Genomic DNA, 72,089 nt, shown 5'->3' on the forward strand with positions numbered 1-72,089 from the left:
GACAATCGGAGTGACAAATCCTGATCTTGAAATACGCCAACTCAACAAATACCTTCGGAGACACCTGTAGAGCACCTTTATAATCACCCAGTTACGTTGTGACGTTTGGTAGCACACAAAGTGTTCCTCCGGTAAACGGGAGTTGCATAATCTCATAGTCATAGGAACATGTATAAGTTATGAAGAAAGCAATAGCAACAAACTAAATGATCAAGTGCTAAGCTAATGGAATGGGTCAAGTCAATCACATCATTCTCCTAATGATGTGATCCCGTTAATCAAATGACAACTCATGTCTATGGCTAGGAAACATAACCATCTTCGATCAACGAGCTAGTCAAGTAGAGGCATACTAGTGACACTCTGTTTGTCTATGTATTCACACATGTATTATGTTTCCGGTTAATACAATTCTAGCATGAATAATAAACATTTATCATGAAATAAGGAAATAAATAATAACTTTATTATTGCCTATAGGGCATATTTCCTTCAGTCTCCCACTTGCACTAGAGTCAATAATCTAGTTCACATCGCCATCTGATTTAACATCAATAGTTCACATCACCATGTGATTAACACCCATAGTTTACATCGTCATGTGACCAACACCCAAAGGGTTTACTAGATTCAATAATCTAGCTAGTTCACATCGCTATGTGATTAACGCCCAAAGAGTACTAGGGTGTGATCATTTTTGCTTGTGAGAGAAGTTTAGTCAACGGGTCTGCCACATTCAGATCCATAAGTATTTTGCAAATTTCTATGTCAACAATGCTCTGCACTAAGCCACTCTAGCTAATTGCTCCCACTTTCAATATGTATCCAGATTGAGACTTTGAGTCATGTGGATCAGTGTCAAAACTTGCATCGACATAAACCTTTACGACGAACCTTTTGTCACCTCCATAATCGAGAAACATATCCTTATTCCACTAAGGATAATTTTGACCAATGTCCAGTGATCTACTCCTAGATCACTATTGTACTCCCTTGCCAAACTCAGGGCAGGGTATACAATAGGTCTGGTACACAGCATGGCATACTTTATAGAACCTATGGCTGAGGCATAGGGAATGACTTTCATTCTCTCTCTATCTTCTGCCGTGGTCGGGTTTTGATTCTTACTCAACTTCACACCTTGTAACACAGGCAAGAACTCCTTCTTTGACTGTTCCATTTTGAACTACTTCAAAATCTTGTCAAGGTATGTACTCATTGAAAAACTTATCAAGCATCTTGATCTATCTCTATAGATCTTGATGCTCAATATGTAAGCAGCTTCACCGAGGTCTTTCTTTGAAAAACTCCTTTCAAACATTCCTTTATGCTTTGCGGAATAATTCTACATTATCTCCGATCAACAATATGTCATTCACATATATTTATCAGAAATGTTGTAGTGCTCCCACTCACTTTCTTGTAAATACAGGCTTCACCGCAAGTCTGTATAAAACTATATGCTTTGATCAACTTATCAAAGCGTATATTCCAACTCCGAGATGCTTGCACCAGTCCTTAGATGGATCACTGGAGCTTGCATATTTTGCTAGCACCTTTAGGATTGACAAAACCTTCTGGTTGCATCATATACAACTCTTCTTTAATAAATCCATTAAGGAATGCAGTTTTGTTTATCCATTTGCCAGATTTCATAAAATGCGGCAATTGCTAACATGATTCGGACAGACTTAAGCATAGATACGAGTGAGAAACTCTCATCGTAGTCAACACCTTGAACTTGTCGAATTTTTTTTGCGACAATTCTAGCTTTGTAGATAGTAACACTACTATCACCGTCCATCTTCCTCTTGAAGATCCATTTATTTTTTATGGCTTGCTGATCATCAGACAAGTCAACAAAAGTCCACACTTTCTTCTCATACATGGATCCCATCTCAGATTTTATGGCCTCAAGCCATTTCGCGGAATCTGGGCTCATCATCGCTTCCTCATAGTTCATAGGCTCGTCATGGTCAAGTAACATGACCTCCAGAACAGGATTACCGTACCACTCTGGTGCGGATCTCATTCTGGTTTACCTACAAGGTTCGGTAGTAACTTGATCTGAAGTTTACATGATCATCATCATTAGCTTCCTCACTAATTGGTGTAGTAGTCACAGGAACAGATTTCTGTGATGAACTACTTTCCAATAAGGGAGCAGGTACAGTTACCTCATCAAGTTCTACTTTCCTCCCACTCACTTCTTTCGAGAGAAACTCCTTCTCTAGAAAGGATCCATTCTCAGCAATGAATATCTTGCCTTCGGATCTGTGATAGAAGGTGTACCCAACATTTTCTATTGGGTATCCTATGAAGATGCACTACTCCGATTTGGGTTTGAGCTTATCAGGTTGAAACTTTTTCACATAATCATTGCAACCTCAAACTTTAAGAAACGACAGCTTAGGTTTCTTGCCAAACCATAGTTCATACGGTGTCGTCTCAACAGATTTAGATGGTGCCCTATTTAATGTGAATGTAGCTATCTCTAATGCACAACCCCAAAATGATAGTGCTAAATCGGTAAGAGACATCATAGATCACACCATATCTAATAAAGTACGGTTACGATGTTCCGACACACCATTACACTGTAATGGTGTTCCAGGTGGCGTGAGTAGTGAAACTTTTTCACATTGTTTTAACTGAAGTCCAAACTCGTAACTCAAATATTTTACTTCTGCGATCATATCGTAGATACTTTTATTTTTGTTACGATGATTCTCCACTTCACTCTGAAATTCTTTGAACTTTAAATTCTTTGAACTTTTCAAATGTTTCAGATTTGTGTTTCATCAAGTAGATATACTCATATCTGCTCAAATCATCTGTGAAGATCAGAAAATAATGATACCTGCCGCGAGCCTCAATATTCATCGGACCACAAACATCAGTATGCATGATTTCCAACAAATCTGTTGCTCGCTCCATTGTTCCGGAGAACAGAGTCTTAGTCATCTTGCCCATGAGGCATGGTTCGCAAGCATCAACTGATTCATAATCAAGTGATTCCAAAAGCCCATCAGCATGGATTTTCTTCATGCGCTTTACACCAATATGACCTGAACGGCAGTGCCACAAATAAATTGCACCATCATTATTAACTTTGCATCTTTTGGTTTCAATATTATGAATATGTGTATCACTACGATCGAGATCCAACAAACCATTTTCACTAGGTGTATAACCATATAAGGTTTTATTCATGTAAACAGAACAACAATTTATTCTCTTACTTAAATGAATAACTGTATTGCAATAAACATGATCAAATCATATTCATGCTCAACGCAAACACCAAATAACACTTATTTAGGTTCAACACTAATCCCAAAAATATAGGGAGTGTACGATGATGATCATATCAATCTTGGAACCACTTCCAACACACATCGTCACTTCACCCTTAACTAGTCTATGTTCATTCTGCAACTCCCGTTTCGAGTTACTACTCTTAGCAACTGAACCAGTATCAAATACCGAGGGGTTGCTAGAAACACTAGTAAAATACACATCAATAATCTGTATATCAAATATACCTTTGTTCGCTTTGCCATCCTTTTTATCCGCCAAATACTTGGGGCAGTTCCGCTTCCAGTGACCAGTCCCTTTGCAGTAGAAGCACTTAGTCTCACGCTTAGGACCAGACTTGGGCTTCTTCACTTGAGCAGCAACTTGCTTGCCGTTCTTCTTGAAGTTCCCCTTCTTCCCTTTGCCCTTTTCTTGAAACTAGTGTTCTTGTCTACCATCAACACTTGATATTTTTCTTGATTTCTACCTTCGTCGATTTCAGCATCACGGAGAGCTTGGGAATCGTTTCCGTTATCCCTTGCATATTATAGTTCATCACGGAGTTCTACTAACTTGGTGATGGTGACTAGAGAATTCTGTCAATCACTATTTTATCTGGAAGATTAACTCCCACTTGATTCAAGCGACTGTAGTACCCAGAAAATCTGAGCACATGCTCACTTCTTGAGCTATTCTCCTCCATCTTTTAGCTATAGAACTTGTTGGAGACTTCATATCTCTCAACTCGGGTATTTGCTTGAAATATTAACTTCAACTCCTGGAACATCTCATATGGTCCATGACGTTCAAAACGTCTTTGAAGTCCCGATTCTAAGCCGTTTAAGCATGGTGCACTAAACTATCAAGTATTCATCATATTGAGCTAGCCAAATTTTCATAACATATGCATCTGCTCCTGCAATAGGTTTGTCACCTAGCGGTGCATCAAAGACATATTTCTTCTATGCAGCAATGAGGATAAACCTCAGATCACGGATCCAATCCGCATCATTGCTACTAACATCTTTCAACTTAGTTTTCTCTAGGAACATATCAAAAATAAAACAGGGGAGCTAAACGCGAGCTATTGATCTACAACATAGATATGCTAATACTACCAGGACTAAGTTCATGATAAATTAAAGTTCAATTAATCATATTACTTAAGAACTCCCACTTAGATAGACATCCCTCTAATCCTCTAAGTGATCACGTGATCAAAATCAACTAAACCATGTCCGATCATCACGTGAGATGGAGTAGTTTCAATGGTGAACATCACTATGTTGATCATATCTACTATATGATTCACGCTCGACCTTTCGGTCTCCGTGTTCCGAGGCCACATCTGTTATATGATAGGCTCGTCAAGTTTAACCTGAGTATTCCACGTGTGCAACTGTTTTGCACCTGTTGTATTTGAACATAGAGCCTATCACACCCGATCATCACGTGGTGTCTCAGCACGAAGAACTTTCGCAACGGTGCATACTCAGGGAGAACACTTATACTTTGATAATTTAGTGAGGGATCATCTTATAATGCTACCGTCAATCAAAGCAAGATAAGATGCATAAAAGATAAACATCACATCCAATCAATATAAGTGATATGATATGGCCATCATCATCTTGTACTTATGATCTCCATCTCCGAAGTACCGTCATGATCACCATCGTCACCGGTGTGACACCTTGATCTCCATCGTAGCATCGTTGTCGTCTCGCCAATCTTATGCTTCCACGACTATCGCTACCGCTTAGTGATAAAGTAAAGCATTATAGCACGATTGCATTGCATACAATAAAGCGACAACCATATGGCTCCTGCCAGTTGCCGATAACTGGGTTACAAAACATGATCATCTCATACAATAAAATTTAGCATCATGTCTTGACCATATCACATCACAACATGCCCTGCAAAAACAAGTTAGACGTCCTCTACTTTGTTGTTGCAAGTTTTACATGGCTGCTACGGGCTTAGCAAGAACCGTTCTTACCTACGCATCAAAACCACAATGATAGTTTGTCAAGTTGGTGTTGTTTTAACCTTCGCAAGGACCGGGCGTAGCCACACTTGGTTCAACTAAAGTTGAAGAAACTGACACCCGCCAGCCACCTGTGTGCAAAGCACGTCGGTAGAACCAGTCTCGCGTAAGTGTACGCGTAATGTCGGTCCAGGCCGTTTCATCCAACAATACCGCCGAACCAAAGTATGACATGCTGGTAAGTAGTATGACTTATATCGCTCATAACTCACTTGTGTTCTACTCGTGCATAACATCAATGCATAAAACCTAGGCTCTGATACCACTGTTGGGGAACGTAGTAATTTCAAAAAAATTCCTACTCACACGCAAGATCATGGTGATGCATAGCAACCAGAGGGGACAGTGTTGTCTACGTGCCCTCGTAGACCGGAAGCGGAAGCATTAGCACAACGCGGTTGATGTAGTCGTACGTTTTCACGGCCCGACCGATCAAGCACCGAAACTACGGCACCTCCGAGTTCTAGCACACGATCAGCTCGATGACGATCCCTGGACTCTGATCCAGCAAAATGTCAGGGAAGAGTTCCGTCAGCACGACGGCGTGGTGACGATCTTGATGTTCTACCGTCGCAGGGCTTCGTCTAAGCACCACTACAATATTATAGAGGATTATGGTGGAGGGGGCACCACACACGGCTAATAGATCTCAAGGATCAATTGTTGTTTCTTTGGGGTGCCCCCTTGCACCCGTATATAAAGGAGCAAGGGAGGAGGAGGCCGGCCCTAGGAGGGGGCGCGCCAAGTGTGGAGTCCTACTAGGACTCCCTAGTCCTAGTAGGATTCCACCTCCCATATAGAATAGGAAAAGAGGAAGGGAAAAGGAGAAGGAAGGAAGGGGGCGCCCCCCTTCCCTAGTCCAATTCGGACCAGACCAAGGGGAGGGGTGCGGCCACCCTTGAGGCCCTTTTTCTTCTTTCCCGTATGGCCCAATAAGGCCCAATACGTATTCCCGTAACTCTCCGGTACTCCAAAAAATACCCGAATCACTCGGAACCTTTTCGATGTCCGAATATAATCGTCCAATATATCGATCTTTACGTCTTGACCATTTCGAGACTCCTCGTCATGTCTCCGATCTCATCTGGGACTCCGAACTCCTTCGGTACATCAAAACTCATAAACTCATAATATAACTGTCATCGAAACCTTAAGCGTGCGGACCCTACGGGTTCGAGAATATTGTAGACATGACCGAGACACGTCTCCGGTCAATAACCAATAGCGGAACCTGGATGCTCATATTGGCTCCCACATATTCTACGAAGATCTTTATCGGTCAGACCGCATAACAACATACGTTGTTCCCTTTGTCATCGGTATGTTACTTGCCCGAGATTCGATCGTCGGTATCTCAATACCTAGTTCAATCTCATTACCGGCAAGTCTCTTTACTCATTCCGTAATACATCATCCTGCAACTAACTCATTAGTTGCAATTCTTGCAAGGCTTAAGTGATGTGCATTACCGAGAGGGCCCAGAGATACCTCTACGACAATCGGAGTGACAAATCCTAATCTTGAAATACGCCAACTCAACAAATACCTTCGGAGACACCTGTAGAGCACCTTTATAATCACCCAGTTACGTTGTGATGTTTGGTAGCACACAAAGTGTTCTGCCGATAAACGGGAGTTGCATAATCTCATAGTCATAGGAACATATATAAGTTATGAAGAAAGCAATAGCAACAAACTAAACGATCAAGTGCTAAGCTAATGGAATGGGTCAAGTCAATCACATCATTCTCCTAATGATGTGATCCCGTTAATCAAATGACAACTCATGTCTATGGCTAGGAAACATAACCATCTTCGATCAATGAGCTAGTCAAGTAGAGGCATACTAGTGACACTCTGTTTGTCTATGTATTCACACATGTATTATGTTTCCGGTTAATACAATTCTAGCATGAATAATAAACATTTATCATGAAATAAGGAAATAAATAATAACTTTATTATTGCCTCTAGGGCATATTTCCTTCAACCGGCGGCCACACCTCGGCGCCTGATGCTGGCGGAGAGGGGGCCTCTGCTTCCCAGCCCGGCACGGGTAAGCCACTCGCCTTCCATCCCTTCTCTTTTGTTCTTCTTAAATCATGGTCTTGGCTTCACTTCACCCCCCTTCCGATACCCAGATCCTCTCCTAGCGGACCTGGAGGACCTGGACACCGTCATCGAGGATGTCGCCAAAAATGCCGCGATGGAGGCTGAGAAGACCGCCGCCGAAGAGGCCGCCAAGGGTGCAGCCGAGGACGCCGCCAAGGGGCCTGTCGGGGAGCCCGGTAAGGATACTGCCGAGGAGGCCGACAAGGGACCTTCCGGGGAGGCCGGCGAGCCCGTTGCCGAGGAGGAGGGGGCTGATGACCAGCCTTCCTCCTCTACTGCCTCTGGCTCTGGCAGGTACCTGAGGGTGAGCGACGACCTCTTCGTCCACCTACCAGGGTCATCGAGCTCCAGGGCGCCCATCGAGGGAGAGGTGTTCGACGAAGAGGTGCTTGCCGCCGCCGGGCTCAAGGTTGTTGACGAGCCGAGCGCCGGTGGCGATGGTTCTCAGGAGGAGCGGCTTCTCCAGGCCATGGGTGCCAACTTCCGGAAGCTCCAGGCGCTCCACCGCGCCCTCCTGGACAAGGCCAAGTCTAGGGCGGCAACGGTGGACAAGGCGGAGGCGGACCTCAAGGTACGCGTCGCCGAGACGCAGACTTGATTCCGCCAAGCTTGTGAGGAGCTGAAGGTCGCCCAGGGCGAGCTGGCCAAGCGTGAGGTGGAGCTCACCATGAAGCAGGCGGACATTGAGAAGGTCCAGGAGATGGCGGAGAGGTTGGCCGCCGCAGCCGAGGCCGCTCGAGCCCAGCACCCACACACTTCGTCTTCCTCCAGAAAAAATCATCCATCAGCTCCAGAGCCTGAGCCGTAGCCACCACTTGACCCTCACCGCCAGTCTGTTTATCAGTGGGATCCGGAGGAGATCGCTAACCAGTGGGACCCTGAGGATCCCCCTCAGTACACCGAAGAGGGCAACTTTGATCCGTGGGCATAGACCAACTTAATTAGGCCAAAAGCCTAAGCTTGGGGGAGTACGTATTTCTCACCGACATTACATTCATGTTCACACACTCATGCCAGTTGTCGGTGCTCATACTTTTTCATTGTATCATACATGCTAGTTTATTTTCTGTTTTAAGCTTTCTTCTTGTGTGTTGAAAACCCTTAAGAAAAACAAAAAAATTAGTTGTAGCTTTTAGCTAGTTTACTTTTCATGCTTGTAGTAATAGTAATTAAAAAGAAAACCCAAAAAGATTTCTCGTTCTTCTTTTGCTTGTTGGGAGCTTTCCCGTGTAAATAGTTTTGTTTCTTTTCTTTGGGGGTCGAGAGGAGAAGACCATGATGAAAATGTTGAAGTGGCTCTCATATGCATTATTGTTGATCTAACAAAGAGCCCATATTACCTTGTCTTCTCCCTTGAATTGAATGCTTGCAGATTCCAGCTTAGTCCAATGCAAGTGCACTATTATTATTATCCACACTATTCGACTGTGCAAGTGAAAGGCAATAATGACGATATATGATGGACTGATTGAGATGAGAAAAGCTGGTATGAACTCGACCGCTCTTGTTTTTGTAAATATGATTAGTTCACCGTTCCTGATTCACCCTATTATGAATGAAACATGTTTGCAATGACAATTAGAGATTATAGTTGCTCATGCCATGCTTAATTTGCTAGGAGTTTATAATGGTTTACCTTGCATGCCAACATGCTATTAAAATGGTTGTGATGTGGTATGATAGGGTGGTATCCTCCTTTGAACGATTCGAGTGGCTTGACTTAGCACATGTTCACGCATGTAGTTGAAACAAAATCAACATAGCCTCCACGATATTTATGTTCATGGTGAATTATATCCTACTCATGCTTGCATTCAGTGTTGATTAATTTTAATGCATTTTCATGACTGTTGTCGCTCTCTAGTTGGTCGCTTCCCAGTCTCTTTCTAGCCTTCACTTGTACTAAGCGGGAATACTGCTTGTGCATCCAACTCCATAAACCCCAAAAGTTGTCCCATATGAGTCCACCTTACCTTCCTATGCGGAATCTACCTGCCATTCCAAGTAAATTTGTATGTGCCAAACTCTAAACCTTCAAATGAAATTCTGTTTTGTATGCTCGAATAGCTCATGTATCAACCAGGGTTGTCTGTATCTTCCATGCTAGGCGGGTTATTCTCAAGAGGAGTGGACTCCGCTCTTCACTCACGAGAAAATGGTTGGTCACGGGGATGCCCAGTCCCATGCTCAAATCAAATCAAAATAATTGCAAACAAAACTCCCCCAGGATTGTTGTTAGTTGGAGGAACCCGTTGTTTCAGGCAAGCCATGGATCGATGCTTGTTGGTGGTGGGGGAGTATAAACTTTACCATTCTGCTTGGGAACCGCCTATAATGTGTGTAGCATGGAAGATATCGAGATCTCTGGTTGTTATGATGACAATGAAAGTATACCGCTCAAAATATTATTCATCTCTATTTCAAAACCGAGCTCTGGCACCTCTACAAATCTCTGCTTCCCTCTACGAAGGGCCTATCTATTTACTTTTATGTTGAGTCATCATCCTCTTATTAAAAAGCACCAGTTGGAGAGCACCGCTGTCATTTGCATGTATTACTATTAGTTTATATTGAGTATGACTGTGACTGGATCTCTTTTACCATGAATTACAATTTCTCGTCAGCCCTTGATCTTCAGGGGTGCTCTGCATTTATGTTTTGCGTTCTCAGAAAGGTCTAGTGAGATACCCTCTTGTTATATCATATTATGATTGTTTTGAGAAAGTGTTGTCATCCGAGATTTACTATTATTGCTCGCTAGTTGATTATGCCATTGATATGAGTAAACATGAGACCTAAATGTTATTCTGAATATGGTTAGTTCATAATCTTTGCTGAAAACTTGAATGCTGGCTTTACATATTTACAACAACAAGAGCAAATAGAGTTTGTAAAAGTTTTTCTTTATCACTTTCAGTTGATCAACTGAATTGCTTGAGGACAAGCAAACGTTTAAGCTTGGGGGAGTTGATATGTCTCCATCGTATCTACTTTTCCAAACACTTTTGCCCTTGTTTTGGACTCTAACTTGCATGATTTGAATGGAACTAACCCGGACTGATGCTGTTTTCAGCAGAATTGCCATGGTGTTATTTTTGTGCAGAAATAAAAGTCCTCGGAATGACCTGAAAATCAACGGAGAATATTTTTGGAATATATAAAAAATACTGGAGAAAGAATCAAGACCAGGGTGCCCACACCCTATCCACGAGGGTGGGGGCGCGCCTACCCCCCTAGGCACGCCCCCTGCCTCGTGGGCCCCCTGGTGCTCAACCGACCTCAACTCCAACTCCATATATTCACGTTCGGGGAGAAAAAATCAAAGAGAAGGATTCATCGCGTTTTATGATACGGAGCCGCCGCCAAGCCCTAATCTATCTCGGGAGGGCTGATCTAGAGTCCGTTCGGGGCTCCGAAGAGGGGAATCTGTCGCCATCATCATCATCAACCTTCCTCCATCACCAATTTCATGATGCTCACTGCCGTGCGTGAGTAATTCCATCATAGGCTTGCTGGACGGTGATGCGTTGGATGAGATTTATCATGTAATTGAGTTAGTTTTGTTAGGGTTTGATCCCTAGTATCCACTATGTTCTGAGATTGATGTTGCTATGACTTTGCTATGCTTAATGCTTGTCACTAGGGCCCGAGTGCCATGATTTCAGATCTGAACCTATTATGTTTTCATGAATATATGTGAGTTCTTGATCCTATCTTGCGAGTCTATAGTCACCTATTATGTGTTATGATCCGTTAACCCCGAAGTGACGATAATCGGGATACTTACCGGTGATGACCGTAGTTTGAGGAGTTCATGTATTCACTAAGTGTTAATGCTTTGGTCCGGTACTCTATTAAAAGGAGGCCTTAATATCCCTTAGTTTCCAATAGGACCCCGCTGCCACGGGAGGGTAGGACAAAAGATGTCATGCAAGTTCTTTTCCATAAGCACGTATGACTATATTCGGAATACATGCCTACATTACATTGATGAACTGGAGCTAGTTCTGTGTCACCCTATGTTATAAATGTTGCATGAGGAATCACATCCGACATAATTATCCATCACTGATCCATTGCCTATGAGCTTTTCATATATTGATATTTGCTTATTTACTTTTCAGTTGTTACTGTTACAATCACTATAAAACCAAAACTATTACTTTGGCTACCGTTATCGCTACTATCATATTACTTTGCTACTAAATACTTTGCTGCAGATATTAAGTTTCCAGATGTGGTTGAATTGACAAATCAGATGCTAATACTTGAGAATATTCTTTGACTCCCCTTGTGTCGAATCAATAAATTTGGATTGAATACTCTACCCTCCAAAACTGTTCCGATCCCCTATACTTGTGGGTTATCAATGCTGGATAGCGATCGATGTGTGGAGTAATAGTAGTAGATGCAGAATTATTTCGGTCTACTTGTCGCGGACGTGATGCCTATATACATGATCATACCTAGATATTCTCATAACTATGCGATTTTCTATCAATTGCTCGACAGTAATTTGTTCACCCACCGTAGATTTTGCTATCTTGAGAGAAGCCACTAGTGAAACCTATGGCAACCGGGTCTATCTTCCATCATATTATTTTCCTATCAACTTGTTATTTCTATTTTGCAATCTTTATTGTCCAATCTATACAACAAAAATACCAAAAATATTTATCTTATTATCTCTATCATCTCCCACTTTCGTAAGTGACCGTGAAGGGATTGACAACCCCTTTATTGCATTGGTTGCGAGGTTCTTGTTTGTTTGTGCAGGTACTAGGTGACTTGCGTGTTACCTCCTACTGGATTGATACCTTGGTTCTCAAAACGGAGGGAAATACTTACGCTACTTTGCTGCATCACCCTTTCCTCTTCAAGGGAAAACCAACGCATGCTCAAGAGGTAGCAGCAATCAATGAATAATAATTTAAGAAGAGACATAGGAAATGATGCAAAAAAATGCACCTTACTCCACTTGAAACTGTAGGTGCATCACTTGTTGGGGCCTGCACTTCTTCACACTGAAGATCTGCTATAGGAGAAGATGTAGCATTTTGAAGATCTGCTATAGGAGCATCTATAGCATTTTCAAGTTCTGTAGTAGCATCTGTAGCTTCATCAACAACATTTGTAGCATCTGTTGTAGCTAAAGGATCATCTGTTGCATTTTCAGCCCCCAGTGTTCTTCTTCCCCAAAAGCTGGGTCAATAGACTCTTTGCAATGACTGCCATGATGACCAACTCTTCCACACCTACCACATTTCTTCCTCCTTCCTCCAAGTCCTTTTTCCTCAGATTTGGTCCTAATTCTTGTCTTCCTAGGTCTACCAGGGGGCCTATTTTGCAATGGAGCAGACAGTTTAAACCTTGGATCTACTACATCCCACTGTTGCTTGCCCCCCGTTGTAGGCAAATTTTTAGCATAAGTAGCATTGAACTTAGCAACAAAAAATAACTCATGTACATATCGATCAATTTCACTGACTGGACCTCTCATTGAGGTAATAAAATACAAAGCATGTATGTAGGGTTGTCTAGTTATCTGTCACTTTCTACAACTACAAGCCCTTGCTTCCAAATTAATTGGATATCTCCACTCCCTCTTTTCCTTGTCAACTGGAGTGATCTCTACCTCATATGTGCTTCTTTTCACTATTTCCATATCAAGGTCCTTAGATTTTGCATGAAGCATTTTCATGACTTTGGGGATTCTGATGTGCCTAGTGAATGTTGCAGCAACAATCTACTGTCTGGGGTCAAACTTTTCCATTATAAACTGTCTTATTTTTTCAAGCAATTCCACAATGTGTATACCCTTCCACCTCTCAATTTTTGAATTGAAGGACTCGGCTAGATTGTTGTTAACATAATCTACCTTGAAAATTTCATTGAATAGTGACGTTGCTCATAGCTTGTTGTGATGCTCATCTAAGTATTCCTTCACACCAGCCTTGGTGTACAACTGCCTAAGATGGTAGTTGTGTTTCTTTATGCTATATATGTCAATGAACATGACCATAAATTTTCATCAAAGAATTTCCCTCTAAACTTCTTTGAGAAATTTGCTGCCAAATGCCTCATGCATTCTTTGTGCTCCACTCCTGGGAAAACAGCTTCTACTGCAGTCTCTAGTCCTTTGCATGCATCTGTGTGGATAACAAGACATGGTGGGTGTCCTAGAAGTTTTCTTAAATTCTGGAAAAAAACCAAGTCCAAGTCTCTATGTTTTCAATCTTTAGAACTCCATATGCAACTGGGAAGATCCAGTTGCAAGCATCCATAGCACATGCACTAACGAGTTCTCCTCTAAATCTGCCATTAATGCAGTGGCATCTACTGCAAGATAAGGCCTACATCCATTCAAAAGAAACATGCCAACATGCTTTGAAAGAAACAAACACTCTCCTAAAGCACTCTTTATGCCTGGTTTTCCCATTTATTTTGTACTCTACAGTGTGTTTATCAATGCTTACTACACTGCCAGGAGATGCTTTCTCCACCTCTGCTTGAAAGTGTACAACAACTGGAAAGAGCCAGTCCACTTACCATAGATATTGTCAAGTGTCATTTGCTTCCCATAAAAAACTATCATGTATGGAACTGCCATGCCATACTTCTTCTTCAGATTTTTCTGCACTTGTGTTGGACCCACTTCAAAATCCTCTAAAACCCAGTTCTTCACTGCATCAACCACCCATCTGCTCTTAGCTGACCTTAATATTTGCCTCCTGTTGACACTTGGACATGTATGAGCAGTTTTGTTCACCTTAACCTGCATACATGAAAATCCAGACACATGTCAGAACCAGATGTGTTTCAATCAAACAAAATGTGACTTACTATACATGCCCTGTTAGTAGCTAAAGTTGATACCTGAAATAGTGTGCTATGTCTCATTAAGGAGGCATGCACCCTCCATTGACACCTCTTATAAGCACAATGTACTGTCAACCTAGTACTGTCACTCTTGTCTATCACATATTCACTTTGAGTTTTTATTAAGAAAGTTGCAAGAGCATTCCTACAGTCTAAAGCATTGGAAAAAATAGTTCCCTCTTTTAAAGAAGGATCATCTCTATTGTATTGCACATCTAGTCTTTCCTCATCAGATGTCTCAAAATATCCCATGTCCATGTCCTCCTCCTTCTCATCTTCACCTGCCTTAGCAAACATACCTTCTCGTGGTGGAACATAATCATCATCCCTCTCATCTTTCTCCTTGCCCTTCTTCCTTGTAACAAACTGTGGAAATAGCTTTTCATCCTCATCATTAGTAGGCCAATCATTAGGTAGTCCCTCTTCAATGTAGGGATCAGTGGAATCTCTGATAATAGTGGGACCTACATGCCTAGGAACTTCTTCAGTAGGTGTTCCTAGTACCTGCATTGAGCTATCTCCTACTTCTCTAACTCTATTCCGAGCAATTGTTTTTCTGCCCCTGGATTGGCTGCTCCCTCCTCTACCTCTAGAACTAGACTGTGATCTTGTTCTCTGCTATCTGGTTGTCCTCTTTTCCTTTGTATGACACTGGTTTCAAGTTTGGCAGGGAAATAATCATGTATTTTAAACATGATCCCCAGCTCATCATCACATTGGACAGGGACCCAAGATGATTTATCAATGTCACAGTACCTGAATTCCACTGCATCATGTAGTACCCATGGATATTTAGTGCATATGGCAGATCTAAAACTGGTTAAACGTCCATCCACTGTCAATAACAAAAGGAAATGAGAAGCCTATATTGGCTGCTTTTGTTCCAACAGGACCTAGAAGTGTGGTTTTCATTCTACATTCCATCCCAATTGCTCTATCGGGATCAATCCTATGATAACCATGGAAAACACAAAGAGGACCGAACGCCATGAGCAGTATGAACTAGGTCAACAGATTAAACTACAAGGACAAATCCAACTATGAATGCCATGAGGATGCAGCTGATTTGAAATGAAAAACTTACCCTGCCGAAGAATCGTCCCCCGAAGATTTCTTCTCTTGTTGCGGTGTGCTCCATGGTTGGCCGCCGCCACCAAGACCACTGTTGTCGTCCATCTCCTGGCCCCGATGTGTCCTTCCAGCCGCAACAGAGTGCACCATGAATCAGATTCGAAGCTCCACCGCGACCGTCATCAATCGATCCAACCTTGCTTGATTGGGATCGATCGAGCTAGGGTTAGGGTTACGGGGCGAGGCGATTTGTGGCGGATTAAGAGCGTGCGGCTCAGGGAGGGAGTGAGAGTGAGAGAGAGAGTGAGCCGGTAAATGGGGCCCACATGTAAGGACGGAGGGGAAAAAATGTCAAAGAAACGACCAGTTAGAGGTGAAGCAACCTTGACTGGACGGAAACAGCATGGAAGGGCATTTCTGTAAGTGCACATGATGGCACAAGGGCAAATTTGACCAGGCTTCGAAATTAGGGGCAAATATGAGTAGTGGGTTCCAGTTAAGGGCTTAGATGTAAAATACCCTTTCTGTTTACACCAATGGCAATCATGTGTTTGTCCATGCTTTGCTTGTGGTATAGCCTTCATCCTATCAAATCTGACAGGTTCAGATCCGAGTGTATCATGTTTTACAAGAATTCATATTTTGTATGTAATTGGCTTTGTATGTATTGAATCATTGGCAGGACCTTTGATTCCTTAGACTGAGCTATGGAACGATACCAAGTTCATAAACGAACTATTGATTCATCACCCTCCAAAGTTGCTTCTAAAGCGACAACATACTCAGTCTATCGTTATAGAATTCACCACAGTAATTTTCTTGGACCAGTTTACTATGCCACCAATTATTGTATGACACAAATCACTTGATTGAAATCAAAAATCGCTTGGAGCACCGATGAAGATTTTATCAATGTAACTACTTACAATGAGATTGTATTGATGTAACTGCTTACAACAATCTCTTCATTTTCTTTGTATGTGAGAAACATGTCGTCTTTCTTATATTAGTCCTTAACAACATTCCTAATGTTGTTATATGAGCAAAAATTTGATCAATCTGGTAAGTTACTCACAACTTACTTGGAGAACTCGACATATCTGGTTCTTGACATGCCATGGGATATATGATTAACACAAGTGTGAGTAAAATCTCAATTATGTATTTCACTCATCAATATATCGGGATACCGATTCTTACTTAAACCTTCCATGTGACTTCGACAAAAAAATTCTTCTTGGTTTTTCATACTAAACTGCTTAAGTATCTTATCATTATGTATTTTGGCTAAGCCCGATTAGGCACTACCATCTCCATAGATTATAATGCCTAATACCCAGGCTATACTGATTAAGTACATCACTAAAAACTATTTCAATACTACTAAGAAAGCCATATATGTGAACTCAAATTAGTGGCGGGCAGGGCCGGGTACCCGCCACTGCTACATTTCCAAAATAGTAGTGGCGGTAATTAGATGTACCCGCCACAATTAGGGGCAATCCAATGACGGGCGCCATCTAGTACCCGTCACATGTAGCCTCTTCCAAATTAGCCCTCTGGGATGGAAAGAGTAGTGGCAGGCAGTAGCTGGCGTCCGCCACCGGCTGTCATAAACCAGTGTTGGGCGGTGCATCGCAGCTGCCACAACTACATTTTGGCAAGCCGTGCCAAAAAAAGTCCTAGTTTTGTAAAAGTTTCCAGTGGCGGGTCACCGTGGACGCCCACGCTAGTGTAGAAAAGCCCGCTATGGCATGGAAAAACTGCCTTGCTGGCGTGGACACCTGACGCCAGCAATATGACATCATTGTTAAAAAAATAGTGGTGGCATTGGAGCCCACGTTACCAGTATTTCGCATACTTATAGCGTGTCACGTGTGCAATGCCGGAAAATTGATTTTTCGCTAATAAAAAAAATGCATTCAAACCATCAACTAATTTAAAATGTAATGTTGCATCAACTAGTTCAACTCCACAAAACTACATATAGGTACTCCTCAACTTAACTAGTTCAACTCCATAAAACTACATAGGTACACATGTACTAGCTAGTTCAACTTCACAAAAGTTACCAGTTAAAAGAACTAAATGATTATTCAACTTCACAAACTACATCATCGTTCCGTACTGAGCCTGGTAGTTGGTCGATCATATTTCTTGATCTAAGATTAACTTCAATTGATGATTCTTGTGTCTACCGTTCTCCCTATCTTTTTTGAAATGAGCTACCTCCATCTTCAACTCATTCCTCTCGGCCCTTAGGAGTTTTCTTTGGTTCTTCAGCTTATCCCTCTACTCGATCAGCTAATCTCTCTCGTCGCTTATGCTATGAGTCTTCCTTAGGACATTAGCCCTCTCCTTCAGCAGTTGACCCCTTTCCGCCTTCAGCAAGGCATTCGTGTCCTACAGGGCCCTGATGGTATATTGGCGGGACTCCAAGAGCTTGCGGTTAAGCATATCCACATCCTATACCTCCTCTTGGTTGCCTCCAGCATTGGCCATGACAAGTCGGCGCCAACTACAAAATAATGACAAGTCTCAGCGCCAACTACAAAACACATATGACAATTGAACTATATGTATGAATTTTAGTACCTATTCATGTCATTTAGCATGCATTTGACAATTGAACTATATATGACAACAATATGCATAGCTTTGACAACAATTGAACTATATATATGAAGTTTAGTACCTATTCATGTCATTTCTTCCTCCCATAGCCCCTAAATAAATACTAGGAGCCTCTCAATAAATATTATAGCCCTCTATTATTTATATTAGGTTCCCGAAAATATTTTTTTTGCCTATATATCATTACCCATTAATCGCCAAAACACTTCCGGTAACTGCGAAACGCTTCCAATTTCTCTCGAAACTATTTCTATTATTCCCGAAACTATTCTGAGAATATTTTCTCATATTCCTCACCACTAATACTCAGCAGATCGAAATTCCCTGAAGCATGTGACCCTGTAGGTTCGGTAGAATATAGACACAAACAAAACTTCCTTTCATTCCATGATCAACATCGGAACCATGGACATCATGTTGACCCCTATACCCACAAGAATGATATTGGAGTTAACCTTTGGTTATCATATGTTATTCCCTTTGCTTCACGATATGTTACAAAACCCGTGGTGAGATATATCGGCATCCTCTTGAGTAATTCTCATGCTCATTATACCGATCTCCTCATTGTCGATTTTGTTCTTTTTTCTCGTTGACATGTTCTGGCATCCCTATGACCTAGTCACATGTCTCTGGCCAGACGATGATGGATGTTGTCACACCGAGAGTGCCCTAAGAATATCTCTCCATCGTCGGAGGATCAAATCCCGTTCTTGAGCTATCTAGCCCCTTGGCACACTTTTCGATGAACCTGGAAGTTCTCGTTATGATCACCGTGTTACCAATGACGTTTGAGAAACCCCAAAGTTTATGGTCTGGTATGAAGTGACTACAATACTCTCATGGTCTAAGTAACTAAAGCACACATTAACTCTCTGTGTTATAACTCAAAGACTTGTGATGATAACATCTTAAAGTATAACAAACAAGTTGGCTCTAGGGCTACGCATAACTCATAGTCTTGGTCTACCTGGCTATTCTACAGTTAAGTTTAGTGGCAGGAGGGTTAGACTGGGTCTTGCGGGTAAAGTACACAAACGTCTTGAGAGTGTAAAAACTGATTATGATTAGCCACGCCCTCGGTTATGAACAACTTTAAGTAACTTAGCCAGGAGTTGTCTTGAAGATCTCATCACCATTTCTCTAAGTAAAACTTGTTGGGTTGAACATGGGTATAGGCCTCTAGTAGGAAGCAACTGATGGTGGGGCCCTCCACTAGGTTGGAGCCAACAGGTCTGGGGCCCCTCCACTGCTAATATGTGATGTGGTATGTCTAGTATATTAGAGTAGGTCCACCTATTACAAAGATGGATAAAACCTATATTGCTTTCTGCAAAGAAAACCAACCAACACTTACCCTAAAAGCATGGTTGGGTTTGTTATACTTATTGGTGAAGCTTGCGAGTACATTCAATGTATTGAACCTTGTGGTTGCAACGTAGCATGTTGCATGACTTATGCATAATGAGCAAGGATTATGAACTAGGCTTACGATTCTATACTCCACTTGTACCTGTGAGTGGATGGACATAACAAGATAATATTGTATTTTGTTGTATTTTATTGTAAGCTAGCCTTGAGCTAAGTAGATACGTAATGTAATAAAGACTAGATCAGCAATGTAATACTCATGACATGTGGTTATCTTAATATTTGATCGTGTAATGTGTGTGCTAGCAATTGATCTAGCTTGTGACTAGCACAAAAGCGCAAATAGTCTGTTTTCTTATCAGGGACCGGGTCGCTACAAGCAGAGTACCACTGTGTAGCAAATACAATGGCTGAATGTTTTTGACTCCGGCAGATACTCGTCAAACTCCATTGCTCCATCAACAAGGTAATTGTTGTCTTCTGCGACAATGTATCTACCATATACCTCTACATCAACCCCGTTCATCATCAACGTACACATTGAGTTAGACATTCACTTCGTACGCGAAAAGGTCTCTCTCTTGGACAGTTCCGTGTCGCTCATGTGCCTACTCCGGGACAGCTTACAGATATCATGACGAAAGGGCTACCGTCGGCAAGCTTTGAAGGATTTCGTTCCAGCCTTGGCATCATCTCTGATGACCTGCGACTGCTTGGGTGGTGTGAGAGAAGATAACGATGGGGCTCCATATTGCATGCGTTTCTCCGTACCAATCCTATATCTTCATTGTTACGTACAATCTTGCATAGATTCTTTAGTTTCTTTATTAAAAACCGTGATTTTTTTTAGGTGTCAAAAACCGTGATTAGATTTAGAGATTAGGTGGGTTGTACAATGGGCTGGGCAATTCCCAAACCTACACGGACGAGCACGTGGAAGTGGGAAGGCCCAAGGCCAAGCAACCCAACTAACTCCCACTTGGGGCGGATTGGTTGGTAGCAATGGTAGGTAGACGTGTCGCTCGCTCCCATCTCCTATCCGCGCATTCGTGGCCATCCATCCTCCCGTCCAATGGACCTAACCCCGTCCTCCCAACGGCCAGCTTTCCCTTACTTACCCACCCTTCCCGCCTATATATCCCGTCGCCCGCACTCTCATGGCACCACAACACACCACGCCAGTACAAGCGGCGCCTGTCATTTGTCTACCACTCTGCTAGCTGCTTCCCTCTGCGTCCGGCGAACTTAGACGTCACACAGCCGGCCACTGGTGCGACAACTCCTAGCTCGTCGGCCGCTGGTACGTGCCTACGTAGATCCATCGATGGCGGCCACCATGACCGTGGAGGAGGTGAGGAAGGCGCAGCGGGCGGAGGGGCCGGCCACCGTGCTCGCCATCGGCACGGCGACGCCCGCGAACTGCGTGTACCAGGCCGACTACCCGGACTACTACTTCAAGATCACCAAGAGCGACCACATGGCCGACCTCAAGGAGAAGTTCAAGAGGATGTGTAAGTCTATGTTCACCGTCTCTGTGTTCGGGCGTGCATGCACGGCTTGTTTCCCATAACGGCGCTACTATACAGTAATATACATGTGTCTGCATGGATGTCAATATTTTACTCCTTATATTAATTCCCGTAAACTTTTGTTGATAGTTAGAAAATAAGTACTGGGAGGCACATCGATCACTAGCAATAAGCCAAGTACTAGCCATGGATCGGAGTAGCATATATACGTGAAACGACGAACACAATAAGCATGGCCATGAAAACTGGGTAACGGCCGCACACGCCGAACCTGTTGTCCATTTAACTGTTTATTCTATTTTTAGCTGCAAGTGTTTATATTAATTCCCGTATACTTTTTTTTGTGAAATATGTATACTCCTGCACGTAATTCTTTTTTGATAACCCTGCACGTGGGTAGCACACTCGAGTGTCTCGCCTCCTACTCCCTCCATTCCTAAATATAAATATTTGTAGAGATTTCATTATGAACCACATAAGGATGTATATGGATGCATTTTAGAGTGTATATTCACTCATTTCGCTCCGTATGTAGTCCATAGAAGAATCTCCACAAAGCCTTATATTTACGAATGGAAGGAGTACATATCAGTAGCATGCATGCATGTTTAAAGGTCAACACTCAACAGTGTTACAGTGGATCGGTTAACCTACGAACGGGTTGATTACAGAACGTGTTTATATGTGGACTAATTTCCTTAGATGCACCAAAATTAATTACCGGTTGGTCGAACAATATGTTCCCATATCTCATGTATTTAATTTTTTCAGTTGAAGCATTTAAATAGAAAACAAAACTGATTTTCAGAAGAAAACAACGACAACGGTTTTTTTTTACAGGGTAAAGGGAGTTTTATTCCATATAGTGACAAGATTGCACTCCTAATTAATACAAGATCGTGAGTTGACAATGATTTGCAAAATATCTAATAGTAGTATTGCGTTGATTTCCTGAAAAGAATATCAGTTTTACAAAAAATAGACATGTTTGCATGAACCGCCAAAAAACTAATAATTTCCAAAGACAAGCAATTAATCCAGAATGTCACTACCGGACGCGATTATGACTTGACACTGTACCTAGAACTTTTCTTTTGAGTGCACTCTGTACCTAGAACTAGTGGGCCACTCGACAAAGAAAGTACCAGCAAGTACTGGAAACATGAGCGAATCCTTGAGTTGACTTGAGAGCTAATCTCTACATTAGTTTCTTCAAATAGAAATTAACCTCCTACATTAAAGAGAGAGAGAAACCCAAATGTAGACATCGCTTGCACACCTAATTAACCCATGAATACTTGTCTCCTGTCTGGTTTGCCTTTTCTTGGTCTGGACACGCGAGCGAGCTAACTCTGCCTGCCTGCGGGCCTTGATTCGATTTGCAGGTGACAAGTCGCAGATCAGGAAGAGATATATGCACCTAACGGAGGAGATCCTTCAGGAGAACCCCAACATGTGCGCCTACATGGCGCCCTCCCTGGACGCGCGCCAGGACATCGTCGTCGTCGAGGTCCCCAAGCTCGGCAAGGCGGCCGCGCAGAAGGCCATCAAGGAGTGGGGCCAGCCGCGCTCCAAGATCACCCACCTCGTCTTCTGCACCACCTCTGGCGTCGACATGCCCGGCGCCGACTACCAGCTCACCAAGATGCTCGGCCTCCGCCCCTCCGTCAAGCGCCTCATGATGTACCAGCAGGGCTGCTTCGCCGGCGGCACCGTGCTCCGCCTCGCCAAGGACCTCGCCGAGAACAACCGCGGCGCGCGCGTGCTCGTCGTCTGCTCCGAGATCACCGCCGTCACCTTCCGCGGCCCGCACGAGTCCCACCTCGACTCCCTCGTCGGCCAGGCGCTCTTCGGCGATGGTGCGGCCGCGGTGATCATCGGCGCCGACCCCGACGTGTCCGTGGAGCGTCCCCTGTTCCAGCTCGTGTCCGCGAGCCAGACCATCCTGCCGGACTCGGAGGGCGCCATCGACGGCCACCTCCGGGAGGTCGGCCTCACCTTCCACCTGCTCAAGGACGTGCCCGGGCTCATCTCCAAGAACATCGAGCGCGCCCTAGAGGAGGCCTTCAAGCCACTCGGCATCGACGACTGGAACTCCGTCTTCTGGATAGCGCACCCAGGCGGCCCGGCGATCCTTGACATGGTGGAGGCCAAGGTAAACCTCCACAAGGAGCGGATGCGTGCGACCAGGCATGTCCTCTCCGAATACGGCAACATGTCCAGTGCCTGCGTCCTCTTCATCATGGATGAGATGCGCAAGCGCTCCGCCGAGGATGGCCACGCCACAACCGGCGAGGGAATGGACTGGGGCGTCCTCTTCGGCTTCGGCCCCGGCCTCACGGTGGAGACCGTCGTCCTCCACAGCGTCCCCATCACCGCCGGGGCAACCGCATGATCATCGCTCCTTATCCATTTATCTTCCTCATGCATGGAAAAAACCTACGTACTACGTACAGCAGCTTCTACACTGCCGATCGAGTTTGTACCATATATATTCTACCGTACGTGCGTGGTTTGTATGTGTTGGTAGAAGATGCATTCTCCTGTTAGTCTGTGTCGCGCACGCCGTTGCATACTTTCTAGTAGTAACACAACCGAGCTTTTACAGGTTTATTATAAGCAAAGTGTGGTCATAATGTGGAGTGTGAGGTGTATTACCTGTGTACGAAAAGATTGGCTGTTCAATTTGAACCTTATGTGGTTGGAAAACAAATGGTGATTCTTTCAAAGCTTTATTGAAATACATATTCTCCTCTCTCCTACTTTTTGTTTATGAATATAATGCTTTATTTAATTCATAAATGCAGTGTCAAAAGCGTTTTTATATTATGGGACGGAGGGAGTACAAACCATAACGAACACACTCGTCCGGCCTCTAAAAGTACCCAGACTCACTATAGGAATCATATAGTCCGACACATATTACTCGGCAAGCACATATAGCATGACAACCTCATAGGTCCATATATAGAAGCAACAAGTCACATATATAAGTATACAACACTCTCCAACAAGCATACATATAGCATGACAACCTCATATAGGTCCATAGCATAATAAGAATACAAGCAACATAGATACTCCAAGAACAAGTTTAAAACCAACAAGCAGCATAGACACTCCAAGAAATGCAATGAGCTTCACCGTCGACAGCATCCGCAATGAAAGCTACAAGTTCAGAAGCACATGCATGAGTTTGCAAGTTCAAATGTCAAACAAGCTACTAGGGGTAAGTTTCAAGCTCTTTATCAAAAGATGTGCACATCTAAGTTAGAATGTGTTGCTTATGGCATTTGTGAGAATATATTAGTGGTGTGGAAGTTGTGTCTATGGACACAAAATCATATAATTTATGAGAAAGCGATGATGACATCAATGGTGGTTGCTTATCTCATCGAAAGAGGTGACTTTTCATTGCAATCAAATGCAAGCAATCATATCAAAAACTAGCCTGGCATGGAGTCATTATTGCCTGGAGATCAAAGGGGCATGAGTTGTAGGCGTCACTGGCTTCCTTGCGCAGGGCCATATGCACCTCCTTGCATATTATATTGTTCGATCCAACACTCGGATTGAGATGTAAACATGAGACGGTAAGATGTATTAGGTAAGGATGAAAATGGTGATTGAAAAGTATTAGAAGAGAACTCACAAAGTTGAAGTTAGGAAGAGGAGGAAGGATCTTGCAGATCTCCGCCTTGCATAGCCCCTATACTCAACATACCTTTGTTGCGCATGTATGGTTACATGTTCTAAGCTGATTGATGGATGGAATCATAGTATACTATGGTAAAGAACTTGTCATGAAAAGGAGTGTAAACCTTCCATTGTAGGCTACATGTTGTAGTGCCAATATCTCCTACATCTGCTGGATTTGAGGTGACCTTCCTCCGTCTTTCTTTGGGCCTCTTCCACCTATCTCTTGGGCTCCTCCAATAGTCCCGCTTCTTCATCCACGCGGGCCTACATTATGTCCTCGCAGGGTCATCACCGTTGCAATGCAATCATGTAATTATGTGTAAGATCAATGAAGAAGAACATAACTGCATTGAGTTAAGCAACTGCCGCCAGCTCCGACAAAAAAATTGACTTTTGATCATCGTCAGATGGTCCATAAACCGTGGTCATCCAAAATGATTTTCTACTACTAATGATCTCTACTTGAACCGTGATAGATAAACTAGCTATGGCGCGAGAAACTATGTTCACCATCCTTCAACAAAACAGAGAGACCATCTGCCACAAATAAAAACAGGAACGGTGAAAGTGGATCACTTTGCCGAAGCTCGCGCGATGGTGCAAACGAATCCAACAGGGTTCCATTAAATTTGACCGTGTATAGTGAATCATATGGTGTTACTCCCTCTCAATATTTGTTGTGATAGATTGAGTCTTGCTCTTTGAGGTTTCACCAGACTGAATATTTTGGATTTGATATCACTTGGTGTATGTCCTACATGTGGATACCCATGGTGATAATGGGGTATTCTATTGAGTAACTTGATATATGTTTTGGTAATCAACTTGTGGATTCCCATGGTGCAATTGAGGTAATCTATTTTTAATATTAATTGGCAGAATTTTGTTCGATTTTATTAACACTTTTTAGTATGTGAACTTTTAATTGTCCTTCCTGTTTTTTATGTTGATAACTGGAACATGGTAACTTACAAGCACCCGGCTAGCCCTCTGTCCTCCGCCTAGCGCGGCCGTCTGCCCGACCGGGCACAAAGAACACATCATTCTTTTTCCATCCCCACAAATAACATAATCTTGTAGGAAAGACACTAAGATTTTACAGCCAACACCCTAAAGTTTTTGTTTTCTTACAAACAATACCAAAATTTTGACAAGTCGTGGCAATTTTGGCCGGAAATTTTGGCAGCATAACACATGGGAAGAAATGCATGATCACCAACATTACAGCCGTTGGATGGCCAGGCCCTATGTTTTTTGTTTCACACGTAAGAGGAACAATGCATGCCATTACTAAAACACCATCACTGGCTCTGTATTTTATAAGACAACCCTACTGCTCCTCGTGATGCGTGTCTTGACCCTGAAAATCTTTCTTTTCATTCCACGCCGAAAATTGACATAGCCACCTGAACTCAGCGCAGGATCATCTTCTCTTGCCTTATAACTAGCATGCTCTCCATCTCAACAAAAAAAAATAGAAAAAAATCTGCCAGCGCACATTGAAAAGTTGGTTTATACATAGTATCAAAACAGACTAGAAATAACTACGAATTAATTTTGAATGACACAAAGTAAAAAACAAGAAATGATGCAGATTGTTCTTGTTATTCCACACAAGCAATGCCCAATACTAACCAAGCTAGAAACATGCTTGATGTGTCCAGTATTAAACCCGCAACAATGGAATAAGTGACCATGTACTACAGCACAAGTTCATATACATATGTTTTTACAGTAAATCATGATAGTATTATTAGTATTCATCTTGATGTTATCTTGTGTAGGAGTCCTAATGTTTATATTTCCTATGCATATATTTAAGCATGGTGTTCCTTGCCTCTCACATTCTAGTAGGAGGTGTGTAAGTGTGTGAGTCATGCATGGCCAGAAGGTGTAGTTTCCTCTAGAAGCATGTGCATTATGGGGTGCCAACTTGCCATGTGAAGACAATGAGGGGTGCAAGTTGTTCAAAACAGGCAAGGGTTTTTGGGGAACGCAGTATTTCAAAAAAATTCCTACGATCACGCAAGATCTATCTAGGAGATGCATAGCAACAAGAGGGGGATAGTATGTCTACGTACCCTGGGAGAGTATCTCTACGTACCGAAAGTGGAAGCGTTATGAAACGCGGTTGATGTAGTCGAACGTATTCACGATCCAACCGATCAAGTACCGAACGCACGACACCTCCGCGATCTACACACGTTCAGCTCGATGACGTCCCTCGTACTCTTGATCCAGCTGAGGCCAAGGGAGAGTTTCGTCAGCACGACGGCATGGTGACGGTGATGATGAAGTTACCGACCCAGGGCTTCGTCTAAGCACTACAACGATATTACCGAGATGGAAATCTATGGAGGGGGGCACCGCACATAGTTAAGATCAACTTTGATATGTTCTAGGGTGCCCCCTCCCCACGTATATAAAGGAGGGAGGGGAGGCCGGCCGGCCCTCATAGGCACGCCAAGGGGGGAGGAATCCTCCTCCTAGTAGGAGTAGGACTCCCCCCTTTCCTAGTCCTACTAGGAGAAGAAGGAAAGATGGGGGAAGAGAAGGAAGGAGGGGGCGCCGCCCCTCCCCCTAGTCCAATTCGTACTAGGCCCAGGGGGCGCGCCAGCCCTTGGCAGCCCCTCTCTCTCTCCCCTAGGCCCAATAAGGCCCATTACTTCTCTGGTGGTTCCGATAACCCTTCCGGCACTCCGATATATACCCAGTGACCCCCGGAACTCATCCGGTGTCCGAATATAGTCATCCAATATATCAATCTTTATGTCTCAGCCATTTCAAGACTCCTCATCATGTCCATGATCACATCCGGGACTCCAAACAACCTTAGGTACATCAAAACACATAAACTCATAATATCGATCATCATCGAACGTTAAGCGTGCGGACCCTACGGGTTCGAGAACTATGTAGACATGACTGAGACTCATCTCCGGTCAATAAACAACAGCGGAAACTGGATGCTCATATTGGCTCCCACATATTCTACGAAGATCTTTATCGGTTAAACCGCATAACAACATACGTTGTTCCCTTTGTCATCGGTATGTTACTTGCCCGAGATTCAATCGTCGGTATCTCAATACCTAGTTCAATCTCGTTACGGGCAAGTCTCTTTACTCGTTCCGTAATGCATCATCCCGCAATAACTCATTAGTCACATTGCTTGCCAGGCTTATAGTGATGTGCATTACCGAGAGGGCCTAGAGATACCTCTCCGATACACGGAGTGACAAATCCTAATCTTGATCTATGCCAAACCAATAAACACCATCGGAGACACCTGTAGGGCATCTTTATAGTCACCCAGTTACGCTGTGACGTTTGATAGCACACTAAGTGTTCCTCCGGTATTCGGGAGTTGCATAATCTCATAGTCATAGGAACAGTAATAAGTTATGGAGAAAGCAATAGCAATAAACTAAACGATCATAGTGCTAAGCTAACGGATGGGTCAAGTCAATCACATCATTCTCTAATGATGTGATCCCGTTCATCAAATGACAACTCATGTCTATGGTTAGGAAACTTAATCATCTTTGATTAACGAGCTAGTCAAGTAGAGGCATACTATTGACACTCTGTTTGTCTATGTATTCACACATGTACTAAGTTTCCGGTTAATAAAATTCTAGCATGAATAATAAACATTTATCATGATATAAGAAAATATAAATAACAACTTTATTATTGCCTCTAGGGCATATTTACTTCAAGGGTTGCATGAGCTACTAGACATTGAGATCAGCAATGATGGGGAGTTATTCGGTAAAGATAATATTTGTGCATGTAGTGCAAAGGAATTAGTAGGTCTTAGAGTTAGTTGAGCATGCAACATTACCTAGATGTGCATATCATTGTGAGAAACAACAAGAGATGTTAAAGATTCTAAAAGGAAGAAAGCAGTCATGCGATTAAGCTGCAACAAGTAGTCGTTGATTAGGGGCATGCAACATTTTCTACTTATTCACTAATGCTTGTTTCAAGATTCAGGACCAGAGTCATTGGTTAGGATTTCTCTGGTCAAGAATGATGTGGTGTTGTAACTTAGTTTGTTAGAATGGCTCCCGAACAGGTGTGGTTCTTCCTCCTTTCACTTGTGATCCTTGCACCTGTTTAACTGCATGTGCATGTGCATTGTGCTCTACATCTTTAGTTTTTATTCCAGTCAGGTTTCCCTTATTCTTTTGTCAGTCGTGCTCTATTTTTTAGTTTTCATAGTCATGTGTGCAATAGGAATACCCCACTAAGCAAAACATTCCCGATTACATGATCATGGAGCAACAAAATGTATTTTATTTCTAGCAGTTTTCAGAATAGATAGATCTGTCTGATTCATAGCAACAGAAATACAGAATAACACTTTCAGAATAACACTTACATAAAGTTAAGGCTATATGTCATCGCATAACTTCATTATTGTTGTGTGTGATTCTTTTCGTGACTGGAACACAGATGTGAACCCAACACGTATGAGTTTCTAGATCTCAGAAGCAAGAAAGTAAAAAAAATGCTTGTGTATGTTGACGTGAAACATTTTTTCTATGTTAACTGGAAAGAAAAAGCCCCATGTTGCTCCCAATGCAAGAGCAATTTCTTAGAAAAGAAGATATGATTATGTGACATGCCACCTCCAAATAGAACAATCACCAGCAAGAATAGATGCTCGGAACATGGGGAAAATAAATTAAATTTGACTTGATGTTTGGAGCCCACAGATTCTCCAAACTGACAGATCCCTAAATGGAAATTAAAACTACAATGGACATACCTCGGATGCTCTGTAGCTACAATACCTCCTGATACGTCTCCAACGTATCTATAATTTTTGATTGCTCCATGCTATATTATCTACTGTTTTGGACATTATTGGGCTTTATTATCCACTTTTATATTATTTTTGGGACTAACCTATTAACCGGAGGCCGAGCCTAGAATTGCTGTTTTTGCCTGTTTTAGGGTTTTGAAGAAAAGGAATATCAAACGGAGTCCAAACGAAATGAAACCTTCGGGAACGTGATTTTTAGGATGATTATGATCCGGGAGACTTGGACCCTACGTCAAGAAAAGAAATAGGAGGCCACGAGGTAGGGGGGCGCGCCCACCCCCACCAGGCGCGCCCTCCACCCTCGTGGGCCCCCTGTTGCTCCATCGACATACTCCTTCCTCCTATATATATCCACGTACCCCCAAACGATCAGATACAGAGACAAAAACCTAATTCCACCGCCGCAACTTTCTGTATCCACGAGATCCCATCTTGGGGCCTGTTCCGGAGCTCCGCCGGAGGGGGCATCGATCACGGAGGGCTTCTACATCAACACCATAGCCTCTCCGATGAAGTGTGAGTAGTTTACTTCATACCTACGGGTCCATAGTTAGTAGCTAGATGGCTTCTTCTCTCTTTTTGGATCTCAATACAATGTTCTCCCCCTCTCTTGTGGAGAACTATTCGATGTAATCTTCTTTTTTCGGTGTGTTTGTTGAGATCGATGAATTGTGGGTTTATGATCAAGTCTATCTATGAATAATATTTGAATCTTCTCTGAATTCTTTTATGTATGATTGGTTATCTTTGCAAGTCTCTTCGAATTATCAATTTGGTTTGGCCTACTAGATTGATCTTTCTTGCTTTAGGAGAAGTGCTTAGCTTTGGGTTCAATCTTGCGGTGTCCTTTCTCGGTGACAGTAAGGGTAGCAAGGCACGTATTGTATTGTTTCCATCAAGGATAACAAGATGGGGTTTTCTTCATATTGCATGAGTCTATCCCTCTACATCATGTCATCTTGCTTAAGGCGTTACTCTGTGTTTAACTTAATACTCTAGATGCATGCTGGATAGCGGTCGATGAGTGGAGTAATAGTAGTAGATGCACGCAGGAGTCGATCTACTTGTCTCGGACGTGATGCCTATATACATGATCATACCTAGATATTCTCATAACTATGCTCAATTATGTCAATTGCTCAATAGTAATTTGTTCACCCACCGTAGAATACTTATGCTCTTGAGAGAAGCCACTAGTGAAACCTATGGCCCCCGAGTCTATCTTTATCATATTGATCTCCTACTACTTAGTTATTTCCTTTGCTATTTACTTTGCCTTTATTTTACTTTGCATCTTTTATCATAAAAATACCAAAAAATTTATCTTATCATATCTATCAGATCTCACTCTCGTAAGTGGCCCTATAGGGATTGACAACCCCTATTTGTGTTGGTTGCGAGGATTTATTTGTTTTGTGCAGGTGCGAGGGACTCGCACGTAGCCTCCTACTGGATTGATACCTTGGTTCTCAAAAACTGAGGGAAATACTTACGCTACTTTGCTGCATCATCCCTTCCTCTTCGGGGAAAACCAACGCAGTGCTCAAGAGGTAGCAAGAAGGATTTCTGGTGCCGTTGTCGGGGAGGTCTACGCAAAAGTCAACATACCAAGTACCCATCACATACCCTTATCTCCCGCATTACATTATTTGCCATTTTCCTCTCCCCCCCACTTCACCCTTGCCGTTTTATTCGCCCTCTCTCTCTATCATCCCTCTCTATTTGCCTCCTTTTGCATGCTTGCTTTTTGTTTGCTTGTGTGTTAGTTTGCTTGCTTGTCACAATGGCTCAAGATAATACTAAATTGTGTGACTTCACCAATACCAACAATAATGATTTTATTAGCACTCCGATTGCTCCTCTTACCGATGCTGAATCTTGTGAAATTAATACTGCTTTGCTGAATCTTGTCATGAAAGATCTGTTTTCCGGCCTTCCTAGTAAAGATGCCGCTACCCATTTAAATAGCTTCGTTGATTTGTGTGACATGCAAAAGAAGAAAGGTGTGGATAATGATATTGTTAAATTGAAGCTATTTCCTTTTTCGCTTAGACATCTTGCTAAAGCTTGGTTTTCGTCTTTGCCTAAAAATAGTATTGATTCATGGAACAAGTGCAAAGATGCTTTTATCTCTAAGTATTTTCCTCCCGCTAAGAGCATCTCTCTTAGAAACGATATTATGAATTTTAAGCAACTTGATCAAGAACATGTTGCACAAGCTTGGGAGAGAATGAAATTAATGATACATAATTGCCCTACTCATGGTTTAAATTTGTGGATGATTATACAAAAATTGTATGCCGGATTGAATTTTGCTTCTAGAAATCTTTTAGATTCGGCCGCGGTAGGCACTTTTATGGAAATCACTTTAGTAGAAGCTACTAAACTCCTAGATAATATATGGTTAATTATTCTCAATGGCATACTGAAAGATCTACTAATAAAAAGGTGCATGCGATAGAAGAAATTAATGTTTTGAGTGGAAAGATGGATGAACTTATGAAATTATTTGCTAATAAGAGTGTTTCTTCTGATCCTAATGATATGCCCTTGTCTACTTTTATTGAGAATAATAATGAATCTATGGATGTGAATTTTGTTGGTAGGAACAATTTTGGTAACAACACGTATAGAGGAAATTTCAACTCTAGGCCTTATCCTAGTAATTCTTCTAATAATTATGGTAATTCCTACAAAAATTCTTATGGAAATTATAATAATATGCCCTCTGATTTTGAATCTAATATTAAAGAATTTATTACTTCTCAAAAGAATTTTAATGCTATGATTGAAGAAAAATTGCTTAAGATTGATGATTTGGCTAGGAACGTTGATAGAATTGCTCTTGATGTTGATTCTTTGAAACTTAGATCTATTCCACCTAAGCATGATATAATGAGTCTCTCAAAGCCATGATAATTTCCATTGATGAGTGCAAAGAACGAACCGCTAGGATGCGTGCTAAGAAAGATGCCTTTATAAGAGCGTGTTCTTCTAGTTCCTATGAAAATAAAGATGAAGATCTAAAAGTTATTGATGTGTCCCCTATTAAATCTTTGTTTTGCAATATGAATCTTGATAATGATTGGACTTAATATGATCCACCTTTACCTAGAAGGTGTTCCAAGAATTCAGAATTTGTTGATCTTGATGCTAAATTTAATAAAAGTGGGATTGAAGAAATTAAAACCCTAGATGTTGCTAAATCCACTATTATGGATTTCAAGGAATTTAACTATGAAAATTGCTCTTTGATTGATTGTATTTCCTTGTTACAATCCATGCTAAATTCTCCTCATGCTTATAGTCAAAATAAAGCATTTACTAAACATATCGTTGATGCCTTGATGCAATCTTATGAAGAAAAACTTGAATTGGAAGTTTCTAGCCCTAGAAAACTTTATGATGAGTGGGAACCAACTATTAAAATTTAAATTAAAGATCATGAATGCTATGCTTTATGTGATTTGGGTGCTAGTGTTTCCACGATTCCAAAGACTTTGTGTGATTTGTTAGGTTTCCGTGATTTTGATGATTGCTCTTTAAACTTGCACCTTCCGGATTCCACTATTAAGAAACCTATGGGAAGAATTAATGATCTTCTTATTGTTGCAAATAGGAATTATGTGCCCGTAGATTTTATTGTTCTTGACATAGATTGCAATCCTTCATGTCCTATTATTCTTGGTAGACCTTTCCTTAGAACGATTGGTGCAATTATTGATATGAAGGAAGGAAATATTATATTCCAATTTCCATTAAGGAAAGGCATGGAACACTTTCCTAGAAAGAAAATTAAATTACCTTATGAATCTATTATGAGAGCCACTTATGGATTGCCTACCAAAGATGGCAATACCTAGATCTATTCTTGCTTGTTATGCCTAGCTAGGGGCGTTAAACGATAGCACTTGTTGGGAGGCAACCCAATTTTATTTTTATTCCTTGATTTTTGCTCCTGTTTAGTAATAAATAATTTATCTAGCCTCTGTTTTGGTTGTGTTTTTTGTGTTTAATTAGTGTGTGTGCCAAGTAGAACCGTTGGGAAGACTTGGGGAAAGTCTTGTTGAACTTGCTGTAAAAAACAGAAACTTTAGCACTCACGAGAACTGCTGTCATTTTTATTTGGAAGTGATATTTAGTTAATTCTTTTTGAATATGATGAATAGATAAATTCCTCACGTCCAGCAACTTATTTTAGAATTTTTGGGGTTCCAGATCTTGCGCTAGCTACAGATTACTAAAGACTGTTCTGTTTTTGATAGATTCTGTTTTTCGTGTGTTGTGTGCTTATTTTGATGAATCTATGGCTAGTAAAATAGTTTATAATCCATAGAGAAGTTGGAATACAGTAGGTTTAACACCAATATAAATAAAGAATGAGTTCATTACAGTACCTTGAAGTGGTTTTTTGTTTTCTTTCGCTAATGGAGCTCACGAGATTTTCTTCTTTAAGTTTTGTGTTGTGAAGTTTTCAAGTTTTGGGTAAAGATTTGATGGATTATGGAACAAGGAGTGGCAAGAGCCTAAGCTTGGGGATGCCCATGGCACCCCCAAGATAATATAAGGACACCTAAAAGCCAACTCTTGGGGATCCCCTCTTCCGTCTACTTCTATCGGTAACTTTACTTGGAGATATATTTTTATTCACATGATATGTGTTTTGCTTGGAGCGTCTTTTATGATTTTAGTATTTGCTTGTTAGTCTACCACAATCATCCTTGCTGTACACACCTTTTGAGAGAGCCATACATGATTTGGAATTTGTTTGAATACTCTATGTGCTTCACTTATATCTTTTGAACTTTATAGTTTTGCTCTAGTGCTTCACTTATATCTTTTAGAGCACGGTGGTGGATTTGTTTTATAGAACCGTTGGGAAGACTTGGGGAAAGTCTTGTTGAACTTGCTGTAAAAAACAGAAACTTTAGCGCTCACGAGAACTGCTGTCATTTTTATTTGGAAAGTGATATTTAGTTAATTATTTTTGAATATGATTAATAGATAAATTCCTCACGTACAGAAATTTATTTTAGAATTTTTGGGGTTCCAGATCTTGCGCTAGCTACAGATTACTACAGACTGTTCTGTTTTCGACAGATTCTGTTTTTCGTGTGTTGTTTGCTTATTTTGATGAATCTATGGCTAGTAAAATAGTTTATAAACCATAGAGAAGTTGGAATACAGTAGGTATAACACCAATATAAATAAACAATGAGTTCATTACAGTACCTTGAAGTGGTCTTTTATTTTCTTTCGCTAACGGAGCTCATGAGATTTTCTACTTTAAGTTTTGTGTTGTGAAGTTTTCAAGTTTTGGGTAAAGATTTGATGGATTATGGAACAAGGAGTGGCAAGAGCCTAAGATTGGGGATTCCCATGGCACCCCCAAGATAATCTAAGGACACCTAAAAGCCAAAGCTTGGGGATGCCCCGAAAGGCATCCCCTCTTTCGTCTACTTCTATCGGTAACTTTACTTGGAGCTATATTTTTATTTGCCACATGGTATGTGTTTTGCTTGGAGCGTCTTGTATGATTTGAGTCTTTGCTTGTTAGTTTACCACAATCATCCTTGTTGTACACACCTTTTGAGATAGCCATGCATGATTTAGAATTTGTTAGAATACTCTATGTGCTTCGCTTATATCTTTTGAGTTATATAATTTTGCTCTAGTACTTCACTTATATCTTTTAGAGCACGGTGGTGGATTTGTTTTATAGAAACTATTGATCTCTCATGCTTCACTTAGATTATTTTGAGAGTATTAATAGCATGGTAATTTTCTTAAAATCCTAATATGCTAGGTATTCAAGAATAAAAAAAATTCTCTTATGAGTGTGTTGAATACTATGATAAGTTTGCTACTTGATAATTGTTTTGAGATATAAAGATGGTGATATTAAAGTTGTGCTAGTTGAGTAGTTGTGAATTTGAGAAATACTTGTGTTGAAGTTTGTGATTCCCGTAGCATGCACGTATGGTGAACCGTTTTGTGATGAAGTCGACACATGATTTATTTTTTGATTGCCTTCCTTATGAGTGGCGGTCGGGGACGAGTGATGGTCTTTTCCTACCAATCTATGCCCCTAGGAGCATGCGCGTAATAATTTGCTTTGATAACTTGTAGATTTTTGCAATAAGTATGAGTTCTTTATGACTAATGTTGAGTCCATGGATTATATGCACTCTCACCCTTCCACATTTGCTAGCCTCTCTAATACTGCGCACCTTTCGCTAGTATCATACACCCATCATATACCTTCCTCAAAACAGCCACCATACCTACCTATTATGGCATTTCCATAGCCATTCCTAGATATATTGCCATGCAACTTTCCACCGTTCCGCTTATTATGACACACTCCATCATTGTCATATTGCTTAGCATGATCATGTAGTTAACATCGTATTTGTGGCAAAGCCACCATTCATAATTCTTTCATACATGTCACTCATGCATCATTGCATATCCCGGTACACCGTCGGAGGCATTCACATAGAGTCATAATTTGTTCTAAGTATCGAGTTGTAATTGTTGAGTTGTAAGAAAATTAATAGTGTGATGATCATCATTATTAGAGCATTGTCCCAGTGAGGAAAGGATGATGGAGACTATGATTCCCCCAGAAGTCGGGGTGAGACTCCAGACGAAAAAGAAAAAAAGGAAAGAAAAGAGGCCATAAAAAAGAGAAAAGGCCCAAATAAAAAAAGAGAAAAAATGAAAGAAAAAAGAGAGAAGGGATAATGTTACTATCCTTTTACCACACTTGTGTTTCAAAGTAGCACCATGATATTCATAGTAGAGAGTCTCTCATGTTATCACTTTCATATACTAGTGGGAATCTTTCATTATAGAACTTGCCTTGTATATTCCAATGATGGGCTTCCTCAAAATGCCCTAGGTCTTCATGAGCAAGCAAGTTGGATGCACACCCACTTAGTTTCCTTTTTGAGCTTTCATATACTTGTAGCTCTAGTACATCCGTTGCATGGCAATCCCTACTCACTCACATTGATATCTATTGTGTTGGGTTTCGTAGTAATTTCAAAAAAATTCCTACGCACACACAAGATCATGGTGATGCATAGCAACGAGAGGGGGAGAGTGTGATCTACGTACCCTTGTAGATCGACAACGGAAGCGTTAACTTGGTTGATGTAGTCGTACGTCTCCACGGCCCGACCGATCAAGCACCGAAACTACGGCACCTCCGAGTTCTAGCACACGTTCAGCTCGATGACGATCCCCGGACTCCGATCCAGCAAAGTGTCGGGGAAGAGTTCCGTCAGCACGACGGCGTGGTGACGATCTTGATGTACTACCGTCGCAGGGCTTCGCCTAAGCACTGCTACAATATTATCGAGGACTATGGTGGAAGGGGGCACCGCACACGACTAAGAATATGATCACGTGGATCAACTTGTGTCTCTAGGGGTGCCCCGTGCCTCCGTATATAAAGGCTCAAAGGTTGGGGGCTGGCCGGCCAAGAGGTGGCGCGCCAGGAGGAGTCCTACTCCTTCCGGGAGTAGGACTCCCCCTCTTTCCTAGTTGTAATAGGATTCGCGGAGGGGGGAAAAGAGGAGAGAGAGGAGGAAGGGGTGCCGACCCCCTCTCCTTGTCCTATTCGGACCAAAGGGGGGAGGGGTGCGCAGCCCATCTCTGGCCACCTCTCCTCTCTTCCACTAAGGCCCACTAAGGCCCATATACCTCCCGGGGGGTTCCGGTAACCTCCTGGTACTCCGGTAAAATCCCGATTTCACCCGGAACACTTCCGATATCCAAACATAGGCTTCCAATATATCAATCTTTATGTCTCGACCATTTCGAGACTCCTCGTCATGTCCGTGATCACATCCGGGACTCCGAACAACCTTCGGTACATCAAAATGCATAAACTCATAATATAACTGTCATTGTAACCTTAAGCGTGCGGACCCTACGGGTTCGAGAACAATGTAGACATGACCGAGACACGTCTCCGATCAATAACCAATAGCGGAACCTGGATGCTCATATTGGCTCCTACATATTCTACGAAGATCTTTTATCGGTCAGACCGCATAACAACATACGTTGTTCCCTTTGTCATCGGTATGTTACTTGCCCGAGATTCGATCGTCGGTATCCCGTACCTAGTTCAATCACATTACCGGCAAGTCTCTTTACTCGTTCCATAATACATCATCCCGCAACTAACTCATTAGTTGCAATGCTTGCAAGGCTTAAGTGATGTGCATTACCGAGAGGGCCCAGAGATACCTCTCCGACAATCGGAGTGACAAATCCTAATCTCGAAATACGCCAACCCAACATGTACCTTTGGAGACACCTGTAGAGCACCTTTATAATCACCCAGTTACGTTGTGATGTTTGGTAGCACACAAAGTGTTCCTCCGGCAAACGGGAGTTGCATAATCTCATAGTCATAGGAACATGTATAAGTCATGAAGAAAGCAATAGCAACATACTAAACGATCGGGTGCTAAGCTAATGGAATGGGTCATGTCAATCAGATCATTCAACTAATGATGTGATCCCGTTAATCAAATGACAACTCTTTGTCCATGGTTAGGAAACATAACCATCTTTGATTAACGAGCTAGTCTAGTAGAGGCATACTAGTGACACTCTGTTTCTCTATGTATTCACACATGTATTATCTTTCCGGTTAATACAATTCTAGCATGAATAATAAACTTTTATCATGATATAAGGAAATAAATAATAACTTTATTATTGCCTCTAGGGCATATTTCCTACAGTCTCCCACTTGCACTAGAGTCAATAATCTAGATTATACTGTAATGATTCTAACACCCATGGAGCCTTGGTGCTGATCATGTTTTGCTCGTGGAAGAGGCTTAGTCAACGGGTCTGCTACATTCAGATCCGTATGTATTTTGCAAATCTCTATATCTCCCACCTGGACTAGATCCCGGATGGAATTGAAGCGTCTCTTGATGTGCTTGGTTCGTTTGTGAAATCTGGATTCCTTCGCCAAGGCCATTGCACCAGTATTGTCACAAAATATTTTCATTGGACCCGATGCACTAGGTATGACACCTAGATCGGATATGAACTCCTTCATCCAGACTCCTTCGTTTGCTGCTTCCGAAGCAGCTATGTACTCCGCTTCACATGTAGATCCCACCACGACGCTTTGTTTAGAACTGCACCAACTGACAGCTCCACTGTTTAATGTAAACACGTATCTGGTTTGCGATTTAGAATCGTCCGGATCAGTGTCAAAGCTTGCATCAACGTAACCGTTTACGATGAGCTCTTTGTCACCTCCATATACGAGAAACATATCCTTAGTCCTTTTAAGGTACTTCAGGATGTTCTTGACCGCTGTCCAGTGATCCACTCCTGGATTACTTTGATACCTCCCTGCTAGACTTATAGCAAGGCACACATCAGGTCTGGTACACATCATTGCATACATGATAGAGCCTATGGCTGAAGCATAGGGAACATCTTTCATTTTCTCTCTATCTTCTGCAGTGGTCGGGCATTGAGTCTGACTCAACTTCACACCTTGTAACACAGGCAAGAACCTTTTCTTTGCTTGATCCATTTTGAACTTCTTCAAAACTTTGTCAAGGTATGTGCTTTGTGAAAGTCCAATTAAGTGTCTTGATCTATCTCTATAGATCTTAATGCCTAATATGTAAGCAGCTTCACCGAGGTCTTTCATTGAAAAACTCTTATTCAAGTATCCCTTTATGCTATCCAGAAATTCTATATCATTTCCAATTAGTAATATGTCATCCACATATAATATCAGAAATGCTACAGAGCTCCCACTCACTTTCTTGTAAATACAGGCTTCTCCGAAAGTCTGTATAAAACCAAATGCTTTGATCACACTATCAAAGCGTTTATTCCAACTCCAAGAGGCTTGCACCAGTCCATAAATGGATCGCTGGAGCTTGCACACTTTGTTAGCTCCCTTTGGATCGACAAAACCCTCTGGTTGCATCATATACAACTCTTCTTCCAGAAATCCATTCAAGAATGCAGTTTTGACATCCATCTGCCAAATTTCATAATCATAAAATGCGGCAATTGCTAACATGATTCGGACAGACTTAAGCATCGCTACGGGTGAGAAGGTCTCATCGTAGTCAATCCCTTGAACTTGCCGAAACCCTTTTGCGACAAGTCGAGCTTTGTAGACAGTAACATTACCATTGGCGTCAGTCTTCTTCTTGAAGATCCATTTATTCTCAATTGCTTGCCGATCATTGGGCAAGTCAACCAAAGTCCACACTTTGTTCTCATACATGGATCCCATCTCAGATTTCATGGCTTCAAGCCATTTTGCGGAATCTGGGCTCACCATTGCTTCTTCATAGTTCGTAGGTTCATCATGATCTAGTAGCATGACTTCCAGAACAGGATTACCGTACCACTCTGGCACGGATCTTACTCTGGTTGATCTACGAGATTCAGTAGTATCTTGTTCTGAAGTTTCATGATCATTATCATTAGCTTCCTCACTAATTGGTGTAGGTGTCACAGAAACAGTTTTCTGTGATGCACTACTTTCCAATAAGGGAGCAGGTACAGTTACCTCATCAAGTTCTACTTTCCTCCCACTCACTTCTTTCGAGAGAAACTCCTTCTCTAGAAAGTTTCCGAACTTAGCAACAAAAGTCTTACCTTCGGATCTGTGATAGAAGGTGTATCCAATAGTCTCCTTTGGATATCCTATGAAGACACATTTCTCCGATTTGGGTTCGAGCTTATCAGGTTGAAGCTTTTTCACATAAGCATCGCAGCCCCAAACTTTCAGAAACGACAACTTTGGTTTCTTGCCAAACCATAGTTCATAAGGTGTCGTCTCAACGGATTTTGATGGTGCCCTATTTAACGTGAATGCGGTCGTCTCCAAAGCATAACCCCAAAACGATAGCGGTAAATCAGTAAGAGACATCATAGATCGCACCATATCTAGTAAAGTACGATAACGACGTTCGGACACACCATTACGCTGTGGTGTTCCGGGTGGCGTGAGTTGCGAAACTATTCCGCGTTGTTTCAAATGTACACCAAACTCGTAACTCAAATATTCTCCTCCACGATCAGATCGGAGAAACTTTATTTTCTTGTTACGATGATTTTCAACTTCACTCTGAAATTCTTTGAACTTTTCAAACGTTTCAGACTTATGTTTCATTAAGTATATATACCCATATCTGCTTAAGTCATCTGTGAAGGTGAGAAAATAACGATATCCGCCATGAGCCTCAATATTCATCGGACCACATACATCTGTATGTATGATTTCCAACAAATCTGTTGCTCTCTCCATAGTACCGGAGAACGGCGTTTTAGTCATCTTGCCCATGAGGCACGGTTCGCAAGTTCCAAGTGATTCATAATCAAGTGGTTCCAAAAGTCCATCGGTATGGAGTTTCTTCATGCGCTTTACACCGATATGACCTAAACGGCAGTGCCACAAATAAGTTGCACTATCATTATCAACTCTGCATCTTTTGGCTTCAACATTATGAATATGTGTGTTACTACTATCGAGATTCAATAAGAATAGACCACTCTTCAAGGGTGCATGACCATAAAAGGTATTACTCATATAAATAGAACAACCATTATTCTCTGATTTAAATGAATAACCGTCTCGCATCAAACAATATCCAGATATAATGTTCATGCTTAACACTGGCACCAAATAACAATTATTTAGGTCTAATATTAATCCCGAAGGTAGATGTAGAGGTAGCGTGCCGACTGCGATCACATCGACTTTGGAACCGTTTCCCACACGCATCGTCACCTCGTCCTTAGCCAATCTTCGCTTAATCCGTAGTCCCTGTTTCGAGTTGCAGATATTAGCAACAGAACCAGTATCAAATACCCAGGTGCTACTGCGAGCATTAGTAAGGTATACATCAATAACATGTATATCACATATACCTTTGTTCACCTTGCCATCCCTCTTATCCGCCAAATACTTGGGACAGTTCCGCTTCCAGTGACCAGTCTGCTTGCAGTAAAAGCACTCAGTTTCAGGCTTAGGTCCAGACTTGGGTTTCTTCTCTCGAGCAGCAACTTGCTTGATGTTCTTCTTGAAGTTCCCCTTCTTCTTCCCTTTGCCCTTTTTCTTGAAACTAGTGGTCTTGTTGACCATCAACACTTGATGCTCTTTCTTGATTTCTACCTCCGCAGCTTTCAGCATTGCGAAGAGCTCGAGAATAGTCTTATTCATCCCTTGCATATTATAGTTCATCACGAAGCTCTTGTAGCTTGGTGGAAGTGATTGGAGAATTCTGTTAATGACACTATCATCCGGAAGATTAACTCCCAGTTGAATCAAGTGATTACAATACCCAGACATCTTGAGTATATGCTCACTGACAGAACTGTTCTCCTCCATCTTGCAGCTATAGAACTTATTGGAGACTTCATATCTCTCAATCCGGGCATTTGCTTGAAATATTAACTTCAACTCCTGGAACATCTCATATGCCCCATGACATTCAAAACGTCGTTGAAGTCCCGGTTCTAAGCCGTAAAGCATGGCACATTGAACTATCGAGTAGTCATCAGCTTTGCTCTGCCAGACGTTCATAACATCTGGTGTTTCTCCAGCAGCAGGCCTGGCACCCAGCGGTGCTTCCAGGACGTAATTCTTCTGTGCAGCAATGAGGATAATCCTCAAGTTACGGACCTAGTCCGTGTAATTGCTACCATCATCTTTCAACTTTGCTTTCTCAAGGAACGCATTAAAATTCAATGGAACAACAGCACGGGCCATCTATCTACAATCAAACATACATAAGCAACATACTATCAGGTACTAAGTTCATGATATATTTAGGTTCAATTAATCATATTACTTAAAGAACTCCCACTTAGATAGACATCCCTCTAATCCTCTAAGTGATTACGTGATCCAAATCAACTAAACCATGTCCGATCATCACGTGAGATGGAGTAGTTTCATTGGTGAACATCACTATGTTGATCATATCTACTATATGATTCATGCTTGACCTTTCGGTCTCCGTGTTTCGAGGCCATATCTGTATATGCTTGGCTCGTCAAGTATAACCTAAGTATTCCGCGTGTGCAACTGTTTTGCACCCGTTGTATTTGAACGTAGAGCCTATCACACCCGATCATCACGTGGTGTCTCAGCATGAAGAACTTTCGCAACGGTGCATACTCAGGGAGAACACTTCTTGATAATTTAGTGAGAGATCATCTTATAATGCTACCGTCAATCAAAGCAAGATAAGATGCATAAAAGATAAACATCACATGCAATCAATATAAGTGATATGATATGGCCATCATCATCTTGTGCTTGTGATCTCCATCCTCGAAGCACCATCGTGATCACCATCGTCACCGGCGCGACACCTTGATCTCCATCGTAGCATCATTGTCGTCTCACCAATATCATGCTTCCACGACTATCGCTACCGCTTAGTGATAAAGTAAAGCATTACAGCGCGATTGCATTGCATACAATAAAGCGACAACCATATGGCTCCTGCCAGTTGCCGATAACTCGGTTACAAAACATGATCATCTCATACAATAAAATTTAGCATCATGTCTTGACCATATCACATCACAACATGCCCTGCAAAAACAAGTTAGACGTCCTCTACTTTGTTGTTGCAAGTTTTACGTGGCTGCTACGGGCTTAAGCAAGAACCAACCTTACCTACGCATCACAACCACAACGATAGTTTTTCAAGTTGGTGCTGTTTTAACCTTCGCAAGGACCGGGCGTAGCCACACTCGGTTCAACTAGAGTTGGAGAAACTGTCACCCGCTAGCCACCTTTGTGCAAAGCACGTCGGGAGAACCGGTCTCGCATAAGCGTACGCGTAATGTCGGTCCGGGCCGCTTCGTCCAACAATACCGCCGAACCAAAGTATGACATGCTGGTAAGCAGTATGACTTATATCGCCCACAACTCACTTGTGTTCTACTCGTGCATATAACATCAACACATAAAACCTAGGCTTGGATGCCACTGTTGGGTTTCGTAGTAATTTCAAAAAAATTCCTACGCACACACAAGATCATGGTGATGCATAGCAACGAGAGGGGGAGAGTGTGATCTACGTACCCTTGTAGATCGACAACAGAAGCGTTAACTTGGTTGATATAGTCGTACGTCTCCACGGCCCGACCGATCAAGCACCGAAACTATGACACCTCCGAGTTCTAGCACACGTTCAGCTTGATGACGATCCCCGGACTCCGATCCAGCAAAGTGTCGGGGAAGAGTTCCGTCAACACGACGGCGTGGTGACGATCTTGATGTACTACCGTCGCAGGGCTTCGCCTAAGCACTGCTACAATATTATCAAGGACTATGGTGGAAGGGGGCACCGCACACGGCTAAGAATATGATCACGTGGATCAACTTGTGTCTCTAGGGGTGCCCCGTGCCTCCGTATATAAAGGCTCAGAGGGGGGGCTGGCCGGCCAAGAGGTGGCGCGCCAGGAGGAGTCCTACTCCTTCCGGGAGTAGGACTCCCCCCCCTTCCTAGTTGGAATAGGATTCGCGGAGGGGGGAAAAGAGGAGAGAGAGGAGGAAGGGGGGCCGGCCCCCTCTCCTTGTCCTATTCGGACCAAAGGGGGGAGGGGCGCGCGGCCCATCTCTGGCCACCTCTCCTCTCTTCCACTAAGGCCCACTAAGGCCCATATACCTCCCGGGGGGTTCCGGTAACCTCCCGGTACTCCGGTAAAATCCCGATTTCACCCGGAACACTTCTGATATCCAAACATAGGCTTCCAATATATCAATCTTTATGTCTCGACCATTTCGAGACTCCTCTTCATGTCCGCGATCACATCCGGGACTCCGAACAACCTTCGGTACATCAAAATGTTGGGTAACATAGCAATAATTCAAAATTTTCCTACGTGTCACCAAGATCAATCTATGGAGTCATCTAGCAACGAGGGAGGAGTGGATCTACATACCCTTGTAGATCGCGCGCGGAAGCGTTCAAGAGAACGGGGTTGATGGAGTCATACTCGTCGTGATCCAAATCACCGATGATCCTAGCGCCGAACGGACGGCACCTCCGCGTTCAACACACGTACGGAGCAGCGACGTCTCCTCCTTATTGATCCAGCAAGGGGGAGGAGAGGTTGATGGAGATCCAGCAGCACGACGGCGTGGTGGTGGAAGTAGCGGGATTCCAACAGGGCTTCGCCAAGCGCTGCGGGAGGAGAGAGATGTGTCATGGGAGGGAGAGGGAGGCGCCAGGGCTTAGGTTAGGTTGCCCTCCCTTCCCCCCACTATATATAGGGCCAAGGGATAGGGGGGTGCAGCCTTGGCCCTTCCTCCAAGGAAGGGTGCGGCCAGGGAGGAGTCCATCCTCCCCAAGGCACCTAGGAGGTGCCTTCCCCCTTTAGGACTCTTCCTTTCCTTATCTCTTGGCGCATGGGCCTCTTGGGGCTGGTGCCCTTGGCCCATATAGGCCAAGGCGCACACCCCTACAGCCCATGTGGCCCCCCGGGGCAGGTGGACCCCCTTGGTGGACCCCCGGACCCCTTTCGGCACTCCCGGTACAATACCGATAATGCGCGAAACTTTTCTGGCGACCAAAACAAGACTTCCCATATATAAATCTTTACCTCCGGACCATTCCGGAACTCCTCGTGACGTCCGGGATCTCATACGGGACTCCGAACAACTTTCGGGTTACCGCATACTAATATCTCTATAACCCTAGCGTCACCGAACCTTAAGTGTGTAGACCCTACAGGTTTGGAAGACACGTAGACATGACCGAGACGACTCTCCGGCCAATAACCAACAGCGGGATCTGGATACCCATGTTGGCTCCCACATGCTCCTCGATGATCTCATTGGATGAACCACGATGTCGAGGATTCAATCAATCCCGTATACAATTCCCTTTGTCTATCGGTACGATACTTGCCCGAGATTCGATCGTCGGTATCCCGATACCTTGTTCAAGCTCGTTACCGGCAAGTCTCTTTACTCGTTCCGTAACACATCATCCCGTGATCAACTCCTTGATCACATTGTGCACATTATGATGATGTCCTACCGAGTGGGCCCAGAGATACCTCTCCGTCACACGGAGTGACAAATCCCAGTCTCGATTCGTGCCAACCCAACAGACACTTTCGGAGATACCCGTAGTGCACCTTTATAGTCACCCAGTTACATTGTGACGTTTGGCACACCCAAAGTATTCCTACGGTATCCGGGAGTTGCACAATCTCATGGTCTAAGGAAATGATACTTGACATTAGAAAAGCTTTAGCATACGAACTACATGATCTTGTGCTAGGCTTAGGATTGGGTCTTGTCCATCACATCATTCTCCTAATGATGTGATCCCGTTATCAATGACATCCAATGTCCATGGTCAGGAAACCGTAACCATCTATTGATCAACGAGCTAGTCAACTAGAGGCTTACTAGGGACATGGTGTTGTCTATGTATCCACACATGTATCTGAGTTTCCTATCAATACAATTCTAGCATGGATAATAAAAAATTATCATGAACAAGGAAATATAATAATAACTAATTTATTATTGCCTCTAGGGCATATTTCCAACACAAAATGCATAAACTCATAATATAACTGTCATCGTAACCTTAAGCGTGCGGACCCTATGAGTTCGAGAACAATGTAGACATGATCGAGACACGTCTCCGGTCAGTAACCAATAGCGGAACCTGGAAGCTCATATTGGCTCCTACATATTCTATGAAGATCTTTTATCGGTCAGACCGCATAACAACATACGTTGTTCCCTTTGTCATCGGTATGTTACCTGCCCGAGATTCAATCGTCGGTATCCCATACCTAGTTCAATCTCGTTACCGACAAGTCTCTTTACTCGTTCCATAATACATCATCCCGCAACTAACTCATTAGTTGCAATGCTTGCAAGGATTAAGTGATGTGCATTACCGAGAGGGCCCAGAGATACCTCTCCGACAATCGGAGTGACAAATCCTAATCTCGAAATATGCCAACCCAACATGTACCTTTGGAGACACCTATAGAGCACCTTTATAATCACCCAGTTACATTGTGACGTTTGGTAGCACACAAAGTGTTCCTCCGGCAAACGGGAGTTGCATAATCTCATAGTCATAGGAACATGTATAAGTCATGAAGAAAGCAATAGCAACATACTAAACGATCGGGTGCTAAGCTAATGGAATGGGTCATGTCAATCAGATCATTCAACTAATGATGTGATCCCGTTAATCAAATGACAACTCTTTGTCCATGGTTAGGAAACATAACCATCTTTGATTAACGAGCTAGTCTAGTAGAGGCATACTAGTGACACTCTGTTTGTCTATGTATTCACACATGTATTATGTTTCCGGTTAATACAATTCTAGCATGAATAATAAACTTTTATCATGATATAAGGAAATAAATAATAACTTTATTTTTGCCTCTAGGGCATATTTCCTTCATATTGATGGGCATCTCCATAGTCCGTTGATACGCCTAGTTGATGTGAGACTATATTCTCCCTTTTTGTCTTCTCCACAACCACCACTCTATTCCGCCTATAGTGCTATATCCATGGCTCACGCTCATGTATTGCGTGAAGATTGAAAAAGTTTTGAGAATGTCAAACGTATGAAACAATTGCTTGGCTTGTCATCGGGGTTGTGCATGATTTAAATATTTTGTGTGGTGAAGATAGAGCATAGCCAGACTATATGATTTTGTAGGGATAACTTTCTTTAGCCATGTTATTTTGAGAAGACATAATTGCTTTGTTAATATGCTTGAAGTATTATTATTTTTATGTCAATATGAACTTTTGTCTGGAATCTTTCGGATCTGAATATTCATACCACAATTGAGAAGAATTATATTAAATTATGCTAAGTAGCACTCTGCATCAAAAAATCTGTTTTTATCATTTACCTACTCGAGGACGAGCAGGAATTAAGCTTCGGGATGCTTGATACATCTCCAACGTATCTATAATTTTTGATTGCTCCATGCTATATTATCTACTGTTTTGGACATTATTTGGCTTTATTATCCACTTTTATATTATTTTTAGGACTAACCTATTAACCGGAGGCCCAGCCCAGAATTGCTGTTTTTTGCCTGTTTTAGGGTTTCGAAGAAAAGGAATATAAAATGGAGTCCAAACGGAATGAAACCTTCGGGAACGTGATTTTTAGGAAGATTATGATCCGTGAGACTCGGACCATACGTCAAGAAAAGAAACAGGAGGCCATGAGGAAGGGGGGCGCGCCCACCCCCACCAGGCGCACCCTCCACCCTCGTGTCCCCCTGTTGCTCCACCGACGTACTCCTTCCTCCTATATATATCCACGTATCCCCAAACAATCAGATACGGAGCCAAAAACCTAATTCCACCGCCGCAACTTTCTGTATCCACGAGATCCCATCTTGGGGCCTGTTTCGGAGCTCCTCCGGAGGGGGCATCGATCACGGAGGGCTTCTACATCAACACCATAGCCTCTCCGATGAAGTGTGAGTAGTTTACTTCAGACCTACGGGTCCATAGTTAGTAGCTAGATGGCTTCTTCTCTCTTTTTGGATCTCAATACAACGTTAGCACCCTCTCTTGTGGAGAACTATTCGATGTAATCTTCTTTTTGCGGTGTGTTTGTTGAGACCGATAAATTGTGGGTTTATGATCAAGTCTATCTATGAATAATATTTGAGTCTTCTCTAAATTCCTTTATGTATGATTAATTATCTTTGCAAGTCTCTTTGAATTATCAGTTTGGTTTGGCCTACTAGATTGATCTTTCTTGCAATGGGAGAAGTGCTTAGCTTTGAGTTCAATCTTGCGGTGTCCTTTCCCGGTGACAGTAAGGGAAGCAAGGCACGTATTGTATTGTTGCCATCGAGGATAACAAGATGGGGTTTTCTTCATATTGCATGAGTCTATCCCTCTACATCATGTCATCTTGCTTAAGGCGTTACTCTATTTTTAACTTAATACTCTAGATGCATGCTGGATAGCGGTCGATGAGTGTAGTAAAAGTAGTAGATGCAGAATCGTTTCGATCTACTTGTCACGGACGTGATGCCTATATACATGATCATACCTAGATATTCTCATAACTATGCTCAATTCTGTCAATTGCTCAACAGTAATTTGTTCACCCACCATAGAATACTTATGCTCTCGAGAGAAGCCACTAGTGAAACCTATGGCCCCCGGGTCTATCTTTATCATATGGATCTCCTACTACTTAGTTATTTCCTTTGCTATTTACTTTGCCTTTATTTTACTTTGCATCTTTTATCATAAAAATACCAAAAATATTATCTTATCATATATATCAGATCTAACTCTCGTAAGTGGCCCTATAGGGATTGACAACCCCTATTTGCGTTGGTTGCGAGGATTTATTTGTTTTGTGCAGGTGCGAGGGACTCACGCATAGCCTCCTACTGGATTGATACCTTGGTTCTCAAAAACTGAGGGAAATACTTACGCTACTTTGCTGCATCATCCCTTCCTCTTCGGGGAAAACCAACGCAGTGCTCAAGAGGTAGCACCTCCTAATGGGACTTCTCACGCTCTGGTAGAGCAGGGATGGTGTAGCCCCAACGTGATCACTACACGCCCGACGACTGCGTCGAACCACTGGTTCCGTAATTCAAAGCATTCAAGATTTTCACACTAAATGTATGCATTGATACGTCCATTTTGCATCATGCTTTTATATCGATATTTATTGCATTATGGGCTGTTATTACACATTATGTCACAATACTTATGCCTATTCTCTCTTATTTTACAAGGTTTACATAAAGAGGGAGAATGCCGGCAGCTGGGATTCTAGGCTGAAAAGGGAGCAAATATTAGAGACCTATTCTGCACAGCTCCAAAAGTCCTGAAACTTCACGGAAGATGTTTTCCAAATATATAAAAAATACTGAGAGCAAGAACTTCACCAAGGGGGGCACACCCTGCCCACGAGGGTGGGGGGGCGCGCCCTACCCCCCCCCCCCCAGGGCGCGCCCCCTACCTCGTGGGTCCCCTGGTGGCCCTCCGGTGGCCATCTTCTACTATATGGAATCTTTTGATGGGAAAAAATCATAAGCCATCTTCTCGGACGAAACTCCGCCGCCACGAGGCAGAACCTTGGCGGAACCAATCTAGGATTCTGGCGGGGCTGTTCTGCCGGGGAAACTTCCCTCCCGAAGGGGGAAATCATCGCCATCGTCATCACCAACGCTCCTCTCATCGGGAGAGGGCAATCTCCATCAACAACTTCATCAGCATCATCTCATCTCAAAACCCTAGTTCATCTCTTGTATCCAATTCTTGTCTCCAAGTCCGGGATTGGTGCTAGTAGGTTGCTAGTAGTGTTAATTACTCCTTGTAGTTGATGCTAGTTGGTTTAATTGGTGGAAGATCATATGTTCAGATCCTATATGCACATTAATACCCCTCTGATTATGAACATGTTTATGCTTTGTCAGTAGTTACTTTTGTTCCTGAGGACATGGGAGAAGTCTTGCTATTAGTAGTCATGTGAATTTGGTATTCGTTCGATATTTTGATGAGATGTATGTTCTCTCTCCTCTAGTGGTGTTATGTGAACGTCGACTACATGAAACTTCACCATTGTTTGGGCCTAGAGGAAGGCATTGGGAAGTAATAAGTAGATGATGGGTTGCTAGAGTGACAGAAGCTTAAACCCTAGTTTATGCATTGCTTCGTAAGGGGCTGATTTGGATCCATATGTTTCATGCTATGGTTAGGTTTACCTTAATACTTTTGTTGTATTTGCGGATGCTTGTAATAGAGGTTAATCATAAGTGGGATGCTTGTCCAAGTAAGGGCAGCACCCAAGCACCGGTCCACCCACATACCAAATTATCAAAGTACCGAACGTGAATCATATAAACGTGGTGAAAACTAGCTTGACAATATTCCCATGTGTCCTCGGGAGCGCTTTACATCATATAAGAGTTTGTCCAGGCTTGTCCTTTGCTACAAAAAGGATTGGGCCACCTTGCTGCACCTTATTTACTTTTGTTACTTGTTGCTTGTTACAAATTATCTTATCACAAAACTATCTGTTACCACTTATTTCAGTACTTGCAGAGAATACCTTGCTGGAAACCGCTTATCATTTCCTTCTCCTCCTCGTTGGGGTCGGCACTCTTACTTATTGAAAGGAATACGATAGATCCCCTATACTTGTGGGTCATCAAGACTCTTTTCTGGCGCCGTTGCCGGGGAGTGAAGCACCTTTGGTAGGTGGAATTTGGTAAGGAAAAATTTATATAGTGTGCTGAAATTTAATGTCATTTGTTACTGTGGAAAGTAATCCTCTAAGGGGCTTGTTCGGGGTATCTTCAGCCCGACCAATAGAGCAAAGAGTTGCTCCTCAACCTACTGAACCTACTGAAAATGAAAATGCTTGCTTTGAAATTCCTTTGGGTATGGTAGAAAAACTGCTAGCTAATCCTTTTTTAGGAGATGGAACAAAACATCCTGATGGGCATCTAATATATGTGGATGAAGTTTGTGGATTATTTAAGCTTGCAGGTATACCCGGAGATGTTTTTAAGAAGAAGGTCTTCCCTTTATCTTTGAGGGGAGATGCATCGACGTGGTATAGGCTATGTGATGATATGGAGTCTTGGAACTACAACGATCGAAATTGGAATTTCATCAAAAGTTTTATCCTATGCATCTTGTTCATCGTGATCGCAATTATATATATAATTTTTGGCCTCGCGAAGGAGAAAGCATCGCTCAAGCTTGGGGAGGCTTAAATCAATGTTATATTCATGCCCCAATCATGAGCTCTCAAGAGAAATGATTATTAAAAAAATTTATGCTCGGCTTTCTGGTAACAATTACACCATGCTTGATACTTCTTGTGCTGGCTCTTTTATGATGAATAATATTGAATTCAAATGGGATTTATTGGAAAGAATTAAACGCAACTCCGAAGATTGGGACCTCGACAATGGTAATAAGTTAGGTATGACACCTAGTTTTGGTTGTGTTAAATCTTTTATGGATACCGATATTTTTCGTAAATTTAGCACTAAATATGGACTTGACTCTGAGATAGTAGCTTCTTTCTGTGAATCTTTTGCTGCTTATGTTGATCTCCCCAAGGAGAAGTGGTTTAAATATCATCCTCCCATAGAAGTAAAAGTAGCTGCACCAATTAAGGTTGAAGAAAAGGCTATTACTTATAATGATCCTATTGTTCCTACTTCTTATGTTAAGAAACCACCCTTCCCTGTTAGGATAAAGGATCATGCTAAAGCTTCAACTGTGGTTCGTAAAAGCAATATTAAAACATATACACCTCCTGAGCAAGTTAAAGTTGAACCTAATATTACTATTGTTAAAGATCTCTTGTCTGATAATATAGATGGGCATGTTATTTATTTCTGTAATGAAACTGCTAGAATTGATAAACCCCGTGATACAGATAAACCTAGACCTGTGATAGGCATGCCTGTTATTTCTGTTAAATAGGAGATCATTGTTATCATGGCTTGTGTGATATGGGTGCTAGTGCTAGTGCAATACCTTATTCTTTATACCAAGAAGTTATGCATGATATTGCACCTGCTGAGATGGAAGATATTGATATTACAATTAAACTTTCTAATAGAGATACTATTTCACCAATGGGAATTGTTAGACATGTTGAAGTCTTGTGTGGGAAAACTAAATATCCTGCTGATTTTCTTGTTCTTGGTTCCCCACAAGATAGTTTTTGTCCCATTATATTTGGTAGACCCTTCTTCAATACGGTTAATGCTACCATATATTGCAAAAGGGATGTTGTTACTGTCGGTTTAGATGATATGACTCATGAATTTAATTTTTCTAAATTTAGTAGACAACACCGTGAAGAAGAATTACCTAGTAAGGATGAAATTATTGGTCTTGCTTCTATTGCCGTACCTCCTAGTGATCCGTTAGAACAATATTTGCTAGACCATGAAAATGACATGTTTATGAATGAAAGAAGGGAATTAGATGAAGTATTCTTTAAATAGGAACCTATTCTGAAAAACAATTTACCTGTTGAAATCCTAGGGGATCCTCCTCCACCCAAGGGTGATTCCGTGTTTGAGCTTAAACCATTACCTGATACTCTTAAATATGCTTATTTTGATGAGAAAAAGATATACCCTGTTATTATTAGTGCTAACCTTTCAGAACATGAAGAAGAGAGATTATTAAAAACTCTGAAGAAGCACCGTGCTGCTATTGGGTATACTCTTGATGATCTTAAGGGCATTAGTCCCACTCTATGTCAACATAAAATTAATTTGGAAGAAGATGCTAAACCAGTTCATGATCATCAACGTCGTCTGAATCCTAAAATGAAAGAAGTGGTAAGAAAGGAGATACTAAAGCTCCTTGAGGCAGGTATAATTTATCCCATTGCTGATAGTAAGTGGGTAAGTCCTATCCATTGTGTCCCTAAGACGGGAGGTATTACTGTTGTTCCTAATGGTAAAGATGAATTGATTCCTCAAAGAATTATTACTAGTTATAGGATGGTAATTGATTTCCACAAATTAAATAAGGCTACTAAAAAAGATCATTACCCCTTACCTTTTATCGATCAAATGCTAGAAAGATTATCCAAACATACACATTTTTGCTTTCTAGATGGTTATTCTGGTTTCTCTCAAATACCTGTGTCAGCCAAAGATCAATCAAAGACTACTTTTACATGCCCTTTTGGTACTTTTGCTTATAGACGTATGCCTTTTGGTTTATGTAATGCACCTGCTACCTTTCAAAGATGCATGATGGCTATATTCTCTGACTTTTGTGAAAAGATCTGTGAGGTTTTCATGGATGACTTTTCCGTCTATGGATCTTCTTTTGATGATTGCTTGAATTGGGAAAAGTGCCACTTTATGGTTAATGAAGGTATTGTCCTGGGGCATAAAGTTTTTGAAAGAGGTATTGAAGTTGATAAAGCCAAGGTTGATGCTATTGAAAAGATGCCATGTCCCAAGGACATCAAAGGTATAAGAAGTTTCCTTGGTCATGCCAGTTTTTATAGGAGGTTCATCAAGGACTTCTCAAAAATCTCTCGGCCTCTGACTAATTTAAAAAAGATATACCATTTGTCTTTGATAATGATTGTGTAGAAGCATTTGAAATACTTAAGAAAGCATTGATCTCTGCACCTATTGTTCAGCCACCTGATTGGAATTTACCCTTTGAAATTATGTGCGATGCTGGCAATTATGTTGTAGGTGTTGTTCTAGGACAAAGAGTTGATAAGAAACTAAATGTTATTCAATATGCTAGTAAAACTCTAGACGATGCTCAAAGAAATTATGCTGCTACTGAAAATGAATTCTTAGTAGTGGTATTTGCTTGTGATAAGTTTAGACCTTATATTGTTGATTCTAAGGTAACTATTCACACTGATCATGCTGCTATTAAATATCTTATGGAAAAGAAAGATGCTAAACCTAGACTTATTAGATGGGTTCTCTTGCTACAAGAATTCGATTTACATATTGTTGATAGAAAGGGAGCTGAGAACCCCGTTGCAGACAACTTGTCTAGGTTAGAAAATGTGCTTGATGACCCACTACCTATTGATGATAGCTTCCCTGATGAGCAATTAAATGTCATAAATACTTCTCATACTGCTCCATGGTATGCTGACTATGCTAATTACATTGTTGCTAAGTTTATACCACCTAGTTTCACATACCAGCAAAAGAAAAAGTTCTTCTATGATTTGAGGCATTAATTTTGGGATGACCCACATCTTTATAAAGAAGGAGTAGATGGTGTTATTAGACGTTGTGTACCTAAGCATGAACATGAACAGATCATACGCAAGTGTCACTCCGAAGCTTATGGAGGACACCATGCTGGAGATAGAACTGCACATAAGGTACTGCAATCTAGTTTTTATTGGCCTACTCTCTTTAAGGATGCCCGTAAGTTTGTCTTATCTTGTGATGAATGTCAAAGAATTGGTAATATTAGTAGACGTCAAGAAATGTCTATGAATTATTCACTTGTTATTGAACCATTTGACGTTTGGGGATTTGACTATATGGGACCTTTTCCTTCCTCTAATGGTTGTACACATATTTTAGTTGTTATTGATTACGTTACTAAGTGGGTAGAAGATATTCCAACTAGTAGTGTTGATCATAACACTTCTATTAAAATGCTTAAATAAGTTATTTTTCCAAGGTTTGGAGTCCCTAGATATTTAATGACTGATGGTGGTTCACATTTTATTCATGGCGCTTTCCGTAAAATGCTTGCTAAATATGATGTTAATCATAGAATTGCATCTCCTTATCACCCTCAGTATAGTGGTCAAGTAGAATTGAGTAATAGAGAACTCAAATTAATTTTGCAAAAGATTGTTAATAGGTCCAGAAAGAATTGGTCCAAGAAACTTGATGATGCATTATGGGCCTATAGAACTGCATATAAAAATCCTATGGGTATGTCTTCGTATAAAATGGTCTATGGAAAAGCATGTCACTTACCTCTCGAACTAGAACACAAGGCTTATTGGGATATTAAAGAACTTACTTATGATTTTAAACTTGCCGGTGAGAAGAGGTTATTTGATATTAGCTCACTTGATGAATGGAGAACCCAGGCCTACGAAAATGCCAAGTTGTTTAAAGAAAAGGTTAAAAGATGGCATGACAAAAGGATACAAAAGCATGAGTTTAACGTAGGTGATTATGTATTGCTATACAACTCTCGTTTAAGATTTTTTGCAGGAAAACTTCTCTCTAAATGGAAGGGTCCTTACGTTATCGAGGAGGCCTACCGTTCCGGTGCCATAAAAATCAACAACTTTGAAGGCACAAATCCGAAGGTGGTGAACGGTCAAAGAATCAAACACTATATCTCAGGTAATCCCGTAGATGTTGAAACCAATGTTATTGGAACCGTAACCTCGGAGGAATACATAAAGGACACTTTTCGGAACGTTTCAGACTCCGAAAAGGAATAGGTACGTGGTACGGTAAGTAAACCGACTCCAAAACAGTTTTTAAGGCAATATTTCTCCGTTTTGGAATATTTAGAAAAATAGAAAAATAAGCAGCAGTCCGGAAAGGACACGAGGGCTCCACGACGGTGGAGGGCGCGCCCTACCCCCCTGGGCGCGCCCCCTACCTCGTGGGCACCTCGTGTGCTCTCCGGACTCAGTTTTCGTACACGACACGTATTTTGGGCGGTAAAAATTCATTATATAACCTCCCGGGGGTTTTGACTCCCGTATCACGCAAAAATCTCCTGTCTTTGTTTCGAGCTGTTTTTCTGACAGATCTAGATTATCATGACGTCTCCAAGTGCTCCCAAGGACAAGTTCTTTGACAAGGTCATCAACCCTTACCTCGCGGAGGTGCAGCGACACCCTCAAACCATTAAGGTGCGTGATGGGTGGCTGCACATCCGTGATGCTAAGGGACCAAAGGGGAACGGAAGCGTGGAGACGAGGCTCGAAGCAATGCAGCAACAAGTTTTCAAGTGTCAAGGGATGGTGGAGCGTGGACTCAACTCCAACTACATGATGATCGGAGAGTTCACCAACAAACACAAGCTGGATGCCGACAACATCAGGGAGACCATCTTCAAGCTTCATGAGAAAATCGAGCACCTTCAAGCTCAGATCTATGACCTGCAAAACCAAAACTGTGAGTATGAATATAGATTCGAAAGGATGAGTTTGGCTACAGATTTGAGGATCCCGGAAACTCGGCCATCCTTCTATGACGGTGAGCCTATGCCTTGGAAGAAGGACGACAAGCCTACGCCATCAACAAAATCACCATCGTATCCACCAACAAAGAAGACATAATCACCTGGGTATGGGCACTCCACTTGGCAACTGCCAAGTGATACGTCTCCAACGTATCTATAATTTTTGATTGCTCCATGCTATATTATCTACTGTTTTGGACTATATTGGGCTTTATTTTCCACTTCTATATTATTTTTGGGACTAACCTATTAACCGAAGGCCCAGCCCAGAATTGTTGTTTTTTGCCTATTTCAGTGTTTCGAAGAAACGGAATATCAAATGGAGTCCAAATGGAATAAAATCTTCGGGAACATGATTTTCTCACCGAACGTGATCCAGGAGACTTGGACCCTGCTCCAAGGAACAAAAGAGGCGGTCACGAGGGTGGGGGGCGCCCCCCCTAGGACGCGCCCCCAGCCTCGTGGGCCCCTCGTTGCTCCTCCGGCGTACTTCTTCCTCCTATATATACACACGTACCCCCAAACGATCAGAACAGGAGCCAAAAGCCTAATTCCACCGCCGCAACTTTCTGTATCCACGAGATCCCATCTTGGGGCCTGTTCCGGAGCTCCGCCGGAAAAGGGCCGTCATCACGGAGGCCTTCTACATCATCCTAGCCCCTCCGATGAAGTGTGAGTAGTTTACCTCAGACCTTCGGGTCCATAGTTAGTAGCTAGATGGCTTCTTCTCTCTCTTTGAATCTCAATACAAAGTTCTCCCCCTCTCTTGTGGAGATCTATTCGATGTAATCTTCTTTTTGCGGTGTGTTTGTTGAGACCGATGAATTGTGGGTTTATGATCAAGTCTATCTATGAATAATATTTGAATCTTCTCTGAATTCTTTTATGCATGATTGGTTATCTTTGCAATTCTCTTCGAATTATCCGTTTGGTTTGGCCAACTAGATTGGCAGTTCTTGCCATGGGAGAAGTGCTTAGCTTTGGGTTCGATCTTGCGGTGTCCTTACCCAGTGACATAAGGGGCAGCAAGGCACGTATTGTATCGTTGCCATTGAGGATAACAAGATGGGGTTTATTTCATATTGCATGAACTTATCTCTCTACATCATGTCATCTTGCTTAAGGCGTTACTCTGTTTTTAACTTAATACTCTAGATGCATGCTGGATAGCGGTCGATGAGTGGAGTAATAGTAGTAGATGCAGAATCGTTTCGATCTACTTGTCACGGACGTGATGTCTATATACATGATCATGCCTAGATATTCTCATAACTATGCTCAATTCTGTCAATTGCTCAACAGTAATTTGTTCACCCACTGTACAATACTTATGCTCTTGAGAGAAGCCACTAGTGAAACCTATGGCCCCCGGGTCTATTCTCATCATATTAATCTCCAACACTTTAATCTTGTTTTGCTTTTCATTTTGCTTTTACTTTTTACTTTGCATATTTATACCAAAAATACCAAAAATAGTATATCTATCAGATCTCACTCTCGTAAGTGACCGTGAAGGGATTGACAACCCCTAATCGCGTTGGTTGCGAGTAGCTATCGCTTTGTGCAGGTACGAGGGACTTGAGCGTTGGCTCCTACTGGATTGATACCTTGGTTCTCAAAAACTGGGGGAAATACTTACGCTACTCTGCTGCATCATCCCTTCCTCTTCGGGGAAAACCAACGCAAGCTCAAGACATAGCAAGAAGGATTTCGGCGCCGTTACCAGGGAGTCTACGCAAAAAGTCAACATACCAAGTACCCATCAAAATCCCTATCTCTCGCATTACATTATTTGCCATTTGCCTCTCGTTTTCCTCTCCCCCCAATTCACCCTTGCCGTTTTATTTGCCCTCTCTCTCTCTCTATCCTCCCTCTCTATTTGCCTCTTTTTGCCCGTTTGCCTCTTGTTTGCTTGTGTGCTAGTTTGTTTGCTTGTCGTCATGACTAGTCTCATATCTTCTCCGTTGTCCCCCGAGAGTGAAGTTCTAAATTTTAAACAAAGGGAGGGAGAAAATCTAAAAGATGCTTGGTATAGAATTTGCAATGCTCAAAATAGATCTACCAGAAAAAAATCTACCTTAGTTCTTCTCCGTAATTTTTATGTAGCTGTTAATCCTTGGTATAGATATATCCTTGATACCATTACCAGAAGGAACTTCTTGGGTAGCCATACTTTTGATTCTTATAATGCTATGCTAAATTTATTTGCCTCACCACCTCTTTTGGTTAATGGAACCACGTTAACTTTGGAGCATGTTATGCAAAGACTTGAAATTATCAAAAATAAAGTTGCTACTGTTGAATCAATTGAAAATATAGATAAAAAGATCCACAATCAAATTACTCAATATGGATCTAAGGTAGGAATGACTTTGAAAAATATTAAGGAAAAAGAACCCATAGTTAATGAGAGAATGAACTTAGATTCTACTAGAATTGATAAACTTGAGGGTATCATTACAAACTTGGGAACCGCTTTTTCTTCCGTAAAGAATACTCCAAGTCCTCCTACTAAAATTTCCAAGCTTATGTATGTTCCTAAAAATAAGGTTGAATCATCTAGTAAGGAAACTGCGGATCTTAAATCTATAAGTGTTCATCCCAATCTTTTTGCTATCATTAAGGAACCATTTATTACAAATGAATTTTTCGATCCTGTGCCTAAAAGTTTGATAATTAATAAAAAGAAAGAAATTCCTAAAGATGGTAGATGTCTAATTGAATAATTGCCTACCAAAGATGGCAATACCTAGATCTATCCTCGCTTTTATGCCTAGCTAGGGGCGTTAAACGCTAGCGCTTGTTGGGAGGCAACCCAATTTTATTTTTATTCCTTGCTTTTTGCTCCTACTTAGTAATAAATAAATTATTTAGCCTCTGTTTTGGTTGTGTTTTTTGTGTTTAATTAGTGTTTGTGCCAAGTAGAACCGTTGGGAAGACTTGGGGAAAGTCTTATTGAACTTGCTGTAAAAACAGAAACTTTAGCGCTCACGAGAACTGCTGTCATTTTTATTTGAAGAGTGATATTTAGTTAATTCTTTTTGAAGATGATTAATAGATAAATTCCTCACGTCCAGAAATTTATTTTAGAATTTTTGGGGTTCCAGATCTTGCGCTAGCTACAGATTACTACAGACTGTTCTGTTTTTGACAGATTCTATTTTTCGTGTGTTGTTTGCTTATTTTGATGAATCTATGGCTAGTAAAATAGTTTATAATCCATAGAGAAGTTGGAATAAAGTAGGTTTAACACCAATATAAATAAAGAATGAGTTCATTACAGTACCTTGAAGTGGTCTTTTGTTTTCTTTCGCTAACGGAGCTCACGAGTTTTCTATTTTGAGTTTTGTGTTCTGAAGTTTTCAAGTTTTGGGTGAATTCTTTTGATGGATCATGGAACAAGGAGTGGCAAGATCCTAAGCTTGGGGATGCCCATGGCACCCCCAAGATAATCCAAGGACACCAAAAAGTCAAAGCTTGGGGATGCCCCGGAAGGCATCCCCTCTTTCGTCCACTTCCATCGGTAATTTACTTGGAGCTATATTTTTATTCACCAACATGATATGTGTTTTGCTTGGAGCGTCTTGTATTATTTGTGTCTTTTTGTCTTATTATGCCACAATCATCCTTGCTGTACACACCTTTTGAGAGAGCCATACATGAATTAAAATTTGATAGAATACTCTATGTGCTTCACTTATATCTTTTGAGCTAAGTAGTTTTGCTCTATGTGCTTCACTTATATCTTTTGAGCTAAGTAATTTTGCTCTATGTGCTTCACTTATATCTTTTGACCGTTATAATTTTGCTCTATGTGCTTCACTTAGATCTTTTAGAGCACGGTGGTGGATTCGTTTTAAAGAAACTATTGATCTCTCATGCTTCACTTAAATTATTTTGAGAGTCTCTTAATAGCATGGTAATTTGCTTAATAATAATATGCTTGGTATTCAAGATTTGTGAAACTTTCTTTTGAGTGTGTTGAATACTAAGAAAATATTGAAGCATGATAATTGTTTTGAGATATGGAGGTGATAATATTAAAGTCATGCTAGTTTAGTAGTTGTGAATTTAAAGAATACTTGTGTTAGAGTTTGTGATTCCCGTAGCATGCACGTATGGTGAACCGTTATGTGACAAAGTCGGAGCATGATTTGTTTATTGATTGTCTTCCTTATGAGTGGCGTTCGGGGACGAGCGATGGTCTTTTCCTACCAATCTATCCCCCTAGGAGTATGCACGTAATACTTTGCTTTGATAACTTCTAGATTTTTGCAATAAGTATATGAGTTCTTTATGACTAATGTTGAGTCCATGGATTATACGCACTCTCACCCTTCCACCTTTGCTAGCCTCTCTAATACTGCGCACCTTTCGCTGGTATCATACACCTACCATATACCTTCCTCAAAACAGCCACCATACCTACCTATTATGGCATTTCCATAGCCATTCCGAGATATATTGATATATTGCCATGCAACTTTCCACCATCTAGTTCATCATGACACATCCATCATTGTCATATTGCATATCCCGGTACACCGCCAGATGCATTCACATAGAGTCATATTTTGTTCTAAGTATCGAGTTGTAATTGTTGAGTTATAAGAAAAATAAAAGTGTGATGATCATCATTATTAGAGCATTCTCCCAGTGAGGAAAGAATGATGGAGACTATGATTCCCCCATAAGTCGGGATGAGACTCCGGACGAAAAATAAAATAAAATAAAGGCCAAAGAAGCCCAAATAGAAAAAAGGGAGGCCATAAAAAAGAGAAAAGGCCCAAATAAAAAAATGAGAGAAAAAGAGAGAAGGGACAATGTTACTATCCTTTTACCACACTTGTGCTTCAAAGTAGCAGCATGATCTTCATAGTAGAGAGTCTCTCATGTCATCACTTTCATATACTAGTGGGAATTTTTCATTATAGAACTTGGCTTGTATATTCCAATGATGGGCTTCCTCAAAATTGCCCTAGGTCTTCGTGAGAAAGCAAGTTGGATGCACACCCACTTAGTTTCTTTTTGAGCTTTCATATACTAATAGCTCTAGTGCATCCGTTGCATGGCAATCCCTACTCACTCACATTGATATCTATTGATGGGCATCTCCATAGACCGTTGATACGCCTAGTTGATGTGAGACCATCTTCTCCATTTTTGTCTTCTCCACAACCACCATTCTATTCCACCTATAGTGCTATATCCATGGCTCACGCTCATGTATTGCGTGAAGGTTGAAAAAGTTTTGAAAAATTTAGAGTATGAAACAATTGCTTGGCTTGTCATCGGGGTTGTGCATAATTTAAATACTTTGTGTGGTGAAGATGGAGCATAGCCAGACTATATGATTTTGTAGGGATAACTTTCTTTGGCCATGTTATTTTGAGAAGACATAATTGCTTTATTAGTATGATTGAAGTATTATTAATTTTTATGTCAATATAAACTTTTGTCTTGAATCTTTCGGATCTGAATATTCATACCACAATTAAGAAGATTTACATTGAAATTATGCCAAGTAGCACTCCGCATGAAAAATTCTCTTTTTATCATTTACCTACTCGAGGACGAGCAGGAATTAAGCTTGGGGATGCCTGATACGTCTCCAACGTATCTATATTTTTGATTGCTCCATGCTATATTATCTACTGTTTTGGACTATATTGGGCTTTATTTTCCACTTTTATATTATTTTTGGGACTAACCTATTAACCAAAGGCCCAGCCCAGAATTGCTGTTTTTTGCCTATTTCAGTGTTTCGAAGAAACGGAATATCAAATGGAGTCCAAATGGAATAAAATCTTCGGGAACGTGATTTTCTCACCGAACGTGATCCAGGAGACTTGGACCCTGCTCCAAGGAACAAAAGAGGCGGTCACGAGGGTGGGGGGCGCCCCCCCTAGGGCGTGCCCCCTGCCTCATGGGCCCCTCGTTGCTCCTCCGGTGTACTTCTTCCTCCTATATATACACACGTACCCCCAAACGATCAGAACAGTAACCAAAAACCTAATTCCACCACCGCAACTTTCTGTATCCACGAGATCCCATCTTGGGGCCTGTTCCGGAGCTCCGCCGGAAGAGGGCCGTCATCACGGAGGGCTTCTACATCATCCTAGCCCCTTCGATGAAGTGTGAGTAGTTTACCCCAGACCTTCGGGTCCATAGTTAGTAGCTAGATGGCCTCTTCTCTCTCTTTGAATCTCAATACAAAGTTCTCCCCCTCTCTTGTGGAGATCTATTCAATGTAATCTTCTTTTTGCGGTGTGCTTGTTGAGACCGATGAATTGTGGGTTTATGATCAAGTCTATCTATGAATAATATTTGAATCTTCTCTGAATTCTTTTATGTATGATTGGTTATCTTTGCAAGTCTCTTCGAATTATCCGTTTGGTTTGGCCAACTAGATTGGTAGTTCTTGCCATGGGAGAAGTGCTTAGCTTTGGGTTCGATCTTGCGGTGTCCTTACCCAGTGACAGAAGGGGCAGCAAGGCACGTATTGTATCGTTGCCATCGAGGATAACAAGATGGGGTTTATTTCATATTGCATGAATTTATCTCTCTACATCATGTCATCTTACTTAAGGCGTTACTCTGTTTTTAACTTAATACTCTAGATGCATGCTGGATAGCGGTCGATGAGTGAAGTAATAGTAGTAGATGCAGAATCGTTTCGATCTACTTGTCACGGACGTGATGCCTATATACATGATCATGCCTAGATATTCTCATAACTATGCTCAATTCTATCAATTGCTCAACAGTAATTTGTTCACCCACTATAGAATACTTATGCTTTTGAGAGAAGCCACTAGTGAAATGTATGGCCCCCGGGTCTATTCTCATCATATTAATCTCCATCACTTTAATCTTGTTTTGCTTTTTTATTTTTATTTTACGTTTTACTTTGCATCTTCATACCAAAAATATTATATCTATCAGATCTCACTCTCGTAAGTGACCGTGAAGGGATTGACAACCCCTAATCACGTTGGTTGCGAGTAGCTATCACTTTGTGCAGGTACGAGGGACTTGAGCGTGGGCTCCTACTGGATTGATACCTTGGTTCTCAAAAACTGAGGGAAATACTTACGCTACTCTGCTGCATCATCCCTTCCTCTTCGGGGAAAACCAACGCAAGCTCAAGACGTAGCACCAAGCTTGGGGGAGTGCCCTGGTATCGTATCACCATCACTTTTATCTTTACCGTTTTTCTTAGTTCGATCCTTTTGGTAATATCTTGATCTAGTAGAATAAAAGTTCTTAATTAGTATGATCTAGTTGTGAGTTTTGCTTTATTATCCTTCTATGTAATCGAGTCCATGAGCTATATAATAAAGATTAGTGTTGAGTCAAGGGCTTGATTATTTTGGCATGATCCTAAGGAATAAAAGAAAAGAGAAAGAAATAAAAAGAAACAAAGAGATCATGTGACTCTTATGGAGAGTAATGAGCTCACATAGAAAGAGTATGTTGAATAAAAGTTATTGAGGGTTGACAAACATAGTTTTGGTCATCGTTGCAATTAATAGGAAGTAATAAAGAAAGAGAGGTCTTCACATATAAATATACTATCTTGGACATCTTTTATGATTGTGAGCACTCATTAAAATATGACATGCTAAAAGAGTTGACATCACCCTTGAGGTAAAACGTTGGGAGGCAAAAACTATAAGCCCCTATCTTTCTCTGTGTCCAATTAAAACTCCATACCCATAAGTATTGCGTGAGTGTCAGCAATTGTGAAAGATTATATGATAGTTGAGTATGTGGACTTGCTGAAAAGCTCTTATACATTGACTCTTTCCTATGTTATGATAAATTGCAATTGCTTCAATGACTGAGATTATAGTTTGTTAGTTCTCAATGAAGTTTACGATTCATACTTGATATTGTGATTGAATTATTACTCTAGCATAAGAAATCATATGACAAGAATTATATAAGTTGTTGTTCTAAGAATGATTATGATGCCCTCGTGTCCGTATTTTATTTTTATCGACACCTTCATCTCTAAACATGTGGACATATTTTTCGATTTTGGCTTTTCGCTTGAGGACAAGCGAGGTCTAAGCTTGGGGGAGTTGATACGTCCATTTTGCATCATGCTTTTATATCAATATTTATTGCATTATGGGCTGTTATTACACATTATGTCACAATACTTATGCCTATTCTCTCTTATTTTACAAGGTTTACATAAAGAGGGAGAATGCCGACAGCTGGGATTCTGGCTGGAAAAGGAGAAAATATTAGAGACCTATTTTGCACAGCTCCAAAAATCCTGGAACTTCACGGATGATGTTTTCCAAATATATAAAAAACATTGAGCGCAAGAACTTCACCAGGGGGGCCACACCCTGCCCACGAGGGTGGGGGCGCGCCCTACCCCCCTGGGCGCACCCCCTACCTCGTGGGCCCCCTGGTGGCCCTCCGGTGATCATCTTCTGCTATATGGACTCTTTCGGTGGGAAAAAAATCATAAGCCATCTTCTCAGACGAAACTCTGCCGCCACGAGGCAGAACCTTAGCGGAACCAATCTAGGGCTCTTGTGTGCTGTGTATTCTTCCAAACGAGCGTGTTGTGTATTCTTCCAGCGTGCAGAACGCACTATAGGAGGTCCTTACTACATGGGCCGGCCCAGGCGGGGGATTCCCCTGTGAAAAATGTTTTTATCACTTATAGGTGGCAATGGTGGGTAATATTTTGCAACTTTAGAGGCAATTTTCGTGATGTACCACCAGAATCAATAGCCCCTTTATTATTAGATTGGATAGAGGTATAGATATATATTATAAAAATTATAGTGGAGCATTACCATACTGTTTTCCTTCAAAAAATACTCCATATTTATAATGGTTTTTCCATGCGATCCTTGGAAAGGATATGGCACCATTATGAAATGATAAAACAACAAAACACTAGGGGCAATCAGCATTCATATTGAAAATTTTAACCAATTTTCATCACATTTTGTAACAACGATTTTGATTTGTATCAGATAAAATTTTGGTATCCACAATTTTTTTGGTGATGTACCATGATGGCATGACAATATATAATTGTCCTTAGATGCATCTTTCACTTTTCTACTTCCTAGATCACACCAGTCAATTGTAACCAATACCGTTACCATAGGAATATATTTACTTTGCATGCCGGGATTTACACAACATGGACCCATCATTGGATGATGAACAAAAACAATATGTATGTATGCATTAACAGAATATCTCAGTGATTGTTCCGTGTTTTCACGCAGGAAATTCTCGCTCTGTGACACATAAGTAGTTTTCAAACATTTCTTGGTGGACGATGGAGAGATGATGTGCTGGCTCGGTATCTCGAGTGTGCTCATTGGGGCAGGGTGTGTGTGCGTGTGTTTATAAGGATACGTGTATGTGTGTATGTATAAGCCTATGCGCCTGTACTATGTTAAAAAAGATCTTTCATGGAGGTAATTTGGGTCAAACTTCTCGGAAAGCTAGTGGAATGAATATTCAGGTTTTATTTTTTGAGGGGAAAATGAATATTCAGGTTTTTTAGGCAAACTCCAAAGCTTTTTATTGAACCATCACAATTTTTGCAGGGACAAAAGAAAGACCATCAGGCTGGCCAAACCAAACATGGCGACCAGGCCCTAGGGATAAAGCAAGTTTTGCAAGTTTGCGAGCCTCGATATTTGAGCTCCTAAATTCATGAGCTATATTGCAAATATAAAAGGTAGACTTCTGAAGTACGATTTCATGTGTCACTGCCCCATATATAGCTGCACTCTTTTGCTTGATATTGATAATCCACAAGTATAGGGGATCGCAACAGTTTTTGAGGGTAGAGTATTCAACCCAAATTTATAGATTCGACACAAGGGGAGCCAAAGAATATTTGAAGGTATTAGCAGCTGAGTTGTCAATTCAACCACACCTGGAGATTAATTATCTGCAGCAATATGATCAGTAGCAAAGTAGTTTGATAGTTTTGATAGTAGTGAAAGTAGCAACGGTAACAATAACAGTCATAGCAGTAATTTGTAGCAAGTGTAACAGTGATGATAGCAATAGTAATGCAGCAAGATCAATAAGGATAAATTCATAGGCATTGGATCGGTGACTTGTTGGATGATATTCATCATGTGACAGTTATAACCTAGGGCGATACGGCACTAGCTCCAGTTCATCGATATAATGTAGGCATGTATTTCGTAAATAGTCATACGTGCTTTATTAAAAGAACTTGCATGACATCTTTTGTCCTACCCTCCCGTGGCAGCAAGGTCCATATTGGAAACTAAGGGATATTATTGCCTCCTTTTAATAGAGAATCGGAACAAAGCATTAACACATAGTGAATACATGAACTCCTCAAACTACGGTCATCACCGAGAGTGGGCCCGATTGTTGTCACTCCGGGGTTGCCGGATCATAACACGTAGTAGGTGACTATAACTTGCAAGATCGGATCTAAAACATGGATATAATGATGAATTCATAAACGGTTCAGATCTGAAATCATGGCACCCGGGCCCAAAGTGACAAGCATTAAGCATGACAAAGTCATAGCAACATCAATCTAAGAAAATAGTGGATATTAAGGATCAGGCCCTAACAAAACTAACTCGATTACATGATGAATCTCATCCAACTCCTCAATGACCAGGGAGCCTACGAAGGAATTACTCACTCCCGGTGGGGAGCATCATGGAATTAGCGATGGAGAAGGGTTGGTGATGACGAAGATCCCCCTCTCCGGAGCCCCAAACGGACTCCAGATCTGCCCTCCCGAGGAAGAACAGGGCTTGGCGGCGGCTCCGTCTCGTGAATCACGATAATTCTTTCTTCCTGATTTTTTTGGAATAATGTGAATTTATAGTATCAGGGGGGTTGTCAGCGGGGCCACCAAGTGGGTACAACCCACCTGGGTGCACCAGGAGAGGGGGGCGCGCCCTGGTGGGTTGTGCCCACCAAGGAGCCTGATACGTCCATTTTGCATCTGCTTTTATACCAATATTTATTGCATTATGGGCTGTTATTACACATTATGTCACAATACTTATGCCTATTATCTCTTATTTTACAAGGTTTACATAAAGAGGGAGAATGCCGGCAGCTGGGATTCTGGCTGGAAAAGGAGCAAATATTATAGACCTATTCTGCACAGCTCCAAAAGTCATGAAACTTCACGGATGATGTTTTCCAAATATATAAAAAAACATTGAGCACAAAAACTTCACCAGGGGGGTCACACCTTGCCCACAAGGGTGGGGGGCGTGCCCTACCCCCCTGGGCACGCCCCTTACCTCGTGGGCCCCCTGCTGGCCCTCCGGTGACCATCTTCTACTATATGGACTCTTTCGATGGGAAAAAATCATAAGCCATCTTCTCGGACAAAACTCCGCCGCCACGAGGCGGAACCTTGGCGGAACCAATCTAGGGTTCTGGCGGGGCTGTTCTGCCGAGGAAACTTCCCTCCCGGAGGGGGAAATCATCACCATCGTCATCACCAACACTCCTCTCATCGGGAGAGGGCAATCTCCATCAACAACTTCATCAGTATCATCTCATCTCAAAACCCTAGTTCATCTCTTGTATCCAATTCTTGTCTCCAAGTCCGGGATTGGTGCTAGTAGGTTGCTAGTAGTGTTAATTACTCCTTGTAGTTGATGCTAGTTGGTTTAATTGGTGGAAGATCATATGTTCAGATCCTATATGCACATTAATACCCCTCTGATTATGAACATGTTTATGCTGAGGACATGGGAGAAGTCTTGCTATTAGTAGTCATGTGAATTTGGTATTCGTTCGATATTTTGATGAGATGTATGTTGTCTCTCCTCTAGTGGTGTTATGTGAACGTCGACTACATGACACTTCACCATTGTTTGGGCCTAGAGGAAGGCATTGAGAAGTAATAAGTAGATGATGGGTTGCTAGAGTGATAGAAGCTTAAACCCTAGTTTATGCGTTGCTTCGTAAGGGGCTGATTTGCATCCATATGTTTCATGCTATGGTTAGGTTTACCTTAATACTTTTGTTGTATTTGCGGATGCTTGCAATAGAGGTTAATCATAAGTGGGATGCTTTGTCCAAGTAAGGGCAACACCCAAGCACCGGTCCACCCACATACCAAATTATCAAAGTACCGAACGCGGATCATATGAACGTGATGAAAACTAGCTTGACAATATTCCCATGTGTCCTCCGGAGCGCTTTACATCATATAAGAGTTTGTCCAGGCTTGTCCTTTGCTACAAAAAGGATTGGGCCACCTTGCTGCACCTTATTTACTTTTGTTACTTGTTGCTTGTTACAAATTATCTTGTCACAAAACTATCTATTACCACTTATTTCAGTACTTGCAGAGAATACCTTGCTGGAAACCGCTTATCATTTCTTTCTGCTCCTTGTTGGGTTCGACACTCTTACTTATCGAAAGGACTACGATAGATCCCCTATACTTGTGGGTCATCAGGGACCCTCTCCGGTGGGTCTTGGCTCTGTAAATTCTTATTATTGGTATAAAAAATCCTCAAAAAGTTTCGTTTCATTCCGAGAATTTTTATTTCTGCACAAAAACAACACCATGGTAGTTCTGCTGAAAACGGCGTCAGTCTGAGGTTAGTTTCATTCAAATCATGCAAATTAGAGTCCAAAACAAGAGGAAAAGCGTGAGAAAAAGTAGATACGTTGGAGACGTATCAGATATCCTCAACTACCACCCTGCAGTCTGATGCCACCTGGATCCTCCTCTTGTACAGATCGTCTGCTAGAGCTAGGCCTTCTCTGACCGCCAAAGCTTCTAGTGTCACCGGGTTAGGTATGTTTGGAAAGACGATTGCTGACGCACCTAAGAACTTCCCATGTTGGTCCCTGCATAAGGCGCCGACAGCACCATCGACCAACAACTGCATGAATGCATCAACATTATTTTTCACCAAGTCTCTGGGGAGGGGCAATCCACCGCTTCTGCCTCCCGCGCAGCCGTATCCTCACCTGCTTGCGCTCCTTCGGTCGGCTCTTTCGCGCCCAGGACACCGGCCTCACCTCCTTCCACTTCTTCAGCTGCCGCGTTGCCATCTACGGCAACAACGCCAGCCCCAACCACCGTCAGCTCCGCATTCTCCACCTCCTCATAGGGGAGCGAGCCCACCTGCCTGATTCCCCAAAAGGCTTGGAAGCAATCATCTTTTCCGGCGACCTCGTCGTCACCTTCACGCGATGCTGCTATGACCTCTACTATTGTCGTGTTGGGGATGTTCACTGGCGAGCGGCATGGTGCGATCAAGGCCACCTGCTTTACAGTCTGATGTTCGTGAAGGACACACTCTATGTGTTCATTTATCGAAATTACCGTCTCATTGTCGTCGAGCTTGACAACAATTTAGTGATATTATTGTTTCTTGGGGCCAAATTCAGCGTGCGGACAGTTCCTTATTCTTCCACGTTCTGGATCACTGAGAGCCACGGTGAGTTGTTGCTCATTGTCAAAACCTATGTGTACCTTGTTTTTCGGTGGCAATCTGGGGAGTATTAAAGAACAAGCTACAGCCACCAAGGCTAGTGCTCCTCACCCACTTTCTCTCCCCAGATTGCCACAGGAAAACAAGGTACACACAGGTTACAGTTCAGATCATCCTGCAGTTCAGACAGACTGCTTGTACTTTAGTGGAGACTCTCGGAACTGGAGCGAGTATTCTTTGGTTGATGAATCTTTGCATGAAATTGTTACCCACTACGTACCAAGAGCGAGCAGCAAGGAAGGAATGCGTAGCTCTGGCTTGGGTCCTGCCAAGCATTTGCCGATGAAACACAATGCGTATTACAATCGTCTAGAAGTTCTGAATGTATATTTGCTCCCTAGTGACTTGTTAATGGCTTAGTTTTGCATTTTCTGTTTGTTAATCAAAATATTAAAGTGACTCTTTAGCAATAACTGTATATGAACTTGTATATGAATTAATAGACATCCTACTCACTAAATTCTTCAAATATCCGATAGTAATGTTCACCAGTCTTGACAATTAGTCTTCGGGTATGGTTTCCAATGCTAGATCTACGTACAATTGCTATGTAATTAGTCTTACGTGCTGAGGTGGCCCAAATTAGTTGGGCCAAGATTAGCGGCTAGGCCACCCCACAGTTAAATGAGAGCTCTTCGCTGACGCCTTAATGCGCCAGTAGGCGAAACCAGCGTGAGCGCTATGTCTCGCATTAAGCGAGACAGTAGCCAGCTCTCGCTGAACGTTTCTCCTCCCCTCGCGTTGTATTGAGCAGGCCCATTCGCGTGCGCAGAACAAGAAAAAAAGTAAATGAAATGGGAAAAGTAGGAATCAATCTCTGGTCTCCCAGGAGAAACCAGGCGCTGCTAGCCACTCCGCCAGGTCCCGTCCGCGATAAGTAATAGTGGCACGCCCTAATTAGGGATTCGAGCCAGTTTTCTTTCTTTCTTTTTGTTTTTTCGTTTTCTTTTGTTTCTTTTCTTCTCTAATTTTTTTTTATTTTTTTGCATTTTGTTTCTTCATTTTCTTCTTCTTTTGTTTATGTCATTTCTTTTTTTGATTTTCTTTGTTCTTTTGGCTATTATCCTACATTTTTTGTATATGTCAACAACATTTTTCTAATACACATCTAACATTTTTTTAAACAAATTAAACATTTTTGTAATACATGATTAATATTGTTTCTACACATACTTTAACATTTTCAAACACTTGATTTTTTTTCAAAGACAAGATTAACTATTCTGGAATACATGTTCAAAAAAATTATATACATTTGAAACATTTTTTAAAACGCTTGATTAATAATTTTCAAATAAAAAGATTAAAAAAAGTTTAATACATGGTCAACAATTTTTCTATACACAATTAACATTTTCCAAAAGCTTGATATACATTTTTCAAACACTTGTTCAACATTTTTTGGAATGCTTCATTAACATTTTTATATACATGACAAAAAATGTCATCATTTTTTTAATACATGGTTCACATTTTTTATACACATTTAACATTACCCAAATGCTTGACTAACAATTTTTAAATACTTGTTCAACATTTGTTTCGAAATGCTTGATTAACATTTTTATATACATGATAAAAAATCATCTTTTTTCTAATAAGTGATCAACATTTTTTGTGTACAAGTTCAACACTGTCCGAACGCTTGTTCAACATTTTTCAAATACTTGTTCAACAATTTTAATACTTATTCCACATTTTCAAATACTTGTTCAACATTTTTCAAATTCTCATTCAATATGTTTAATACTTATTCAACATTTTTGAAATACTTTTTCAACATTTTTTATATACATGTTCAACATTTTTTAAATACTTGTTCAACATTTTTCATATACATTTTCAATATTTCTTTCTACCCATATAACATTCTCGAATGCATTTTTAACATTTTTTTAAAACATTATGCAAACTATATTTTTTTATATATATGTTTATAATTTTTGGAAGTGTAAAACAAAGAAAAAAAGAAATGAAAAACGAAACAAAGAATGCGAAAGAAAAACAGAAAAAATGAGGATGTGCCCTCCAGCGCACCTGGCCTGGCCCATATAGAGCTGCCCTGACGCGAGGGTTTCGCGAGGTAAAGCGGGACATAGAGGCCCCGAAACCAGCGCCCGCGCGCGCCTGGCTACGTAAGCCAGCCCAAGAACGAGCCGACGAGCTCGCGCACGACGCGCACTTCCCCGGCTTTCCTTGCTCGATCGTTTCATTTACTGAAAAGAAAAAAATGTTCGATCGTTTCGTATAATTGGCAGTGGTAGACCAGTCAACCATAGACCATTGTCTTTTCAGATTTGTTTTAGAAATTTCAGAAAAGATA

General features: G+C 41.6%; 1 protein-coding gene across 1 annotated transcript; it reads left to right on the forward strand.

The window, feature by feature from the left end:
• The first annotated feature begins 20,573 nt into the window (after positions 1–20,573).
• On the forward strand, positions 20,574–23,698 carry LOC123190869 (chalcone synthase 2). Its single transcript, XM_044603599.1, has 2 exons — positions 20,574–20,925; positions 22,329–23,698. Exons 1-2 carry the CDS (start codon positions 20,739–20,741, stop codon positions 23,336–23,338), a joined length of 1,197 nt encoding a protein of 398 aa, XP_044459534.1. The 5' UTR covers positions 20,574–20,738; the 3' UTR covers positions 23,339–23,698.
• Positions 23,699–72,089: the final 48,391 nt, after the last annotated feature.

Source organism: Triticum aestivum, chromosome 2A (assembly GCF_018294505.1).
Source record: "Triticum aestivum cultivar Chinese Spring chromosome 2A, IWGSC CS RefSeq v2.1, whole genome shotgun sequence".
Lineage (NCBI taxonomy): Eukaryota > Viridiplantae > Streptophyta > Magnoliopsida > Poales > Poaceae > Triticum > Triticum aestivum.

Coding starts and splice junctions, on each gene's coding strand:
- LOC123190869 (XM_044603599.1), top strand. CDS start 20,739: ATGGCGGCCACCATGACCGTGGAGGAGGTGAGGAAGGCGCAGCGGGCG. Junction 20,926..22,328: donor GGAGAAGTTCAAGAGGATGT/GTAAGTCTATGT, acceptor TTCGATTTGCAG/GTGACAAGTCGCAGATCAGG.